The 62,846-nt window shown below is 42.2% G+C and overlaps 1 protein-coding gene across 1 annotated transcript; it reads right to left on the bottom strand.

Moving 5' to 3' along the window:
• Positions 1–5,843: 5,843 nt before the first annotated feature.
• Positions 5,844–56,360, bottom strand: ARHGAP20 (Rho GTPase activating protein 20). The gene is made up of 14 exons (XM_009574931.1): positions 56,278–56,360; positions 36,982–37,152; positions 31,533–31,682; positions 29,579–29,620; positions 28,531–28,615; positions 25,599–25,676; positions 21,560–21,626; positions 19,481–19,663; positions 14,861–15,039; positions 11,729–11,890; positions 10,203–10,312; positions 9,058–9,247; positions 8,465–8,576; positions 5,844–6,904 (listed from the first exon to the last, which is right to left on the bottom strand). Exons 1-14 carry the CDS (start codon positions 56,358–56,360, stop codon positions 5,844–5,846), a joined length of 2,673 nt encoding a protein of 890 aa, XP_009573226.1.
• Between the last annotated feature and the right edge of the window lie 6,486 nt (positions 56,361–62,846).

Below are 62,846 nucleotides of genomic sequence, written 5' to 3'. Positions count from 1 at the left end.
TCTTCCCACGGCCAGGCTTTAACCACCCGCGGGTGCCCTCCACAGGTCGCTCTTGCTTCATCCTCCTTTACCGTGGCGGCTCGTTGTCTCAAGCCTCTGCTGGGATGGCGTAGCCCCAGCTGTGCTTGTCAGCAGCGTGGTCCTGTCCCTTCCCTCCCCGGCTGGCAGACCACCCGCCACCCCTGTCCATCCCGGCCCGCGGGGCAGCAGGAAGCCCTGCAGAAGCTCTCCCTACCCAGGGGGAGGAGGAGGAGGTGGGAGAGGAGGAAGAGAAAGAGGACAGCCTTGCCTTCAATGGTCACATCAGAATCACAGCTGCATCTGAGAGCAGTTTTGTAGCAGGTTGATGGAAATAGTTTGTGACAAGAGAATCAAGTGCAGAGAAATAATTTCTGTATTGAAAACACCTCTCCTACGTAGGGTCACTGAATGGCTGAATTCTGAAATATTTCACTTAATGCAACTGGCAGCAGCTCCCGGAGTACTTGTCCTCGAGGAACTGCTGACATTTGCAGTGAAGCCACCACGAAACCCAGACAAAATAAGACCTGGAGCAAACCTAGTATCAAGGAAAAATCATTACAGAGTGCATTGTACATATTTATAAAACACAAGGGATGCCCCTTTAGGCCCTGTGTGGCAACCATGTCCTAACAGAAATGCTGAACACCTTTAACCAAAGAGTCTTCCCCTTTGGACACTAGCGGGTCAATTAGTTTAGCTTGACGGTGGCCTCAATACAGAGAGGTTGGTAACTAATCTTGAGAGTAAGTGAAATCATGGAAGCGTTTCTGTGAATGAAAGAGCTGGCTCGCTTCCCGTGATGTTTATGTAGGGCTCTGCTTAGCCGGCAGACATCATGCTCCATCGCCTCTTACACTTGGCGAGAGCGAAGGACTCCTTCAAGGGGAAGTGGCCTTGCAAATGCCAAAGACGAGGCTTAACACGGCTGCTCGCTCAGCCTCTGCCCACATCAGCCCCTGGCGAGAGAAAAGCCCCCAGTGTGGCCAGTGCCTTGGGTCCTCCTCTAGATGATTCCTCAAAACACTGTGAGTGCATGAGGTTGTCCAGTGGTGTCACCAAGGCTATCTCTCTTATGCCTATTCAGATATTTTGGATCCAGCATATGGAAAGATATTAAAAACTGATGGAAAAAGTGTATCATAGTCTCTGCTCCCAATATAAAAGGTCATGGGGATAACCTGAAGATTGCGTGTAAGACTACAGCTTTTGCTGTTTTCTTATACATTTTCTGGGTTCTTTAAAAAATCATCATCATCATCTGTTCCAAAAGATTTTATTTAGCTGTCTGAGCCAGCTACCTTTTGCTAAATTTCTCCAGCCATGATGAATAGCAGTGTATTGCTATCCTTCTTCCAGGCATGAGCTACATGGCTGTGCAAACCTGTGTCAGCAGGCTGGACCAAAGACCTCCTGAGATCTCTTCCAGCATTAATTATCCTACGTCCCTGTGTTTTTATGGATGAAAATGAGAGGAGGTTGATAGGTCCAGCTCACTGAGGTTGTCTTGGAAAGGCTGTAGATGCACAGGTCAGCCTGCAAGGCATGTGAAGCAAGTCTGTGTGCCTAGGTCATGGCAGTCTCACCGTGTGCACATACGTGTGAGTGCACATCTGTGTGTGGCTCCCAAAAGCACTGGCCACCTCCTGATCTCCCAATCTCCATCACATCTGGTTATGCATGGATGAAAGTGAAAAAGTCAGAATCTGCAGTTCTCTTTCTTTTCAAGAGAGAACTTACCACCACCACCCTCCTGGACTTTGCATCTGTGAATAAGGTCAGTTGAATGGGTACGGGCATGGCTGTGGATGTGGCAGAAAGTTAAATAACAGCTCTGTGTTACCAAGCACCTTGGTTATTAGCAAGTTCCCCATCTAACACAGAGGTCACTACAGCCGCAATAAACTCAGGGCTGTCAGCGGGTTTCACCCTGCTCCTTGTGCAACAGCACCCAGACATGCGGCACCCCACCCTGTGCTGGGCGCTGTGCAAACACCAGCCACCACCAGCCTGTTCCAGCAAACTAGGATATTTAGAGAAAAGACTAGTGGTGCAAAACAGGGAGCAGAGGAGGTGAGTAAGTTTGCCAAATGTCATACAGCAGATCAGGAGCAGAGCTGGAAATGAAATGTTGACCACCATGTCCTGGAGCCACATATGTCCCCAGAACAAGAAAGGAGCTGGACCAGCCAGTATCAACAGAAGTCTGGTGATTTGGAGGCGTGGACAGAGGGACACCTTCAGTTTAAAGGTCATGCTTCAGCCCCAGGACCTATAATCTATTTTGCTTGAACTCTACAAACTAGCTTAAGCAGAAAATAGATGGGACGTGTCTTCCCGCTTCCTGAATTGGGCTGTGCTGGAGAGATAAAGCTTGCAGGGATGACGCAATAGCATTTATGAGACTGACAGAGGGAATTGTAAAAGCCCACAAAAAAACCCCCAAAAACCCAAACCATGACATTTCAGCATGAGACCCTTTACCAGGGCTAAAAAAACAAGGCAAAAACTTTCAATGCAGGTTGAAAACAAATTGCTCTAAATTTACATTATATTAATCTCTGAAATCACCTGAAAGGAATGATGGTTAGTGCTTGTGAAAGAGGCAGGATGCTCATTAACGATGAGATCATGAACCACTGTGGGACAGAAAGTCCAAGTGAGAGAGGTAATTTGTCAGTTTGCTTCATTTTGTGTGCTTGACAGCAGTGAACGAGGAGCCATTGCCACTGTTGTTTCTTCCCTAAGGCAGTCTTTTTCTTTTTTTTTTTTTTTTCTTTTCTGTGAAGCTTTACTGCTCCAGGAAAGAAGAAAACATTTTGGAAACATCTCACCTACCATTTGTCCATAAAACTCAGGCACTTTCTCCAAAGCAGCCACCCTCCACTGCCAGTCGAGGGAGGCAGGCAGCTGGGGAAGACGTGGTGACCTGCGGTGCCCAGGGCCCGGGCAGCACCTCGCCGGGGACCCCAGCATTTGGGGCACCCAGCTGGAGCCAGGGTAGAAGCAGGGGCTCAGCCCTCGGGGTCACCCTTACCGCAACACCTTCTCACAGGCCACCAGCAGAGCCATAAAAGAAGTTACAAAACTTTCTTTTTAATATTCCCTGGACCAGAGATCCTGTCCCAGCCCGTGGGGGTGCCAGGGGAAGAGAGCAGCAGGGACCCTCGGTACATTAAATGTTGGCCTCCCAAGAACAGCATGCCTAAAGCTGCTGCTTACTGCAGTCTTCAGAGTCACAATCGACACTCTGAAAAGGTTTGGTATAATTCACTTTGGATCTTAACAGCATTTAATTCCTTCAGTAAGGAGTTGCAGACAGCGATCTCCTCCATTAGCGCTCTTTTTTGTGATTGTCACAGAACGTGCCTTGTGCAGCAGTGGGGTGTGTGTCTTGTAAGACAGGAGTGCATTTTAAATTGTACGGGGTCTATATCCAGCTTGTTCACCATATGTTTAAAGCTGAAAGCACTCTAGCATGGCTACAGCTCAAAAGCAGCCACATAATTTGTCTCATATCGAAGCACTCTTGGATACACTTTTCCTTCAGACTAGCAGAGATAAATGACTTGCTGGAAGATATCATTTGTAGGACAGAACATTTATATTGCAGAGACTAGAGGTTTTTCTAAAGCTTTATTATTGTTGCAATGAATCAGCATTTGCTACTTGATGTAATCTTGGCAACACGGCAATATACTTTTTACCGTTTCAAGAAGAAATGCAGAGTAGCTGTTTTATTTCAAAATAGCATCTTCTTTTTTTTCTTTTTTGTTTTAAAGGAAGTGCATAGGTAGGGCTATCAGATGACAGGTCTCAAAATACATACAAAGGATTTTACCTTTGGAAGGTGACTATTACAGATCAGATTCTGCATATTACCGTTTTTATTAAAATAGCTGAATTTGAAAAAGATGAAAAAGAACAAATTGCAATGACGTCTTTGAGCCTGCACACAATTATACATGCTGGTATAGTTCTAAGTGCATGATGGTTTACTGCATTACATGGGTCTCCACAAATGCAGCTCTGCTCACAGATATAACATTTGCAGGATTAGAGCCCGAAATAACAACCCTCTAATTCTGTATTTTCAAGTAAGGATATTTCTAACTTTGTTAACGTACATCCCCCCCTCCAAATCCGCTGGAGAGTATCCATTCTGTCTGATACAGAGCTAAAAACCCTTTATGCTGGTAATACTTGGAAATGGCTTAGAGCATTAGACAGTGTTTACATTTTGCAGAAATGCATAGTGACTTAGGAGCATAAGCACCTTTATGAGAGCACAGTTAAGCAGAATAGGATCTGAAACTCCGTTACTGGCCAGTATTAACTGGAGTGGGGGAGGGCTTTTGAAAATGGAAAGCTAATGAATGAATAAATGCAATTTCAGAAGCACTGTATGCATGCACACATGCCCGGATGTGCTTAGTTTAGCCCTGCCGTTCCTTTTTGCTTTCTTTATAACCCTGCTAATATTAAAGAATAAATCTTGCTCTCACCCAGTGTCTTGGTCCCCTCCTTTCCTTGCTCCCAACCCTAATATCTAGTACCCAAAAAGATCTCTCTGCACCTCCATATTGTTAACTGCATCCCATTAGCTGAGAACACCCTCATCTTTCTAGATGAAGAGCAAAAGGATAGGAATTCTTGTTTGAGTATTACTAAAATCTACAAAAGTTGACAGGATGATGACATACAGTATGAATGATGTCACCCAAAGAGGAGGAAAAATGCTGCAGTCCTTCCTCATGCAAGATTTGCAGTGCTTTTTTTTTGCTTCAGCAATAGCTTGTAGAACTGACACCTGAAAAAAAATTACACAGAATATAAATTGAATTTATGACATAACAAATAATATTTAATATATAGCATTGATTGCATACACATCAATATCAGTGCTGTAACAACAAAACAGAACTTGTAAAATTAGCAGCAGTTTTTTGCAAGTACAAAAATACACATTTTTTTCAGAACATATATAATAGCAAAATTTATCAGGATATATTATACAAACTCAAAGCATTTAGATAATGCGTTACTTTTAATATATTATATGATGTTTTAGATGCTGCATAATAAAATTACGTGTTCTGCTTGCAATAATACATAATGCCATTTACAGCAATGTTAAGAAACTATTCACAACTTAAACATGAACAGAACAGCCAACGAAGCACAATAAATGAAACACACAGAGTTGCGAGGTGTTAGTTACAAGCTTCAGCACTTCTCTTTACATATTTTTGAGCTTATTTTTTTCTTTCTTTTGCAGTGTGAAAGAAATAACTACACCTATCGAACATACCTTATAAACATACAGAAAACAATACACTTATTCCTTGGAGGACAATGAAGGTAATAGCTATCAGTTTCAGAACAGTAGTATAATACCACAGTTATGGAATCTATGCTGACTTTGCACGCTACATCAAAACCACAAAGGACTGGGACTCACATCCGCAAGGCTCAACACACGGGTGGTGAAGGGGAGAGGCCCAGCAGGCACCCTGCTGCCCTGGCAGGCTCAGAGAACAGGGCGCTTCTCTTAGTTACCTCCGGGGACCCTTCCAGATTTTCAGGAGATTTCTGTTTGCTTGCTTTTTAGCAATTATTCTTACAATGTTCTTGCAAAGCTTGATGTGGGAACATTACTCAGAGAGTTTCCTAAAAAAAGAAAACCTGTGAATGCTCAATTAAATTTGAACAACCTGGATATTAAACTTAAAATGAACACACACTAACACCAAAGGCATTTTCTTTATGGTGTTTATTTTAAGCGTTAAGATTCCTCTGCAAAAAAGCTTTGGTCAGTCTCTTCAAACTTTGGATTGCTGTAATGCTCTTCTAGACCTTCTCTTTGATCTTGGATCATGAAGTCTGTCTCTTCCTGTGGCTTTCAGAGGTAATGGCAGAATGTCAGGCTTAATCAAATAGCCGTCGACTCCATCAGTAGGTTTCAGGGGCGCTGGCCTGCTGTTGGGCTCCACCAAGCCCCCCTCAGCCAAAGCATCGGTAGGTTGTGGAGATGGTGGCACCCTGGTGGGTGTAACCAAATAGTCATCAGCCGCTTCAGCGGCAGTGTCTTCATGTTTCTTTAGAGACTGAAAAGTGCTATCGAAAGGGGAGGAGGTTTCAGTTGGGGTAAACACAGATTGGTCTGAAAATTGAGAGAAAGCACTGTCCAGAGAGCTCATCGATGACACAGACGGAGACGTCCCAGGAGAAGACACGCTAGAAGAGCTAAATCCTGAGCAAATATTTAATCCCTCTGGCGTTGAAGGCAGGAGGCAATGGGACAAGTCTTTCTTTTCAATGTTTTGGTTTGTGTTGTCACTTTTACCAACATTAATCCCTATAATCAAGCTCTGATTGATAAGCTTTTGCCCCTCCATCTGCAATGACCGAAGCTGACGGAGATAGTCTTCGTCTTCATGAGACAGGACAACGTCACAGCTGGCTTTGCGTGTTGCCTTCTCATGACCATCGCCAACGCAGGCAAAGCTGGGGGTGAGGAGGCCAATGGCCGGCTCTGAGGAGCGCCTGTGTCTCCTCAAGGTTTTGAGAGTGCCTGAGGTAGCTGCTGAAGAGAAGCCCAGTGCATTGGAGCAGAGAGACTTGTTCTCCGAGTTTTCTTGTGATGAAAATTTACGGTGTACGTCAACAGAAATTGTCAATTGTTTTGATTTGGTTTTACTTTGGATTTCATCCACCTCCGTCTGCTCTGAATCACCATCACTCAGAGTGAAGACAGACTCCCTGCTCCTGTTATCCTGATCTCGGTTCTTAATCCAGTCGCTGGAAGAGGAGTCAGCTTCATCGTTCGCCTCGTTTTCCAGGCTGTCGTAGGAAGAGTCATTCAGATGGAGAGAAGCAGCATCTGCAAGGACAAACCAAGTGTTAACACATCAGTGACTGAACCACCCTGCTGACAAGCAGCTGCTTTTTTTTTTTGGCAAGTATCCTTTACTTTCAGGAGCATTCACACTTTAAAGATTCTTCAAGCAGAAATGGCAATAATTTCAGAAAAAATTACTCTCTAATTTTGAAATGAAAAAACTGAAATGAGTGCTAAGTTGCAGTTCAGTCAAGAAATACAGGATAATGGCACAAATAAGGGTTAGGGTTTTTTGTGTTGTTTTTTTTTTTAAGTGGGGAACTTTAGTAGTAGGTAATCCAGCTGTAAACAATAATTTACATACAGTATATTGAATCAGTAATTTATTGAAATTTTCTTTTTGTTATTTAATATTGAAAGCGTCATTTAACCTCTTTCCTTCTTTTAGACAAATTAAGAAAACAGGGCATATTTTGTACTTTTATGGTCTTCCAGAAATTACAGTATTTTTAAAAGCAGCACTATGAATAAAGTTCTAGTCTCAGTTTAAACAGTCACCTGATTTCCACTGAGCAATGCACACCTGGGCCCTATTCTGTATATGCGATAATTGGAATTAACGTTAAACCTCTTTTGCTCTGGGCTACGCTAAGCTGACTTATCTCACATTTGCAGCAGGCAGAGTTCACACGTGGGCAGTCACCATGCCTCAGTGTGTGCCTGAAAACTTGTTCAGCTGCCGTAACCTATAGTGGATCTGAGCTCTCAGCCCCGGCACATCCCAAAAGAACAGATCTCACGTGCTTCCACTCTGGGGGAGGGGGCAGGCCAAATTTCACTGGATTTCACCAAATTTCAGTGGAGGCAGTGCATAAGGAGTTTGGGACGGCCACACTGAGTCAGTCTGGCATGCTGGAGCAAGAGCCATTACCACTTTTAGTATAGGCCAGCTATGCCAAGATTATTTTACAGAAATGCTGCTTTAGAAATATTTTAAGGAGAGACCCAAAACTCCAGTCAAAATCAATATTATCACAGAGTTGGAGAGAAAAAGAGCATTTATCATATTCTGGAATGCTCTGCCAACTAGTCTGTCAGACATTTTCAGTCACCAGTTCCATGATTTTTCTGTGCTAGGAGCAAAATCTGCATGTCCCATTGAAACTCTGGAGATTTCTCTCTTCTGATAATGAAGAATAGATGCTTTCAACCCTAATATAATGGTGTGACAGCTGTATTATAGCCTTTGTTGATCACTGACTTCCTGATATTCTGGGAGAACATAGGCTAGAGCAAAAATTCTAGACTTGAGATGAAACCTTCTCCAGATTTTTTTCTTTCTTTTTCTTTGTTTCCCCTCCGCCCTTTTTTAACATAGTGGCTCAGATGACTGGAATAGGAGCAAGGGATTCTTTGGGATATAGTCCAGATCTATGGTAAGTTGAATCAGTGATTATCACCAATACTTTCGGCAAAGGAAAGAGAACAGCAGTGTCTGGGAACACCACATGAAGAGGGAACAGCATTCTTCCATGGAATATACTGATCTTTTGCCTGGCTGAGTTTAGCTGTCTAGCAGGATCAAAACACCATCTGTATTACCTGAGCCGTTCTCTCTCTTGCATGTCACCAGTATTTCTCCAAAGAGGGAGGTAATTTCCTCTCCAAAAATCCTGCAGCAATTCTCAGTGAGGAACTGTACCAGACTAGAAATCTGCAAAAAAGCAATGGGAGAGAAATGTCTTGTCAGATCTTCCATTATTCCATTCAGGGCAAGCTTACCATACAGATGAGGAACAGGAGCAAATTGCCCATCCGTGAGGTGCCCCCCTACAGCCAAGAACTCCTCTCCCAATCTCCTGGGCCTGAGGAAAACAGTCAGGCCCAGCTAAAATGTCCCAGTATACATCCTTGTATACATCTTTTCCATTTCTACTCTGTCTTGTTCCAAGGTCACCACAACTAGTGATCTTTTTGATGAGGGATGCACTTTGCTAATACACAGGCTATTGCTTTATGATCTCCCTCCCCTACTTCCAGGCAGATTATGAGAATGAATTCATGAACGTTTCTAGAGCCCTGATAAGAGGACAAGTCCTGATCTGAAGAGGTACTGTTTTCACATTTGTAACCAACAGCCTGGTTGAACAGGATGAAGACTGGTTCGGTTTTTTACTACATTCAGTGAATCTTACCTTTTTTGTAAATTCACTTTCTATATCAGGAGTGGAGGAAACAGGAGGCCAGAGCAGGCTAGGTGCAATGCAGATAGCCAGATTAAACGCATTCATCTGGTTCTCTTCAGATCGCATTTCTATACCATGCAGTACTCCAAAGATGTAACGTAAGAGAACAACATTAGCTCTGGGGAGCTGCTCTATTAACCTGAAAACATATACAAATGTAATTCTTCAAATTAGTGACTGGACAAAATAAAACCATTTTCCATGGATACACACAAGTCAAGATAACGAAAATACAGAAACAGGGTAACATGGTCCACTAGTTAAACCAGGCAGTGTGTCAAAGAGGTGTTTCTTGCTCAGCTGCTTTTCCTCATTGTGACACATCTCTGAACAGTTTTCTGTGAGCACAGAAAACACCCTAACACATAATTAAAATTACACTCTGTCAAATTAATGAACCACGTACAATGCATGACATGAAACTGTATTTCACCTAAGTTGCCTGATAATTCACTATTCACTTAACCAAACAGTTCAGTTGTCTTTCCATGCCATCTAGTTGCCATAAGTATATATGTATGTAAGTACACGTGAGGTCAGCTAGTGTACAAAGCTCTGTTTCCCATGACATAAACTTTGCCCACTTTCTGTTTCATATCACCTGCAAGGGTGGAGGCTTCCCTTGTCACTATGCTCCAGTATTTCATTCACAATTCCATCTTGGCTTCAAAATGGTCACTAAAATTTAGATGAATGAGGGGGAATATATGAGGAACTGATTTCAGCTACCCTTTCACCCAGGACCCCAAAGTTCCCTGCCGATGATTTTGGGTTTAGTATCAGGCAGAAATCCAGGTCTTGGACAGCGTATTGATAAACACTATAAATATTTTTTTTTCATTAAAGGTATTTTATTTATTTACTGGTATCCACAAAAGGCAGAAAAGCAGGACAAAAGAGAGTCAGAAAATTGTCCCATACAGGCAATCACTTAAATATATATGTAAGTTTGAATGCTCTGTCACACACAAAGATATTTTTAGCATCTATTTTAAAAAAATTTTAATTGTGAGTTGTAAGTTGAATATTTGGGATTCTGCATTCTGAGATATAAATTTATAGGAAAAGAACACAGAGAATATAAGTAACTCTACCTTTGGATGCTTTTTATCTTCTCTTCATTATTTCCTTGATCCATCACAGAGACCCACTTATCACAGAGCTGGGATGACAAAATGCTACCTGGGATGTTGCGAAGAAAATCCTTATCAAGAGAAAAGAAGAACAAAACATGTGAACAGCTGTTCTGGAGCGCAGGAGGGAGTAGGAATAAGATATGCAGATACAAGAGGATGTATCAGTGGGATGGCATTAGCTGACAAGCATCTTGTTCCACAGAGCAACCAAAACCAGCAGAAAATCATCTGAGATAAAGAAGTACTTTGAATTATGCTTAAAGTGAATATTTTGCTGCCCTTTCCTCACCTTTTCCTGTCAAAATAGAGGTATTTGGATGCTTCATCTGCTATTGCTGAACTAAAAAATCTGCATCGGGACCAGTTATTTTGATGCTGTCTGTCTTTACTTACCACTTAACTTCGTCTGTAGTCCCTGTTTCTTCTCCTTAGCTGACAAGCTCCAATATCACCAGACCATAAGCACTCCAAGGCACCCCCACCTTCCTTCCCCTAATCAATCCCTTTTGGAAATGGAGTACTTACACTAGTCATGGATAGTCTTGCTGCTCCTGTTTCCTAATACCTCAACCACTGGCGAGCAAACTATTGCAATTTGGGAAGAAGCCCAAATCCCAGCTTCCCAGACAAGCTAGAGTAAAGGAAGCTATGATGCACCTGAGTAACACATTTGCTCTTATGTGGTAACTCTTCACTTTGATAAATGCTAAGCAATTGCCCCTCAGTGAAACTGTTACCATGGGATGAGAATTGCACACCAGCACTTTGCATGGTGCAGCAGTCCTGCCCTAAATGCACGTCCTAAATCCACCAGTAGGAAAGTAATTGTGTAAATAAGTCTCACCCATGAAAACCTCTCACATGGTAGCAAGAGGAATGGCTTTCTGCAATAAAAATATTCCACCGAAGCAGTGCTTGCTTGAGAATGGAGATCACTATTTCTTTTAAGCAAAAACTACACATAAACAGATGCACTGTACTAAAATATGAAAAGAAATATGCTGATCCTCCTTGTAGCTGAAATTTTACTGAAGGCATGGGATGCTTTTTGCACAGGGAATATTGTTTTTAATGTACAAGTCTAAGAAAAGATGATGCATGGGAAAATTAATCCAAATACTTTGGGCAACACTATACACTTGCTAGGGTCTGTCGGGTAGGGTATTCCTGACGAGTAAGGAAACAGGTCCACAAATCTGCCTTTCTAGTATTTAATTGACTTTAAGCAGAGTTAAAGAGAGTAACAGGACTAGGTTGTAGCTGAGACCTCAGGAAAGCTGGCAGCAAAACAAGCTGGCTAGTCCTCTTCCCCATGGTAATTCAGTAGTAGCCTCCTTTGGAGATCCTCTCAATGTTAAGGTGGCAGCCCATTCTTCTTAATTCAGCCCACTAAGGGCTGTCCTTGGGGAAAAGTCCTACTTGTTTGTGCCTGAGATCTGCGCTGCTCTCACCCAAAAAGGGGCAAAGAAACATTCTTCACATACCTTAAACAAAGATGCTGTCACAAATATGGATTCGCAGGCTAGGTCCACTTCAGCGCCCGAATCAAGCTTCTCCTTGAGCTCTTTGCAGGTTTTTGCACTTCCAGAGCGTCTGAAAATACCCTCGGTGGAAGGGCCCTCTTGGTAAAGGAGGGAAAGCATGTCCTAAACAAAATTAAAAGACAGAGAGGCTTTCTCAGAAATATATTTTATTGTCTAGTGCCATTAAAACGTAGTTTTGCCACTTTTGCCACAGGTGAAAACCTCTGAGTCCTAAAAAAGCTCACAAATGAAACACAAGTCAAGGCTCACCCTCCAAGCCATGCCAAACTGCACAGCAAAGCTGTGGTCTGGGGCACTGGTTTTGGAAAACACCCCCTCAGAAATACTGTGCTGCACTAACCTCCTGCATGATCTTCCAGGATCTGTGCAAGTTTTAGCCAAGTCATTTAAATATATAAACACTGTGGTATGGGAAAAAGGGAGTAGTCTACCTAATCCAAAGCTCTGCATCTGACAGTGGCCCCAGCCAGACACCACTTTGCAGGAAGATATGAGACCCTCACTGCTCATCAGTATGTTCAATATTATCACCTGTCAGAGACAAAGACTTCTCTTCCATGCCTGATGTCTGAAAAAAAAAGAGATTTTATCTAAGCTGGAAAGTGCTTTGTTTGGTAATATCTGTCTGCACTTCTACAGCAGATCAGAGACAGATTTTTACCCCCTTTGCTTCTTGTGAACGGTACCGTGTACTCTGCAAGCAGCTCAGGGCTGTTAGCAGGACCACCTCTGGGGCAAGGTGCTCCTGCCTGGGAGGTCACCCAGAGAGGATAAAGCTCAGCTTATGGCTCCTCTGAAGCCAATGAGGCTGCGAAGGAGTGAACAGCTAGGCAGCTCACTACATGAGATATTTAAAAGGAAAGGGAAAACAAGCAGATTCCTGCCTAGCTTTTAAAATAACGGGAGGGCCTGACTTGTGCTAAATAAGAGAGGAAAAAGAGCAGAAAAGGAAAATGCTGAAATCGGAGACCTCTCCTGAGGTAATATGTACATGATACTTTCCAGCTGCTTAATTCTCCGCAGTCTCCTGTGGGTCATCTCTCAGATATGCTGGTCACCTCTCCCCAGGCCTGCTCCAAGCAATGTGGAAGCGATGTGGAATTTGTCATGTTTGTCTCTTCCGAGGGGGGAACGCGTGCAGACTGTGTCTGGGATTACGTGCATGCACACAGTGGTCCGAGGACCAAGTTATCATAAGAAATGGCAAGAAAATGGACACTGGGGGAGAGTCTGTCATCATTAAACCAAGTTACTGAAACAGTAATGGCTAAGCAGTGGGTTTTGGTGACTTTCTTAGTCTGGCCTGTAAGGTAGGTGTTCCTGACACACAGCAATGCAAATAAGTCTAATGGAAACTATTATTTTTACTTTTCTTCTTTAACGTTTCTTTCTTGCTCTTGCAGAAGTTGAAAGCCAAGCATTCATGTAAGTGCAGACACTTTGGAGGAGCACCTTTCATAGCAGCAGGACTCATGTCAGCATTTCCATTTTCTTTGCAGGGATTTAGAGCTCTGCTGTCAAAACAGGCTGAGTCCCACAGCACAGGTTCTTAGCGCATGAACAGACACTTTGAAAATATATTTTGAATAAAAAACCCACAAGGGAAAACTGGGAAGCCCCTCTTAAAGTAGTAAACCCAGGCAAAATTACATGAATGAAGCTAATGGTGTAAGACAATTCAGTGTGGCAATAGCTAGAAGAGAGCCCTTCAGCTGTGAAAGTTTGAAGTTCTGAAGCAGAGATATCAAACATGCCTGCAGCATTCATCCCTGATATTTTCCTTTTCTTGTAGGTAAATCCCACACAGTCCCTCAGATGCAGTATTACATCCTCCAGAGATGCTGCATAAAATCTAAAGTTAGTTATATTTTGTAGCATAAACACAGTGTTTAAGATTCAAAGCACAAAGTCTACCGAGCTGTGATTCTATGCTTAGTAACTTTGGTTTTTTTCAGATAAAAATTTACTAATATTTCTGTTTTGGAAAAATTTCTGAAAGGCAGCATTGGCTCATATCTCAGACAGAGAGAATGGGAGACTAGGTTCTTACAGAGTCCATCTCTGGAGGGCTTATTTAAATAACCTAAATGACAAAAATGCACACTTCCTCCTTAAAAGAAGATAACTAACCCACGCTATTAAAAGACCTGAAAAGTCCTGGTGTGATTCAATATTCAGGCAGTGATAAAGCAGCACATCAAGTACAAGCTTAGGAGACAAACCATCTCTTCCTGTAAACTGGTGTAACCAGTTAACTGGTGATTTCAGTGGGGTTCTGGCAAGTTGTTCCAGCTGAAAGTCGGGCTGTTAGGATGAGGGGCCCGATCCTGCGGGGCTCACTCCCACTCTGTAAACGTTTCAATTGCTGCATCGACAACAGGGCAGCCCTCAGTCCTGACCAAAAATGCCACATATCTGCCTTAATTATGCCTAGGAATGGGCTATAGGACAACCTTTTTCATGTTCCTGGACTGATTTTGAGAGCACCCACAGCACTAGCGCTCCCTCGAGACAGGATGAAAAGATGCTCCTGCAGCCTCCACCTTCCCACCTATTTTTGCAGTGGTGCTGTCAGATCAAAAATGAGGACCCAGAGTGCTTGCCTGCCCTGGGATGCCTTCAAGAAAGGCTCTGAAACTGCCTACTTAAGGGCAGGTAGCATTTGTATGCACGCGTGGGCTGTCTGTATGGGACAGTAGATACCACATTTATAGAGTTGGGAATTTTACAGAGATCTTCGGAGTGGTTTAAAAAGTATGTGTGAACGCGGCATTTATTTACACTGCGTAAGTGAGGATTAGGGAACCAGCCTTATAGCGTGGGCTATAAAAAAGAAATAGCCCGGAGCAGCAGACCGCTCACATACATTTCTCAAGCTGTTTGTTATTAACCAGGCCTGACCACAGCATATGTTAAAAACCAAAGTTCTTGCTGAGAACCACAAATGAGGTTTCCTTCTGGTTTCTCTGCTTGGGTAATTTCAGTGTCCATTTACAAAGTGTCTCCATGTTCTCATTCACTACACAAAGAAATTCCATCACTGTAAGAGCCAGCCCTGAGCCTAGGACTCACCAAGAGGGGTTTGGGCAGGTTGTCATCCTCACAGATGGCTGTTAGCAAGAGGCCAAAGAGCTTCCCAGGAGCAGCAGATGTTGAGGAGAGGGGTGCATTGTCCAAGTGAGCGCCCGGGCCACGCCAAAAGGCCCAATTTATGATAGATCTTTTCCTTTTAAATGACTTTTGGCTTAAGTCTGGGAAAAGAGAAAGGTGTTTATTAGAAGAAATGCATTTCAATTCTAATTCCAGTATTTGTTTTGCGGTGGTTGTTATGGTTTCAAAGGAAAAAATGTCATGAACTCAACCAACTCCTTGGCATCCGGCTCAGCCTAATCCACCATGCACATACGTGTGCGTGTGTGTGTGGAGAATGTGCTGCCTTACCCACGCTCTTAAGAGGATCACAGGATCTGCACTGCACTGCTGGACCACAGGATCAGCACTTACCACTAAGTGTGGGATGGCAAACCTCAGCCCGCTGACTTCACACGGAGCTGGACTGTGCTGAATAACTCATTTCCCATCCACAGGTGCAAAACCACAGACCTTCTTTGGAAAAAAATAATACATAAACACCACTGTCCTCACCTTAGCTTGCTGTCCAGAGGCATCCTAGTTCCCCTGGCAATGCGGGAGAGCACCTGTTCTCCCCACAAGTAACACCAGAGAATCAACTAATGGGGTGAGATGTTTTCAGACCAGGAAAAGTCACTGCCTTTGCTCTCTTCTCCACAAAGCTAGCGTATCATTAGTGTCCTCACTCCAAGCATTTGCTGACCATGGCCCAGGGACGATGCCTGCCCTTTAATCAATGCCTTCCAGATGGCATTTCAGCATGCTGCTAACACACTGATGGGCTCCGTTTGTCTTCATTTATTTTAATGTATTTCATGAGATATCTAAAGAGTATCACTAATTGAAGCTCTTATTTGCAGTGCAAAGAGAAGGAAATACCGGTATTAGGACACAAAAAGGGTTTTTTTCATATGGCAGTGTAAATGCTTCTTAACAGCACAGGCTACTGTTAAGGGTGGGTTGAGACTGTTTATGATGAAAGTGCTAACCAGAAAAAATTTATTCTGATACAGTTTTCCTTTTCTAGATGTTTTCAAAGCCAGTCAGCTTTGATTTAGTAGCTTACCTACCCTGTGCACCTTTCTGTTAGCTGGTTCTTCCACCTCGTGGAAAAAAGCAAAAACATTTTGCTTTCTGTTGTTGTGGAGGGCAGAGGGTAGAAGCAAGGCTTGCAGAAGGAAGGATTGTGGTATAATACCAGACTTTTCTCTCCTACAATTTACTACACTTGTTTTTTAGCCCAAATAGTGATTTTCATTAGATGTCATTCCATTCTAGATCATGGTCCCTTTGGGAATAGGTGGAAGTCTTTTCATTAGAGGCTTACAGGACGAAAAGTTACAGTTTAACTCAAAATGTGAACATATGAATCTGAAAGCCTGATGAAAAATTCTTCTAATAAAAAATAATAAGGAGGATATACATTTTAAGCAGTACAAAGCTTCATGAAATATAAGCTTGGCAGTATCTAAGGCTTTACTTGACACATCATGTTTTGGGAGAATATAACTAACCTATAACTCTCAAAATGGCAATTTTTCTTTCAGATGGGTTGGATATTAGCATGTGAATATGGTTTGCTTCACTGGAGTTCTATTCACATAATGGCAAATACATATTATCGGTGTTCTTTTCTGGCAACCCTGTAAATCTTAGTGGAAGTAAAAATTAGGAAGAAATGCTATTCTGGAGAACAAGGAATAGCAGAAGTGGAAAAAATGGGTCTTCAAATTAGGAACTTTTCTTAGCCTTTCACTGTTTGCTCCACTCTTAAAAGCCATGGCCCAAACTGACAATGTGAGCAAGGGGTTATTGTGATTAACTGCAGCTTCTCCTGGGACAGGAAGGAAATCTTAATCAGTGTTCTTCAACATACCAGGGCAGAAACCAACAACTGATGTACGGCAACGAAATGCCATGTCACTTACAAAACTAACATTCACTGACAACAGGAAAACTCATCCTTTTCATATCCCCTTTTCTAAGGGTCTTGAGAAGGTAAAGAGCAGATGAGAAGGGGAGGATGTACACTTTCCTTTCTTGAACCTGTGCAAAGTTACAACACTAGGAGAAGCCCAGCCTCCACTCAGCCAAGACCCATGCCAATTATTGCTCAGCAGAAGTACTTCCATACAAAAACATCAGGGCCTTGCTCTGGTGGATTATTCTAGGTCAAAATCAGAAAAAAAGCAATACTTCTTTGGTTGCAGGTCTTGCTCAGAGCTCACAACAGTTGTCTATTCTGCTCATATTTTACATGCAGGGAATTTCTATTCATAGGTAGTGTCCCAGCCATGCAAGTGGCATTTCCTCTTCTTGCAAACTAATCAGAAACTTATAAATAAAACCTCAGGTCTACTTAACAACGTAGCATCCTTTCTGATCAGACCCCTAAACGTCAAACAGTTTTCAAAGACCTCCTTTCTGTATTGAGACCAACTTGTTGAAATTTTGCTTTCTATTTTAACAGACGATTAAATAATAATCTGGATTAGACTAGCCACTGACAGCAGTCAGTTCTTTCAAATTAAACTTTAAGCAAATCAGTATTTACAATACTTTTCAGACGTGTGCTCATGAGCATTACTCAATGGCTATATTTAACTGGTAGGTGACCATTCCTGTTATGTGCTGAAAGGCTGCAGGAGAGGCAAAGAAACACTCCAGTTCCTCCACACAGTAAATTCTTCTGTACTTTTTTTAACCATCCTGCCAGGACAGCTGATGCAACTACACCACCACAGTTGGTGTCCACACAGCTACTTGTTTGACATGACGGCCAGTTGTCAGTCATGTCTGCCTGTCAACACCTGCAATGCTGCCTAACCATGGTGCATGCTGGTACAACTGGGCAGCTACCCCTTGCTGCCTCCAGAAGGGACAGCGTGTCCAGCACAGCGGTATCGGTGCAGGGAAGTGATAGGAGGGAGGATAGCACAGCATGCGTGGCAGTGAAATGTGGGGTTACAGGCTCTGCTCCCTGTAAATTTGCCCTGTATGTGGTGGTGTGCCTAGTGGTTACCTAACAACACCACAGATTTTGGCTTGCTGATCTGACGATGAACCCAAAGCCAAATCATAGCCTTGGCTTGCACACAGATACCCTTCACCATTTTCCAAAATCGAAATAGGTGAGAAGGAGTTGGGAAGAACACAACGAATAGCACTATATGCAAGATAATCTGGTTTGCAAGCAGCCAGACCTATACATCACTTTAAAAGGTTTTGTCTGATGAAAGTAGGAAAGGTGAATGGACTAAAAGCGTCTTCTAGTGCAGTCCCTATGCATGACTTGCAGGCTGCCCCAGGCTTCTGCTGCCCCAAAGCCAGCCTCGCCTCCCCTCCTGTGGCTTGCACAGCACCGCTGACAACACATCTGCATTAGAACTTTACAGGCCTGATTTGCATTTCTATTTTCTCTTGCCAGTCAACGTCAGCTGCCAAGCGGGGCCTGTAAACCTAATTACACCCCTTTGCTAGATTGCCTCATTCTTAAAATATGCCATGAAGTAATATATGATACAAATTACTGGGGAAGGGGGGATGAAGGAGTGTGGAAAGGAAATTAATTTATATAAAATGCAATCAATTTCCGGAATAATTTGTAATAGACACTGGTATAGCCTCACTATATTTAATTTCTAAAAACATTACAAATGGATTCTATTCATATATTGTGGGAGGTTTTAGTTATTGAGGAGCGCACAGGATAACAGAGTGCTGATGTTATTCTCATTATTATATGGTCATTAATGGTGAAGTAGGGCAGAGTTTCTAATTGAGGTGAGTATGCCAGTGTGTTAAGCACAATAAAAACACACTACGGGATGCATCCTTGCCCTACAGAGTTTTTAGTCTAATGCCCCAATCCTGTAAAGATCTCCTCGTTTGTTTTACTCATGATCAGTGAGCAGTCATTGCGTCATTGACAGCAGAGTACAAAACAGAGAGCAGGTGCTCATATTTTTGCAGCATCAAGGCCACAGGCAGAAGAAAATATTACTGTCTTCATTTTATTCAAAGAGAACTGAAATAAAGAAGTTGTATTTGCTCACTTCATCTAGGTACTCAAGTACATGCCTAGGTGTTGCCAATGGGTCCCATTGAGGGTCCCAATGAAGCAGGTGTGTAGTCAGAAGGACCTTGTTGAGATAAAGGATGCTGACAAACACTGCATGGAAATTCTGTGCTAAAGTCAAGCCTTGACTCCTGAACCATAAAACCACCCTGCCTTGCTACAGAGCACAGCAAGGGCTGCAGAGAGAAGCTTAGCTAATAGACTTACAAAAAATTGCAGGGGAGAGATCTTGTCTTTCTTTAGGTGGTTTTAGAATAACCATTTAACAGGCAGTTTGTCAAAATGTAACTTACAAAGATGACACACATACAACAGCACACTCAAATCAGGGAGAGGTACATTGCAAAATCCCCCGTGCAGCTGGAAGGTACATCTGTGTGCTCCTCTTCGCTTTCCACCCCCCCTCATCCCGGCATGTTTGCTTTCTATAGCAGAGCCAGGGAGGTAGCCAGGCTGTGGGTGAACGATGCGGGGCGACATACCGTTCAGCTGCTGGCACACAGCCAGGCGGCTTGGCTTCAGCACAAACTGGCACTGCAGCTCCTGGGGCAGCTGCTCCGTCAAGAAGGACCCCTGAAGCTGCCTGGGGCAGGCACAGTGCTTTGATCCATGGGGCATAGCATCGCGAATGTGGCTCATTTTAATTCCAAAGGGATATTCATGTCCTGTTCAAAGAGAAATCATAATAATCTGTGTTGGATTGACTGGAAACTTGCAAAACTCCATCTGCCTTGGAGGAAAAGCAGATTTTGCATGCTGGCCTGCAGCACTTTCTCTCTCAGTAATCTCAGAATTGATGCTTTTCTGCATATTTACATTGGCATAAATCATACACTGGCAGAGATGGAGTTACTGTTCAGTGTAGTTAAACACACATAAAAGTAAAATCAGACCTATTACAGCTGTATCACATACAAGCCCATCAGAAAAAATGTAAGTGACTATTTCTGAATTCAGTGTTTATTCTTTCTACTGCTTTACTTGTGACACTGAAAGTTTAGGTATTGGTTGCTCAAATGGTTCTGGCAAGAAATGAGATTTTGGGAGCAGTCATCTATCAAAGTTTTGCTGAGCATGCAAAACCAAAAAATTCAGTGTGAAAGTGATCTTCCCTCCCTCTCCATGCAACAGCCATCAACTCAGTCAAATGAGACACAATTACAGTTCCTGTCTGAGGCTGAAACAGGAAGGAAATGTTAATCACAGGACTAATGCAAATGAGCTATGCTCAGCATTAACGAGCATCTTTAGGGACTACACAGAGGCAATTCATTTCTGGAGAAGCTTTCAAAAATGCCACCAGAAAGACATTGTTCGGACTTGTCTAAAGACCTGGCAGTTGAAATATATTAAATATGGGCGCAATGTTAAGACGTTTTAGTTAACTTGCACTTAGACTTGAACACTGACAGTGTAAGAGACGTTATTTGAGATTATAGGTAGTATGAAGCTGAAGCACAAATTCTGATGTCTACCTATGATAAAAGCTGGCCTTATCTGATAAACCTTTGCATAAATATCAAGAACAGCACCAATTTTATATCAGATTCTTCTTTTCCAAGGATTGTAACTTGAATTTGCAGTGAGAGTCAGTCAATTAGAAAGGCCTTTCCCATTTCTGAATTCTCTGGTTCTATATTCAAAACCATGGCTGTGATTTTATATGAAGAAGCTACACATAGTAGTCAGAAAGACGAAGTCTGCTACGTTTCAAAGACAAAACAGTTTGCACTGTCTATAAGGTGCACAAGTTAGACATTTTATAAATATTAACATTGTCTGACTCCAGCAAAGCATTTGTAGCTAAGGCTGCTTAAAGTAGGAATGCTAAGATTTATTGAGGTTAGATTTGCAGGAGGAAAACAGAAAATCCACAAATTTTTCTTGTTCTAATCATCTGTGAACTCCTATAGCACAAGTAATGCCGGGCTTCTACAGGGAAAGGTTCTTAATAACAGGAAGGGATTTGTTCTCAGTGAATCATGGGCCAAAATCATATCACTCCATCCAATCACTTCTGAACTTTGGGTTGATTCCTGGGGAGGAAATATTTCAAAAACCATTTTAGAAAGTGCATAAGCAATAATTTGCTCCTAATCAGAGGGGAGCTGTCAGCCAGTAAGTTAACTTGAGCTGTGGAAGAATAGAACATTTCTCAAAACTCTGCTGAGTTTTGCTGAGGAGGGGAGTAAACAATGCTATTGGAAGTGTAGGAAGAAATATGGTAAAGCTGGACTGGCTTCAGGAGAGGAGGTGAGTGAGTGGAGAGGCTGAATCTGTAGAAAGACTTATGCTCATGCAGCAAAATTGGGGCAGAAATAAATGAACTTTTTCAACCTCTTAGTGACACAAGCAGACAATTGCTCTTCAAAACAAAGGATCAGCATCTGACTAGCTCCCCAAATAGGCAAACTTGCGTGACAGCGACATAAGAGAAAAAATGGGAAAACCAGAACAAAACAAAAGAGGAAACTGCATTTCAGCCTTCTCTGTATTTCTTGCTTCCTTCAGCACTAAAAACTGAGTGACTGTTGAAAAACAAAACCATGTCAAGAACTTACCAATAAGAGGGTAAGGAGCATCTTCTCTTCCTGAAATTACCCACAGCTTGTAGTCTTTTTCAGAGCCCTTTAAAACCAAAATTAAGAATAAGTTTGCCAGCCATTAAGAACAGGTTCGCGTTATGTTTCTCACAATATAAGGATAATCTGCACCTTGCCAGCGGGGTCAAAGGAACCCCCTTTGCTTTTGCAGTGCCCAAATTTGCCACTAGCAAAGCTTCTGAGTTGCGTCTGTCACGCGCAATATGTGACCAGGGTCCAGCTCTGAGCAGTGAGAGGGGCTGGAGCCCATCATTTCTGAAGGAAAAGGGGGAGATTTGCCCCAGTTCTTTCACTGCTCCTAGAACCAGAGGGCTGGAGGTCACAGCCTCCCGGGATTGTTTTTGAGGCCAGATCAAGACCTTAGCCACGCCAGACCTCCCAGCCACGTGGCTGAGTCAGTCCCCGGCCCGTGTGCCTCCCCACTCCCAGGAGTCTGGAAATGAGGCAGCCCCCAGCATGGAGGGGATCTCCGGTCCCGGGTGCTGCTCCTGGCCTCCAGCGCCTCTGTGCCCCACTTCTCCCCACTGGCACTGAGCAGCACCCAGACCTGAGGAGAGACAGGGCTGATCCCTCGGAGGGATTACAGATAAGCAGCATGAAGCGGGGGCCTGCTGTGGAGCATGTGGCAGACAGTGAGCAGTTTGTGTGAGCTAAGGTGACCCTTCAGCTCTGTCCTGAGTACCAGGGTAATCGCATTCGCTGGGACGTGCTCTGGCACATAGGCACCCCCAACCTCACACCTGAGACCTCTGCTCCACCATCTCTCCAGCTCCTCTACAGAGCTCAGGCTCGCCAGCCGACAGCATCCTGTACCCTGTGCTGGAGAGCAGGGCAGGAGCACCCTTGCCTGAGACCTGAGCCCGCAGTGATGATGCCAAGGTGAGGATGGCACCCAAGGGGCTCCTGGCACTCAATGCTGCCCCAAAATCTCCTCGTAGGGCTGCCGTCAGCCTTTTGTCCAGCCCTTTTCTGTGGAAGGGCTTGGGAGCGCTGGATGGTGCTTTAAGACTGCTGAGCATTCTTTTAAAATTTACAGTGGAGACAACAAATTTACATCAAAGGAGACAATTTGCAGAGGATTGGAGAATGTGAACATCTTTCGGAAAAGCTGTGTAAAACCGCTGATTTGAAAGCAAATTCTAAATATTGCCTTTAGCATAAATATACAAGTCAATGTTGCAGTTTAACTGAAGAACAGTACATTATTTCAGATATGACAGTGAGACAATAGAGATAAAAAGAATAACATTTAATATAAACCACTCTCAGGACAAAAGGTAATAGCAAGTGGATAAATACACTGTGTGAAAAGTGATCTATTATACCTTAAATCCCTTTTCAGTGACACTGCTAAATCAGGATAATTAAAGTCTGAAAGTTTTCTGGCTACAAAAGGTGATAAATACCTCATGACAGTATTTAATAAGCTCTAAAATTAAATCCTACCTCCTTTTAAACAGATTTGCCTACTATCCTGCGTTGTCTGGACCTTTATCCAGTGCCCAGAGCTTTTAAGACTCTTTCTGCTTGCTGCATGCACCCGGTGTAATGCTGATACACCCAATAAAGCCTTCACAGTTTGCTCTCTGACTGACAGAGCTTTCTGGCCCATATTAGCACTGCTGTTAAGTTAGCTAGCAGGGGGCAGAAGGAAAATAAATAGGCTTTGGAGACATCTCTGATGCCTTAGGGCAAGCAGCCAGGAGCAAATAAATACAGCTGAGGAGCACAAGAAAGGGTATTTACTTTTCCTTTTAAATATATATATGAAAGAGTTTGTTGCTGTGAAGGGGAAGCAAGGGAAGGGGAAGAGCTAGTAAGCGCAGTTTCAGGAGGCAGACTGCCCATCTCTCGATTGCAAATGTTGTCCTTTATGGGCTTTATAAGGCCATTTGTCAGTACAAATATGACTGTCCCAGAAAAATCAGCAAGTGTACTTACGGAGCTGGGAAACCCAAGGTCCTTCTTTCTGCCCCACTTGGTAATTTGGAACAGATGATCAATGCCATTTTGCACGAACTAGTTGTCATTTTACCAGACAAACCACAGAGGGAAAAACCCTGATGCGTTAAACCAGAGTGAACTCAGCCAAAGTAATAGCCCCATTAATCACACATGTGAAATGTAGTTTTTATAATTGCCATTGAAAAGTCGTAGAGCTCCTTTGAAGTGGTTCCCTCTGGACATAAATAAAAAACCTTGAGACGGCGTATAAGGAAAAGCTTCCACTCAGAACGATTCTACGAGGGGGTTGGGTGTTTGATTGATATATAGGCTACAGCTTAATTTATTTAGCTTGTTTGATTTTATTGCTAATCTTATGATATGCCTCTAATGAAAAAGGCTTTATGCTATGAAGATGCAGTGAAAAAATGTGGTATATTACTTGGGAAAATAATTCTGCAGGCAAGATTTTACATCTTTCAGATGGTTTTCATTCTTTTTCCACTTGAAATAAAAATGCAAAGAGGAGGAAAGGGTTGATTGTGATACATACAAAAGAACACAAAGCTGAAACCTAACCATCTCCTCCTCCTGCTCATCTCAAATAAAATATTCTCTTCCAATACTATCATTTTCCTGTTTTTTCTGTACACAAAATGATGAAGTGCAAATGACACCCATAAAATGGAAAAAAGCGAAACACATCACAGTGAAGACTTGCAGTTGTAATACAGCGCAGTCTCTTGATTTTTGGTGCAGACTGGGGTAGACAATGGGATGGATTTTAACTCACATATTATCCTCTTCATCTTGCAGTCCCTCTATCAACTCCAGAGCTACCTGAATTGGATAGACTGCTGGATCCCAAGTTCGGCCCAGAGCCACAGCCCTGGTGTAAAGGGGATGTCTGAGCCATAACAAGACAGATAGATAGCCAGAAATTGCTGTACCTAGGAAATACCAAGCTAGCAGAATAGGCCCCTGGATGCATTAAAAGCCTGCATAAATTATGGATAATGAATGCTAGGGAAGGCAAATTCTGAGGTTAGTCTCACTTTTGCTGGGTGTCTCCGGAAGCCTTGGGGACACACAAGAATGTCATTTGGCCCTATTTGACTCTTCAAACTCAGGGCTATGGTACGGAAAGTCTTGTCAGATTCCATGCAATGAGATCAATGTATACCTCAAGACTAAGACATTTTAAAAAATCTTGTTACCCATGCAGCAGACTGACAGGCCAGTTAAAAATCTGTCATCCAGGAGCTTCTATGACCATCAGTGTTGGTTGGAGCCACGTTGTGAAACAATGAGAGAAACAGAATAAGGGAGCCAGAATTATTATCCCTGGCACTGATTCATTATTACAGCTAAGGCACTACCTTGTCCTGTTTAGAGCAAAGGGAGCCAGTTGAGGCAGTACTTGATCTACTAGGAATCGCTGCATCTACTTGGTGCACTATCCTGCGCTATCTTAAGTGCTGTAAAAGTCTTTTTCCAAAACAGTTTCAGGCCATTGCTTCAATTGGATACATTCAGATTCTGTGCAATCACTCAGTTACATTTGTATCTCACATGACACTAAAGGTCCATGGATATTTAGAGTGTCTGATTTGGACACTTGAGAGCAGTGCTTGTACTTGTAATCTGGGGACACAGCTGATCATGCACATTTGCACACTTTGAAACCAACTAACAAGCAGGTCAATAGGTTTCCTGTTCACACTGAAGTATGCAAAAGGAGCTGTATCAAACTCTCACTTCTTCTGTCAAGATATCTCCTCTTGGGCATCAGCAAAACAGATTTAAAAGAAGCTTCAAACATGACGGATCCCTTACAGGGACGAGAAACTTATTCAAAACTTTCAAGGCACTTGATGATCTCTGGAGGTCTATGTATTAGCTAGGCACTTTTGCTTCATTTCAACAACACTGAATTGCTATGATAAAAGATTTAATTAATGTTCATATCCTAAAACTTGGGAAAAGTGCAGAAGAAGATTTGATTATTAAAATGACTACAAAAAGACTCATTAAAACTGGTGTAAGGACTTACATTAACTCCCAGCTGCTGCAGGGCCATGAGAATTACATCATTTGCTGTATCAACATTGGTTACACTTAAGGTTTTTGACTGTGAACAGAAAAAAGGAGAAGGGGAAAGTGGCATTAAAAATTTGGATTTGCAAAGAGTACCTGAAGTGCAATAGCTCTGCATAATTCATTGTTGAAAAATGGAGAATATCCTGTTAAAATTTCATTGATAAATAAGTTATACTACATAGATAAAGACCCAGCTGTCTGAGACCAAGGTTTGATTCCTCTGTTTTGTCACATACCTTCTGTATTTGCTCCCTGCTTCCCCAACAACTCCATCAGATGAGAGAGTGCCATGATTACTGGGGACAAGACCTCCACATTAAAACATGCAAAAAGATACAGCCACCAACTGCGCTTTAGACACTGCATGAGGGACACTTAATGGTTTGATTAATTTAAAAGCATACAAGTTTCCTTTGAAAAAAATTAGGTTTTTGGTGGAATAAGACGTTCTCATATCAATTGTTAATAATTTCCATCCTTTTCTATTGAAGATCTCCCTGGTAAGAAAATACTGTACATGGGCTGTTCATCTCTATATCCTTTGCCACTTTCTATATAGACTTCTCAAAGCTAGATTTGGCTTAATACCAGAAATGCTTCCTGCTGGTAATCTTTCATCCAGTTAAAATGCTACCTCTCTGGCATCCACCAGAATCTGCTGATCGGCAGTATGGAAAAGCACAGATCTGCAGAAACACTGCTTTCTAAATAGCTACAGTGACCAGCACGAAGTGCTGAGCTTCGTGTCAGAGAAAGTGCTACTTTCCACAAGGCAGTCTTTCCAGAGTGAGATTTCAGCACCTGCTGCCTGGCACCAGTATTACTCCCGTACAGCTGGGCAATGCTCTGTACCTCCGCACCATGGGTTGCTCTTATGCAGGGCAGCGCATTTCAAACACACCAGGATTAATGACTCCATCCTCAGCCCTGCCAGGATGTGGCAGCACTGCTGCCATCACCTTGCAGAGGCAAAAACAAGTGGGGAGAGCATGTCCAGAGTGGTTTTTGCTTGCACCATCACACCCACACTGGCCTCACTTCCAAGTCGACGGGCAGCTCCCACACAACAAGCAGAAGTTACTAAGCCCTCTTTACAGGCATGCTAGTTTGGCTCTGCTGACAAGATGACACAGCTTTTGGATTGCAGCTGGTCCACGGCCATCCTAAAGCCCTGGCAGAACAAACGTATGCCCACTGCAACAAACCACCCAGGTATATCCAATGGCCCAAAGAAGGGAAAGTGGCAGAGCCGGGATGTAAATGTTCACTGCAAGTCCCAAGACAGTTTGCTATACCCTGCTCCCCTGTGTAGCATATCAACTTTATACTGGCCATAGGATGTTCACGTGAAACAAACCCATGACATTTTGCATTTAGAAATCTGAGCTGTACATTTGTGTAAGTCTCTGATGGCTGCCATGGCAATCAAAGGCAAGTAGTGATAATACTGTATATCTTGCTTCAGGACATATCTGAATGCTCATACCATAAAAAAATTAACATTTGCCTGAAGCAATGACATCTGGCTCTCAGGAGGAGGTCAGCACATTTGCATAAGTTTTGTTCTTGGCTTGAATATAATAAAATGGTTTGTGTCTTGTGTTCAGCCTTCCCTACCCTCCAAAAATGAAATAATTCTTGGGCATCTCCAGCTGCTGTAGCACAGGGACCACAGTGCCATAAGAACTATTTGCATCACAAAGTTCCCATCTGCTCCTCCACTGTTTTGTTACTGATAATAGCTAGACTACAGTGTGTCGTTTCTAGGACTGTCAGGATCAGGAAACCATACTTGGCACATAAGCTAATTATAGCTAAGGAGACAAGATATTTAAAAAAAGCCCAAACAAACCCTGGTACAAGAGTGCAACACCGGCGTGCATGTATGATTTATAGACATTTACACCTGAGCACACCTTGATCCACAGTCCTGCATTTGAACTATCATCACAATTATTGTTATTTTTTATTAACAGTTGTCTTAGCAACCTGGCAATTCTAACTATTATCGTTTCCTTAATAATGATTTTCTGAAAAAAGGCAGACAGCTTTATGCTTATGTCTATGCAAATACAGAATTCTAAGTGGAGATTCACTGTTGGGCAAAGACCTCCAATGAAGTCTAACTTCTGTAAAAATTTCTCATGTCCTTGCAAATGCTCTTTAGGTTTCTGAGCATGAAATACAGATCTTAAAAGCACAGTTAGAAAGAAAGGACAAATGTGTAAGAAGCAGAGGAAGAATGGATGGATTATCACTGAATGCTAGGCTATCCCTAGGGAACTGGCCTCATACAAGAATTTAGTTTAAATTGGTTAAAAATGACTTAGTAAAAAAGGTGCAAATCACCCTGTGGATGACCTTTCTTTACCAATTTACCTTGTGCCTATAAATTCACCAACATCAGTTAGTTGATGGAAAACATGTTTAAGGCAATTTCAGGGTGTTCATATAGACAGCTTTACTGACTTACGATCATTATAAACAATAAAACACATTGCAACGTTGCAGAATTGAATTAAGGCAGCTGTGGGTTTAGATCAGTTTTACAAGCAAAAAAAGGGTACATTGTACTGGCATTTGTGAAGATGCTTATGTATAAGTTCCACTAGAGGTGTTTCTTGGGACTTCACACCATACAGTCTTTAGTTTGTGTGCCAGAACCAGTATTTCTTATCAAGCACACTGTCTTTAAAAAGGAACTCATGTATTAAACACAGGAAACAAACATTTCAGGGCTGCATATGCTGAGTCTTTTAAAGGGGTTAGATCCTTAAAGGAGGTTGCAACCCAAAGGAACCCTCCCAATATCCAAAGGATTTATAGGTGACTAGCACTCATAGGTGATGTGGATTTAGACCCCTGGTTAGCTCAAGAGCACTTACATATGCACAAGTTCCCACGTCCTTTGCAATTATCTTCAGAGGAATGCTTTTAGGATAGTCCTTTTCCTTCTCTTCTCTTATTCGACTGACAAAACAAGTACAAAACAAGTAAATTTTTAATATCGTAAATACAAATAGCAAAATGGAGATTTAAATAGCAATCAAGCAATAACTGGATGAGAAGCAGATTATTTGCAGATGTACTGCAGTAGAAAGATCTCTGAGGACAAGAAAGCATCCAGCAATATCTCGAAGGGATGCTGACCGTGGCCCCCAGCAATGCCCTGTTGTATTAAAGTTCATTGTAGAAATCAGTGTAAGCAGCAGAGAAACTGGATTTAAAAAATCAAGCTAAAACTACCCATCATTGTGATGCCTCAGTCTGCAGTATAGGCTCCTACTGGAATCAGTTACATCCCATTGTACAGACCAGTCCAAAAGACTGAACAGGAGAAGAGTGAATTAGAAATCATCTCCAGCAAGGATGATTTAAACAACCCCAGGAACTCTGAAGACTCAGATAAAGACACAAACCTCAACCAGCAGAACTAGGTGACCAGAAAACAAAACCACCACTAGTAGTTTTCTGCTGAAACACTGACTGAAATAAGACAGCTCTATTTACGCAAACCCTCCCACCATACCCTCCAGCCTGGGGTCCATTTTGTAAGACCAAAATACAGCCAGCCATGAGCAGCAGGTAGGTTAGAGCAGAGGTTCCTGAGCTGGGCTTGCTTAGATGCCATCACCACGGAAAGAGCCCCAGGCTCAACTAAAGTGATGGTTTAGGGAAGGGACCATGTGTCACAGGAATCACTCCAGTTTTGTGCTGAGCCACGTTCAGGCACAGGGAAGCGTTTCCCTCCTTGTATAGTGATCATTGCATGAATAGCACATACCATCTTCTGCAGGGAGAAAGCATGAGATGTTTTTTTTTCTTAATATCACTTTGAAAGAGCTTATCTATCATGATGGCATAGGTACCACAGCTTGGGAATTACTGGTCTAGTGATTTCAAAGTGTCTTCAAAGATTGTATAATAAAGTACCTTTGCAAAAAAGACAGCCATGTTTCCTTTTGTTCTGCAGACCTGCAAGAATTATAGAAAAACAGGGACAGATCAGTCATCATTCTAATACAAAAATAGCCCTTGTACAAACCACGGTGGAATAGACTGCTTCTTGGTTGCAATTTCCATAAATACCTACAAAAACTAAAAGGTTTTTCCAGATTTGAATGAAAAATCTGTTTCCCTGCAAAATCAACTGAAAAGCCTGCCACAGAGATCAAAAGCCCCAGTTACCAGCTTTTATATGGAAGTTAAAGCTTTACCAGTGAATTCAGTAGGAAATGGGTTGAGTTCTTAAACTAGTGTCCAAATAGAAGAGGAGTGCACTTTAAAATAAGAGTTTAATTCAAAAGTTTAAAGGTATTTCCTCAAGTATACAGACTTCTTTCCGCTTTCACTATTCTAATTCTCTTCTTACTTATTACTTGGTTTATGACCACATTACAAAGTACACATAAGCCACAATGAAAAAAGGTCCCATTGTACTTAGTAGGGTTTAACTTTGGACATTTTAAGGCTTATCTCATTTATCTTTATCTCGTTTATACACTTTCAAGGATACAAACTGTCCAGTTAAATGTAGCTAATAATAGGATAGTGCAAGGAATCTAACCTAATTTTGCTTCAACTTTCTTGAATTAAATCCTGCCCCAGATGGAGTAACTGCTATTCCCACCGCTGCTTCTGCAAATCAAGTTCTTCAAATTTTCAGAGCAGGCATTTAGGGAACTACAAACATACTGAACGATGCTGTGAGGGGAATGCACACTTTATAAACATTAAAAATGTGATTCTGTTTTGGGTGCTTCAATTCTGTCAGATATGCATCTACGGACTCATGCATGGCGGTTTAGATTTTTCTGTGTACCACCAGACATAAAATAATTTCACTTCTATAAAATCTCTGACTCTGTTTTGATTGAACCTATTGCTTTCCTATCCAACTACTTTCTGATAGCTATAAAGAATCATGTACTGTCTCTAGATCAAAGCTCATGCTTATTGGCAAGAGTTCAATGGAAAGTCAATAGAAAATTTCAGCTTTGTTTCAGGACTATTAAGTGAAAAAAACAGAAACAGCACAACCAGCTCAATAGAGAGCAGTTTGTGCACAGCATTCTCTTCGGATATGGACAACGTGACATACAAATTAAGCTGCATGCGTCAGCTTTTGCTTTCTGTTGGTAAAGAGGAAAATGCATTTCCCAAGACCCAGCCAAATTACTGTGGCTAAGCAGCTGGGATTTCAGGGGGACGGTGCCCTCCCTTATCTAAAGTGACGACAGAGCCCTCCCACTGAGACTAAAATTAGCCTAATCACTGAAATTAGCTCTACAGCCCTTATGTGTCCTACAGTCAATACTGCAAAGACTGCCCAAAAATCTTTCTCTCTATTAAAATTCAGAGATTCTGCTTTAAGAGGAATTTTGACATTTTCTCTGGCACAATTAAATTAAAAAGAGAAATAGGACAAGGTCAGTATTTCACTGTATGTTTCCTGCTACTTCCAATACAAGCTCTTCTGTTTAAAAGTGTCCTACGAGGGTCTCTTTGATCCTTTCATCAGCTTGGCTGCTTACTATTTGTAGTTCATCTTATTAATTAGCCAAGGTGTTTGTCAAATTATACCCCAAAAAAGAGAATTTCCACTGAGCAAGTTTGCAGCACAGGCAGTGCTTTGCTAAATCACGTATTTTCTCAAATTTTTAAGTGATAAGCGAGTATCACTGCCACATTTGCAGAGAGACAGAAGATGAGGCATGGAGGTTAAGTGACTTGCTCACAGCAGTAGAAGGAATTGGTTTAAGAATCGGTAAGTTCCTGCTTCCCACCTTCACTGGTGCTGAAATGAATCCGAGATACCCGGACGCGTTACCCGTCAGCCTAAAAACATTTAAGTTACTTGGTAAATAAAACATATCTCAATTCTTACCTGAAATTTGCCACACAGTTTGTGGTGGGCCAGCCCAAAACAAAGGACCTCTCTGGGTCTGTGCTGCCTTCACAGACTTCTTCTGTACAAAATGCTGTCCACATCTCACAGAGACGTGCTTGGCACTTTAGTTTGAAATGAGAATGTGACCTGCCAGCAGAAATTCACAGGTATGTCACACACATGAAAACATAGCAAGGCAGGTTAAACAACTCAGAGTTTCTTCTTCCTTCAGGCATATGTGAATCTTGCATTGGAGCTGATGGAAGAAGCACTTCTGCTTTAGTTAAAGCAAGCAATGTTTTATTTGGGTTGCATATAAAAATATATCAATTTCTCATCTAAATGGGATCAACAGATACCTTATATGTGGGAAAAATTGGTTGCTTGCGGCATCCCTGGACATCCCCCTTCTTGGGAGAAAAATTCTCCCCACCTGTAGAGCTCCCCTCCAAATCTCGCCATGAGGCAGATATTGCCACTCGTGTTGGACCCTCCTTTCAGCGACTTTAATGCCATTGAGGAGTTTACAGTACAGTTGGATTGCTTAGCCCGAGGGTCAACAACTATGGTGACTTTAAGTAGCGACAACTAGGCAATCCTAAAAAAAGAACAAGCAGAAAACTTCCATTTGTGTTAACTACAGCACAGGTCACATACAGCCTCCACAAACTCACTGAATGGTAGCTTTAAGCCCACACCACTTGGAGAACGAGCCAGGACTTTGTGCATTCTCAAAATACCTAGTCATTTACAAGGAAGATACATAATTTCCCCAATTTTTAAAAATTTGGCCCTTCCTGTATTTTGTCCTACTAAACATTAGAGTACAGTAAAGGTCAAATTTACAGACTTTCACTTTTTTATTTCAATTTTTTTCTTCCACTTAATTTCTCATGATAAGTCTCCTTCCTTTGTAGGATTGGTGGGCACCAGTGCTATGTGAGAAACAAGTAAAATCTCACAAAGTCAGTCCAGCTCTGTAGCAATGCAACAGCCACTCACTTCAAGGCAGGTTTGCACTAGAGGCCTTGCAGATTGAATTACCTGGGCTATGGATCTCCTGGGTCAGCAGGGAAAGGCTGGAGGAGAAGTGTTCCCTCCCTGAAAATATTTTGCCCTTCTAATCCAAGGACTGCAAGCCAGAGCATGTCAGCTCAACACTGTCTTGCAAATGTAGATGGGGGACAGTGCCAGGCACCGTGGTGATTAGTGCTCTATAAATAAATATGCCAGGTAAGCAGTTTCTTAGAGCTTTGATACACACGGACTACCTTCTCTGAGATTAATCTCATTTACAAGGTATTTGATTTAGGACAGACTGAACTAATACAGTCTGAAACATGAAAATACTTCAACCTTGCGGCTTTAAAGAGGACATAGATAAACTTGCAGTGCCCTGACTGGTCGGAGGTTTCCAGCTGACATTATGCTAACAAGTGTAGTGGGCAGAGCAACACTAAAAACCCAGCAGCGTTTACAGTGGTGGGCAAGAAAGGACCATCAGTTCATATCACATCTGGCAAAAAGGTGCACTTCAATTAGATCACCATAAAATACTGTAAAATACCATCTCAAGTTCATGTATTTTTTAAACTATACCATGGTGTTTCCTGGTCAGCTGTACATTTCACCTCTCTTTACTCCATTACATTTTGTTACCCCATCAAAGAAAAACTTAAAGTACAGGAGAACATTTCAACCACTCGTCAGCAAATCAGTTTGTGATGCAATGAGTAAGATCTGTCAAGAATACAGAAATAACTGTAACTGATTGACCACAGAATGAACTGTAATGTAGATTTACAAAAAATTACAGCTGTGAATTCTAATGTAGATGTTAATAAATGGATGCCTGGTCTGACTCCAGCGAATCAATCTCTTGACCCTCCCTTTCTCCTCAATTTCTTTTTCCCATTACGCAGTACAGTGAACTCTCTACATGCTGTTTCACTTTTTTAACATTTACAGTTCATAAAGCCAGACCCCTACAGTGCCAGTAGCGGGTGTCGGCAGGGTGTTGGCAGAAGGACAAAGATGTTCTCCAATCATGCTTAATGTATATTCTTACCCCGTTTGCCATGTCTAGTTGCAGCTCTCAGCTATTATCAGTATTCAAGTGGCCTGGTTTGCAGAGGCACTGAAACAGTAGCCTCCTTTAACATCTAAAGAGCCTGAAGTATAATTTTATCTCTGTGATCTGCCATGTCCTTTATGCAATCCATGGGTTCTCAGTGTTTGTGAAATGTGGGTCTTTTATTTAAGTGCCAAAGCATTACCTCTAGAAATGAATATATCATCGCTGACTAAGGAAGCAGCATGACTGAACATGTGAAAAATGGAAAGAGTAACAATCTAACGAAGATTTTATTTATTTATTAAGGAAGTAAGTCCCCTTGCAAGTGTTCCACCGTAAACATCAGGCAGATCCAGAGTCCACTGAAATCAACAGAAAAATCATGAACATCAATGGTGTAGGTATTGATGCACCCCAAATTGTGCCACCTCAGCAGAGTAAACTCAGTTCCTTTTGCTTTCTGTAAGTGGCAATTGGATACCTTACGGCCAGTTAACAGATGGAAGATTAACTTCTCACTAGATTTGCTAATCTCCTTAATAGGAGGACCCTCTTACAAAAGCATTAATGAGATTGCTACCGTAATTCCATGTATGTACTCAACCATCAATTTCTATGTCCAGCCACGCTGGGAAAATAACCTTAAAATATATAGTGTATATATGCATGTATGTATTACAAAGGAGAAAGAGGAAGCCATTTCTCTGTGCCTCCCACACAAAAACTTATGTAAGAAACCTTGATCATTGAAATGACAAATCCTTGAAATATTTACTCTGCCAAATTAAAACACACAGTCTCTGTAAGAAATCTAATCAATATATAGAAAACAGTATAACATTTTACGTACTTAACATTGGCTTAGTGTTTTCAATCAATTTATGCTTTATTCTTCACATGAAGGCAGTAAAAACAGAGACAGAAGCACAGCATGTGAGTATTATTCTTATTTTTTATAAGCTGGGCTAATGCATGATCTGAAAAGATAACAGTCTACATTTCAAAAATTATTAGAAAGTAGCAGAAAACGAACCTACAGGCACCTTGTCCAAAGTCATACACAGACCAGTTGTAGAGAGGACTTACCCCCCACAAATTTCTGTGGGAGCAATGCCAATTCACTGCCTTTAAGCAGGAGCTCAGTGCTGTACAGGAGTTTACTCAGCAAGCTCAGAGGACACAAGATACTTGTTGCTCTCTTTAGGAAAAACTTGTACCCATTTGCTGATCATACTAAGTCTAATTATACATGAGCTCCCTTTGTACAGTGACTGGCTACCTGCAGCTGAGCTGACACCAGTACAGCGCCGAGCTGTACCTAAGATATCTTAGGTGTTCATAAGCCCCAAGCTGAAAAACTACTTAACACAAAAGAGTATTACAAATTTTTAGCACCTTCACAAGGAATAATTCTGAAGTTAAGTCAGATTCAACTGTATCATTAATTCTGTCCTGGTGACTTGCTGTCTTGACTCTGCATCAGCTATTAAAATGTCAATAACAATCAATAGTCACGGCTGCATAGCAATACACACCACTCAGGTTTTTCCTCTAGGAATCAGCAGTGGTATTTTAGTGTGAGATATCTTTAAAAATGCTGACTTTTAAGTAGCATTCATTAGTGACAGCTCTGATGCTTTAATTGCTGACAGGGCAGCTGTAGAGAGAACATCCCAATTAGTTCTTTAAAATACATGAAGTGATATCACTCAAAATACTATTTTTACCATTTCTAGCAGAGACTTGATCCCCCTCCCCCTTTTTCACATGCAGAAGCACAATTTGTTCTGTTCCACCTTCTTCAAACACTGCAGACTCTTCACCACACTAAATCAAATGCTGTAAGAGCCGTTACTACTCCCTGGGGACCAGATTTTGGAGTGGTTACACAGAGTAGTACTTTACTATGCAAATAGTCCCTCTGGGACCCAGCCAAACCTGCAGTAATGTGCAGCTCAGCCTGGGTTGTAACATTGCTTCTGCTCAGCATGCTGACCAGGGAGGGAGGGATTCATCTCACCTGACTTTAATCTTCTACAATTTAGGAGCTTAGATCTAAGCTAGTGAGACTATGCCCGCTGAATAGCTAGTGGACAGAACGAGAGACCCCCAAGAGCGTGACTCCCCTCACCCACTGTCAGCACTCTTTCAGGGTCAGGTGATTTTCCTGCAGGAAGGTGCTGGCTTTCCCTCAGTAACTATAAAAGGGGCCTAGAAGCCTAGGTAAGTTGCAAATATTTAACATTTGAAAGCTTAAATTACATAAATTACATAAATACAGTGACAATGCTATTACTGCTACTGCTGGTAGAATAGCAAGATTTCCCCTAAATATCCTTATGTTCACCACCCACCCCTAGTGGAACATTTTTTGGGTAAAATATCCTCTGTGTTGTCACACTACATCAAGTGAAGAAGTTCAGCTGGGGGGGTTACATTTACTATGTGGGATTCAAACGGACACAGGTCAGATTTCCACAGAAAACACAGATTTATTCTGGCTTTTCCCAGCAGCCTCTGAAACAATTGCTTAAGCAAAAGCCCAGGATCCACATCGAGATTACCCACCCTGTGAAACCACAAACACAGTGCCTAACAGAGAATGAAGCTGCATCACGATTTTTTATGATTATTTCCCCATAACCCATAACAACAAGTGAAAGCACCCTCTAAAATTGCCTTAAACCAAAAATGCTGCACAAAGCTGGCATGCTAGACACAGCTTGTAAATCTGATTTAATTGTGAATGGTAGAGTGAATAATCAGAGCTCAGCAGCAAGCCTGATTACACATGAACACTACCCAGACTGCTCAGCATCGCTTCCTTTCTCCTTCCCCTTCCCCACATTCCTCCTGGCACAGCACAACTTACACTCCGATGCCACCTGCAATCTCTATTTTTATATAACTGCTCATCACTGCTGTGTATCAAAGCAGCTTCCAGGTAAGCGTTAAGACCTGTAGCCCTTCTGCGACACAGCCACCGGTGTTATGCACACCCTATAGGACTGAAGATGACCTGTCTAAAACACAACAGTCAGTTGAAGGCAGCGCAATGGACACAGTCGAGCACCGATGAGTCTTTTCTATGACACTGCGCTCCCAAAGCAGGGAAGATGATACAATGCAAACAATATATTCAGGAACATCTGATACTTCTTTAAAATGTTGCATCCTGGAATTCCTCTATGGCCATGGGGTTTTCAAAGGTGCCTGAAGAGGTCAGGCACCCAACTTCCATTGACCAAATAAAAAGCTTCCTTATGATTTAGGGAAGATTTGCTACTAAAAAAGCATTATGGAAATCCATGTTATGCTCTGCTGAGAAAAAGGGCTGCTCTGTAGGAGCAGTGCCGGAGGTGCCATACTTACTTGGACTTGGCAACAACCAGAAGGTCTGTGAAGAGGAAAAGGTGTCGCTCCTGGGTTTGCAGACCCGTCTTCAGCTGCACGTGGCCGTCCAGGATGAACGTTCGGTTGTGGCACATGAAAGACTGCACAAGGGGACATGCCTCTGGGCTGATGGGGGAGAAGCAGCCTTCCCTGAAAAAGGAAGTAAAGGGAGTAAAGGAAAGTGAATCAGCCTATTGCCTGTGAGTGAGAACCAGGCAGCAACTTTCTACACCCACTGCCAAAAAGAATTTATTTGACCACGTTTCAGTGAAAGGTGAGAGGGGCAATGAAGATAATCCAGCAGTCTAATTCGGAGACAAAATCTGTTAGGGACTGTCCTCACTGAATCTTTTACAGCCAAAGCACATGGATAGCATTTAGCAAAATTCAAATACAGCCCTCTCCATTTTGTCTGTTTGTATTTGTGTCCGGTTGTACTGAAGTCTTAGAGAAAATACCGCACCTTCTATAGCTCCCCAGAGGCTGAAGACATATGCATGACAAAGGGATAACTGCACACCCACCTTGGTCAGAAGGAGACTTGTACTTGGGGTCAAGAGCAATTTACAGAAATTATTCAGAACCAAGGACTAACATAAGGTGCAACTGAACTTTGCTAGATACAGACCATGTACTAGATGCAACATGAAAAGAGGCAGCTCTGCCTCTCTCCCAGTGCACAACCAACACTGAAGTAAGCTCCCATTGCAGGGTTTACTTACGTGACTGGAGCATGGCTATGCTGGTCTGTGGCTGTGGTGTTTAGAGGCTGCTGGATAATCCAGCAGGTCTATGGGGGACAGATCAGGCTCCTGGAAGACACTGATCTTTTCTAAGGAGGTATCGAGTAGGTTGCAGTCGAAGGTTACTGATGGTGGAGACATGATTCCTGCAACCCCTCCTGATCTAACTGTTCTGCGTGACATAAAGCATGACATTGAAGCAGAAATTAGAGTTTCTCTGGCACGACGGTCAGTTCGCTCACCCAGACAGGATATCCCTAGTTTCTGAGCCTCACCCTAACAAATGTCTATTTATACGTTGCCGAACTGAATGAATGTGAGGGTCTGAGGGGAGGACACTCCTCCTCCAGGGTTCTCTAGAAGCTGGTTGCAGGTCAGGCTCTCCCTTGGAAAGCCAGAGACATGGCTTCAAATTCTCCCAAGCAGGTGAGAGAACTGAACCTGCGTCTCCTATACTCTGGTGTACCTTAAATAATAAATTTCTGGTTTAAAACCATGACCCATCAGGATCTTTACTCATGATTTTTAAATGCAACTTTTCAATTATTTGCTTTCCTTATAGGTGCCTCCAAATTAACCACTTCCACTTCCCTTTGGTTGAATGAATCAGTTCAATTTTTATTCAAATGTATTTACTTTTTTTTTCTTGTTAAAAAAAAGAAAAATTAAGCTAAAACTTGGCAGAATCAGCTTGGCAAGGAAAGGCTGAAGTGACCAGCTTTATGATTATAGTTTATTCCTGATCCCGCTAGAATGGATGACAAACACCTAATGACTTTGCTGGGAGAAGAAATGGACCTTATACAGTGAAAGTCACAAAACATATGGGAGAGATATGAAAGAAAACAAGAATGAGCAAAGAAAACCTTCAAAAAAAGGTCATAAACCTTCTTGCACCTCTCCTAGAGACTGGATGATTCCCAGCCCTCCTCTCCTTGAAGCCTGTGGTTGGATTACTCGGGAAATTATTTAGGAAATCCTGACAGCTGGGAGAGAAAGGATAAGCTCTGAGATTGGCCTACATTAGCAGGACACACTTTCACTGATCTGTAAGGAGCTGGTGAGGATCTCTACCTTGGCTTTGGTTTCCCCTTTCTGGCTGGGAGCCTGAGTTTTTGAAAGAATTCCTCAACTTAATCTGTCTTAAACTGTGTTTTAATCTTGTCTTTCATTACCTACCTCTTCAGGGAAGAGGGAAAGAAGACGAATGACTTTCAGAATGAATAATGCAAACCTGAAATTATTTGATCATTCCTCAGCAGAAGGGGTGTCCAGGAGTGTGGAGGTTAAAGCAGAGAGAGGAGTTTTGGTCCAATACAACAGTGCTGTGTGGCCAGCAACAGGAGTCAGGGGAAGAGCAAGCATCTCTCCTACCCTGCCACTTCCGTGGGACGGGGAATTCATCAATTCACCAGTTCATCAGTGCCTGACAGGTTACTGGGACTCAATTTCATAAACTCCCTAGCAGCACTTGGCACAGAAACTTAGAAATCAGGAATGATGAGCAGTCCATCTGTGTGAAAGCCTTCACCTCAAAGGTTAAGTCAGGGAAATACTCACTTATATTTGAACCCAGTAACAACAATAGTTAGAAAAAACTCTTCATGTTACACTGCTGTAACCAAATCAGCAGAAACATTCATAAAATCATACTGAAGTGCCTGCCCCGACTGACTTTCCTGTAGGTTCAGGCTCATATGTCTCCATATAGGTAACTCTATTTGATTATTCCCATTTGTACATTTTCTACATCCTGATTTGTAAGCCCGGGAATCTCTCAAGTTAAACTAAGCAAAATCTTTGTCATGCAGCTAAGCAAAGGAAGGTGCAGTAGGTTTATTAATGCCAGCAGGGGTCGAGCAAATTGAACTTGGTTTTAGAACAGGAAAATGCAATAACATAAATCAGTTATTTTAATGAAATCTGCCTTTTGACCCAATGCCTCTCAAGCTTCTCTGTCATCTGAACTCTAACAAGCACTCTCATATACTTTAATAGAGTTTACCTGATAAGTCTTATCAAAAAAAAGTGAAAATATTTTCTTCCTTTCCAACAAAGGGGAAAAAATCAAAGCCATTAATTCAACCAGAACCTTCTAAAGCCCCAGGACGAAGGAACATGGAGGAAATTCACCAGCAGTGACAAAAAATGTGTTTTGGAAATCATGCTTTTGATCCTCTCAATTAACGTTCCATTGTTACAAGACATGAATGAAACCCACGGTTTGCTACATTGAAGAAAATGCAGATCAGCTATACCTTCAGGCATAGGGATTTATATAAGAGAGGTATTTTTAGAGTTCAGTTTTTAATGGCTCACTGATTTTTCTGGCCATTAAATGGGTCTAATTTTGAAAAAGTGCTAAGCACTCGAATACTGACTCTTTGAAAATTCCTTTTCATAGAATTATGCAAAAATCAGTACCTAAGTCAATATGATTTCTGATATAATTTAAAAAGTAAAAGTAAGTGATATAGGGCCTTCTCTGTGTTCTCTTAAAAGTCATTCTGTGATTAACACATGTAAAAATCCCACAAAGTAACACCTTTCCAGTTTAGCAGAAAAAAAGGCCATCTGCCAAGCTTGCTAAGAAGGAGTTGTGAACTGATTTCCAAAAGATGGGGATGTCCTGCAGAGTCAGCCATCAGCCATGTTCCACTGTGTGTAGAAGGCAGGCTGATACTGATGTTTAGATGGCATCGCCATTGTAAATCTCTAGTCTCAAGTGGACATTTCTTCCTAAAAGTACTATTTTGGGAGTCTAAAATTTCCATGTGTGGTTTTAACCAAGGAGTAAATTCTGTAATTTGAGGATATCTACAGAGATATTCTTGAGTTATTCAGGAAAAGACTAAAATCACTGTACTGGCTGAAATTATTAGAAAGATAACTGAAGATTTTTCTCCTGGCATTTCCAGAGCCTAAATTTTTACACCTATTATTTTTTCAAATTAATCAAAATAGGCATTTTGTGCCTATTTAAAAGACACAATGATTTAAAAGAACTCTTCAATTTTGTAGGTGTAATATGTGAAATTGAAGTCCAAAGAAGTCAGCCAAACATTGAAAAAATACATCCCCGTTGCATTCAGTGTGAAAGCAACACATCACTGCTCACTTCATCAATCCTGTATTTACCAGAAACCACAAAAGCACAAAATCCCCTTCTTCTTCCCCCTGCAGAGCTTCCTTGGGCTTTCTCAGTAAAACTGATACCTGAATGGCATGACCCCCAAAATGTTTATTCTTGGTGTAATGGAGATGTCAGCTTTATTCTCTATTTGTAGTGAAAATGATGAAAGAAATTACACTTTCCAAAGGAGAGTTTAACAGCCCATGTTAAGTGGTTACTAACTCCATGATCCAAATGTCATTTATGCCATTGGGAAGTTTTCCCTTGATTTCAGTCGATGATGACTTCAGCCTATCTATGATTTAGATTAAGCTATAAGAAGCCTCAGGGGAACAATCTGTTCCAAGGTGCCTAAGCTGGAATGAGCTATTGCAGGTATCTCAGCTATATGACATCCCTCTCACAGACTGCTCATGCTCCATCCTAAATCTTACTTTGTTGTTTTGGTTATCATTCCCTGCCAGAACTTCTCTCCACTGATGATATCTCTGCAGCCACAGAAATTGATTTCCTTTAGTGATGTAGCACCAATGCTCTCCGCATGACTGATACTTATTAAAATAAAATACAACTTTGCTCTTTAACCTTTGAAGTCCTTCACAGGTGAGAAATGCATCTTTTCATTAGCAGAGCAGTAAAATGGCAGCTATTCAAAAGGCTGAAATCTGATTCAGCCTAGCCACATGAGAAGCTGCACATGGTCTGTCCAATACTTACACATACATAATTCCTTTCCAAATTCCTCTCACAGTGAACAACTTAGCCTACACTCATTTCACACATAGGTAACATAAGCAAAAATACTGCAAGCTTGTGCCAGTGCTGAAGCCCAGGTAAGGACCAGAAGCTCTTTCCAGTTTTGTGCCTACACGCATAGAATTTGCAGCTTACACCATAAACCTAACCTTGTTTTGGCTACAGGCTAGAGAGGCCACCAAGCAGAGCACCTGCCAACTCTCCTCATGGTGTTCAGAGACGACAGACTTATTTTGTCTATCTCAAAGGCCAGTTTTGGATGGCTCTAAGGAACCAGCAATTTATCTTTTAGGAAAAATAAAGCCAATGAATTTTCAACTTCAATGTCTCTCAGTAAAGCATGTACTTTATCATCAGGGACTCACAGCATTGGGCTGGAGCAACCCACTGAGAGAAGCAGGAGCTATTCACACCCTTTCAAGGCTAGTGAAAACAGCAGCTACCTGCACAGTGAGAAACGTCTACAGCCCAGCCCACATTACAGATTTTTGCCAAAATGGATATATCAGTCAGGGATGACATGTGATTTGTGACCAGCAGAGATACCCCCAAAAAGCAAGCCTGATCTAGAAGTCAAGTTCCTTCATTTTCTTAATAGAGCTTATATTGGAAATCAGGTAAAAATATTTGCACTTTTTTTCTGTGCCTCCTACTCAGACCCTTAAGCTCCTAAAACTTCCTGTGAGAAGGAACTTTGATAGCAGCTTAATAGATGCTTGCTTCCTATTTTTGCTAATGAGGCAGGCCCTGCTAATTGGAGCTTGGAAGCCAAGATGGTTTACTGCTGCAAAACCTTTAGCACATAAGACACATTACCCATGTTTTGTGGCTAGAGGGTATTTTGCATTCAAGATAATTAACTTATTAAGGTATTGAGAACAATTCTTTAACCAACCAAAAGAAAAGAGCTCCAATTTGGTGTGCAAGCCCTGAGATAAGGTGGAAAAAAACCCCAAACCTGTAAACACAGCAGTGAGTGCTGATCTGCATCACAGGGTTGCTTACAGTGCACTCAAGTGCAATATTAACATTTCAGGACTTCAACACATATCTAATTTCATCATAAATGATAATTTGGATGTGACTTGTACCATATCCTGGCCAACCTGACAATATCATGATAATGGATCATCACATTTGGTATGAGAAAAGAGAAGAGTGAAAAACGAAGTGAAAGAAGAACTGGTTTTGTACACTGAAACCGAATGGCCACGCTTGGGACTGAACGCAAGACAACAGAGATGGTCCTGCTTATGCTCCTGATGAATTTAGCCTCTATCATACTGACAGCTCATTAAAGCACATGGTTTGAAAAGAGCTGCTCGGCCCAGCCTGCTCCATCCCCACTACCTGTTTGCATGGCCACACAAAAACCTGCTGGCTTCAGGGCCGAGCACTTGCAGCTCCTCTTGCCATGAACGAGGCTCCACGCAGACAAGGCTCACCCACATGGAGCAATCTGCAGCTCAGAGCCCTGTTTAGGCAGGCAGATTATATAAAAAAAATCCTCTGCATTTTTAAAGGTGGCAACCACTCACTACTGTCACTGCCTTCCAGCCATGACCAGTGCCCTCGGGGAGTCACGCACGTGCTCAGGATCTTTGGTGCTTCTTCCCACGTTGACTCCTCATGATTCGGAATATGCTTTTCATCTAAATTTATGCAGCACTTTATTCTAATAAATAATAATTATACCTGGAGGGTGAACGTAAGCACAAAAAGTATCAGCCTGGAGGGTAGGAGTGTTTTCCAGGAAGGTGGTAGGTAAGATATGGGCCGACACAAAGTTAGTATGCTGTTGTAATCTTACACTGACTATTTATAGAAGGGACTTGGGGAGACAAGCATAAAACTCTCTTAATCACATGGGCTGCCAACCCATTTCTGAAAATCTGCTGCCAACTTGATCTCTGCTATGCTAAGGGAGCTTCTTTCTGAGGATGCTGAGCATGTTTGCTTGCTGTTATCTATGGTAAATCTTATACAGTTGAAGGAGCACTTTGTGAAAACAGTGCAGCATTCCAGAAATAGCAAGGCTATTTTCTGCAGCACTCCGTTAAAGTCTCCTAGGCCATCACCATCACGTACAGTGGCTTTTGTACAATGAAACAAGTAAGATTGTGCTCAGTTTTTCAAAGAGCATTAGTTATTTTCTAAGTATTAAAATGCCTGCTCCTACTTGGTAAGTGTGCTTTACTGGCTGCAACTTCTTTTTTACGAATAATGAACAAATCTGAGGCAGTCACCTCTCACCCCTGTGTTTTCCCTCATGGACTGTGCCTGTGGATCCCACAGAAAGCCCTCTGCCACAGGCATGCGTCGGCTCCACTTCACAGCCTCTAGCACAGGGCTATCCTCACTCTACCCGTGCAAGCAGCTGGACCTCAGCAATCTGCAGCAGAAGATACCGCACCCAAGATAAAGCAGTGAGTCCCAATAGGGTCACAGAGCTTTTGGATCAAAATGCACTGCAACCCCCTCTCCAGCCCAGGCAGGGCAAGCACAAGCCTAGACAATAGAAGGAAGATGAATATTAATAGAGATTGGGAGCAAGTTTTCCTCAGATAAATAGATACATTTACATTTTAGGGCAGAAATCAGGGCTACCACTCATATTTAGGAAATCGGGTACCACTCCTCTGCTTCTAAAACTCAGTGTACACATTTTAATTCAAAATATATCAAGAAAATATTCCAACTTACATTATTCTAGGATTCTAAAGGTTGTTTTGTAAGTACCTGAAATCATCTTTGCATGATGTCAAAATCTTATTAAAAGTAATGAAAATTACTATGATGAATAATGTGGTTTACACTAAATGTTCAAGGTGTAACTGTATTATTTTTCTGTAGTCTTCCAAAAATCAGTAAACGATTAAGACTTGCAGTAAAATATCACATAGCTGTAGGGTAAAATGCATCATTAAAAAAAATCCTCACACATTTCAGGATGGAAGCTTGGCAGCTTAAGTGAAAACAAGCTGCACTTAAGTAATTTCTACATAGCCAAAAGGACAATATTCTCTGCAGAGCAAATATGTACTACAGTGTGGTGGCTGGAGACAGGAAACACACTTGTGGTTTGGTTTACTTCCAAGGTTTTTTGTTTTATTTTAACAAACAGCTGCAAGGTGTTTATTCTGAAAATTCAGCACCAGGGCAAAATTCTCTGTTGGTATAAATTAGCACCACACGTTTCGGTCATATTTTGCCTATTTCCACCAGAAAAGAATTTAGTGCAAGTTATTTAAAGCCTATCAAAAAGTTCTTGCAGTGTGGGTGTCCTCCAGTCCTGCTATACAGCTCTGCTAGCAATCAACAAGTCCAAGGGGTTTTGGTCCAAGTCTCCCTGAGCAGGGGAGATGTTTGGGGGAGGACATATTCACATGTAGAAGTCAATAAAGCCTTTTTTGGCCTTTGAAATAATTGATCCTCTATTCCCCACTGCAGTTCCCACTCATTTTTGCTGAGTGACACAGCACCACCACCTTGAGTTACTCTCCCATTCCAGTTGCACCAGGGAAATGGCATTCCAGGCATTGTCTACCCAGACAAAGATTTCGTTGTTCAGATGAAAAAAAGTCAGGAAAAAAGTGACCTTGGGGGGGAAAGAAAAAGGAAAAGAAAAAAAAAGGAAAAGAAAAAAAGGAAAAAAAATAGGATGAACAGAGGGCAAAGAAAAGGCCAGAACTTAACACCCCAGCACTGCAGTTCTGTACCATGGTTGTCTGGGCTTTTTGGAGCTTCTTGTGGCCTACAAGAAGTCAGGAGGCACAGGCCACCTTTGCCACTTCCACCATGGCTCCTTCCCACCCATTCCAAGGAGGCATACAGGGGAGCACTCTGGGATCTCAGTTTCACCCATGTCCCCCTAGGAGGATCCAATATTATTTTAGTAGCCTGAAGGGATAAGGTTTCTGTCCTACTTAATTTTTTGGGGAAGCAGCAATCACAATTGGGACATTTAATCCCACTTAATCACAATTGGGACATTCAAAAGCCTAGCTCATGAGTTACCTCATGGACAAAACTACCCTTTCCTTCAAAAGGGGGTTTCAAATATCTTCTTGCAAACTGTATTACAAGAGTTCGGCACAGCTCATGTAATAGCCAGGGCTACCAAAAATAGCCAGGACATGCTGCAGACCTCTGCAGAAACAGGTCATTTCAAGCTGAGGTGCACATGAGGTGAAAAGATTGGTGTGGGCATCTTTAAAAATCCCTTCTGGACCATCATGTATGGCTGTTAATGAGCCTGCGGCTATCTGCCTACCCTATCGTCTGCAGCTACATGTTACACAGGCTGTAGATGGGCAAGAATAAGGCACTTGTGTTACCATGTTCTTTTAACAGGGAAACAGCATTTTCTAGGTGACTGCCTAGGTTTATTACTTGTCAGTCACCTCATTCAATTATCAGGTAGTACCATGGGGGCTGCTCACAGTCTCTCAAAGTCTCATTACTCAACAGTCATTCCCCTTTAGCCTCTGATTTTCCCTTTCTTTAAGAAGTAATTCAGCTAGGCTCTTCCCCTCCCTGGCTCGTGCCACCTGGGTAGAGTCTGCAGTTAGGCAACAACGAGTTTTATGAAAAACAAATGCATTCAAAACAGTGCAAGACTTTAAATATGTGGCCAGGTAAAGCAAACCTGGAATCCACTAGCTGCTGTTCCCTGATTGCCCTTTTTCAGGAGAAAACTTGCTGATTATAAACAAAGTAATCACATACAAAGTGACCTATAAATAGCCGCAAGTACTGCCTTTAAAAGATAAGCCCCTTCACCATGCTTTATCCTCCCACAAGCTGCAGCTCTCGTTGAAGCTGCTGCTGCGTACCCTTGCTTGTATCCCCACAACTGTGGGACACTCTGGGGTGAACTCCACAAACCTCCACTGCAGATGTTAAGGGAGGATCTGCCCAGGCCTTGTATTGGCTTAAATTTTTAAGGACCGCTTCCCTACAAGGGATGACCAATATGGGTGCCGCATGGAGAACGGGATTGTCACTTCACTGCACCTGTCCCAGCTGTAACAAGAACAAATCTGGCTTTGGTTTGCCCCAAGGGCTTTAAACCATATTTTGATACTAGTACTACAGCACAGGAATTATCCTATTATAGTGAAGAGATTACTTGATATGCCTGTCGCTGCCAGCTATTGCAAGTATAATGACCCAGATTCCTTATGAACAGCCAGCAGACAAATTAGTTGCAGCCACATGCACCGGTTTGCTCTCCTATAACGGACTGCCTACATATTCAATGAGTTTTTTGCATAGCTACTCAGGCAGGTTAGTCAGAGGTTTCTGTTCCACCAGTGATCTGAGCTGGAGAAAAAAGCTGTTAAAGGATTCCCCATATCCCTGCACCTGATGGTAATTACTTTACGTAAGGGAGAAGCAGGCACAGGCCAGTTACCTGCAAAGAAGGCAACCTGGAGAACACAAGAACCTTTTCCATGATGACTTTTTTTCCCCGTGGCTTTTTTTATCAAAGGCTTTTGAACCTTTGATAGAGCAGCAGAGCTTGCCTGTGTCTGATTAGTGACCTCCTTGTAGAAATACATGTCACACCTGACACACCACCCACCAGGAAGCCTGTCCTGCTCTTGGACAGCGAAACAGAGGGGAATGAGTGTGAGGTTGCTTAGTCAGAGGAACTCAGCAACCAAATGTGTTTCCAGAGAAGCCCTGATAAAATGAGATGCCTTGCAAAATATTAGATATGGTTTTACTACCAGAATAAAATGCAGAGGGAAGAGAGGGAAGGAAGGTGGATGAAAACATGTCAGCTCTGCTTATTCATTCAGGTGAAAGTCTTTACTATTCTTTTCTGCATTTTCTGAATAATCCTGCCATGAAGACCTAGGATGCACCTAGATGTACTGAGATACCTACTCCCACTGAATGCAGTCTGTGTTCAGTGCACAGGCTCCCTATAGATCGCATGAGGATCCAAACCAGCACACTCATCTCAGTACTTACAATCACTTTCAGCTAGAGGACAGGACAGGCTGAACATGGATGTGTCAGTGGGTGATATGCAAAAATAATCCTGGCAACAGATGCAGGCCTTTCCCCTCCCAGGTAAGTGCTTTTACCATTCTTCTACAGAGCCAAGCTTGCTCCTGTGAACATAAGATTTTTGGTCCCAGGAACATTGCATGTCCTTCTGCAGAGTGGCCCAACTTCAACTGCGGGAGGGAGAAGGAAAGTCCTCACTCACACCAACTACCCTCTGCTTTAGTAGTTACATTACTCTTCTGGGAAGCAAAAGATGAATTGCCTAAGGAGGCAGAGAGCTGAACCTGGGTGATCCATCGAAAGCTCACGGACTTCGAGGCCAGCAGTTTCACAAAGAGCAGTGGTGGTCTGTGGGGACCTGCCAAAGGAGCAGGCTAGAAACGCCTAGTGTAGCTTACGCCAAGCTTGCTAGATGGCACAAACCTTGGTTGCAACATAGACCATGGTCTCTCCCTGCCAAAATACCTGATGAGCCTTCCCATTTCAGCCCTGATATTGCATGTTTGGAAACCACTGCCCTAAACAATTATTAAAAAAACACTCAAAAAAAATGGACTCGGCCAGAGGTTTAGAAGACAGCAATATTTGCAACAATTTTGTGAGGGCCTTGCTCTTGCCCGGGCAGTTAAATAGTGGACTCATGGATGGAGCTTCTCAGGAGCCTCACACGAAGCAGTGTTTAGTTCTTTGACACAGACCTGTTCATGCCATACTGGGATGTGCAAAAGCACAACTCCAGGTGTTTGGGGAGCTCTTTGGTCAGTAGGAGAGTCCCTAAAAAACAAAGGCACTTGGGAGGTCAGGCAACCACTGAGATGATGTTTTTTAAGTCACTATTTTAGATTCAGGTACCTAAATTATTCCCATGTCTTGCCCTTGAGGCTTATTATCCTTTATTGGATCTAGCCCCTGGTACTCAAACACTTAAGACACGGGCACAGAAGAAATCTAAAGACAGACTGTTACTCCTGTGGTGTGATTAAAAACTCCTCACCAGCAGTTTTGTGCACCATGAGGAAGGAACTGGCACAGCAGAAGTGATGCCGTATCAGCCAGGAAGAGAGTTCAACGCATATTTAATGCTGGCCCTTGTCAGAGGTGAGAGCAACCAGAGGCTGCACATCAGCCTGCACATCATTAGAGGTTTTCTGCTTGTTTACACAAGATAAACGATCACAAAGCAGTCTGAGCGAGTCGGTCTGTGATTTCCTCAGGTAGGCCGCTGCCCAAACTGCTTGGCCAGACTGTCATTTGGCAGAGATTTTATTGTTTAAAATCAGGGATACACAATGGCTGGACAACAGCTGCATTTTGCCAGGCCTCAAGGCCTAATCCAAAAAGCCCCCAAAATGGGCCACAGCCAAAAGCACATGTGGACAGTGGGACATCTGGACAAGCAGAGCCCTGCGCTCATCCCGATGAGCAGTGCCCCTTGTCTTAAAACTGTCACAACTCTACCCAAAGGGGAATCAGCTTAAAGCGCTAGTGTTAAACTATTAGTCATTTATTGCAAAATTAATCCCTCATTTAAACTCCAAGCCCTCCAAAACCCTGCTTCCAAGCCTTCCTTCTTTTTTCCTCTAGTCCTTTTCTTTTAATAAAAAAGGCAGCATATCTCTGAGAGCCACAGCTCATTTCAATCTCCAGATGTACAAACATCGCTATAAGCCAGTTTGTACGTCATAAATGAAGAACTGATGGGTTTTATCAAAAACAAACATATGCACACATACACACACATGCTCACACACAAAACAAAACAGAAAAAACTTTTTTTTGCCAATCTCTGAGTTAAAAGGCCATTTGAGGCCTCAGAAAGTTCACTTTGTTCCTTGTTAACAGTTAATAAAATTTTATCCCCAGCTATTACTACATAAAAATAACTTTTGCGTTCAAGCACATGGTTTAAGGAAACAATACTCCAGTGTCATAATTAGCGTAAATCAAGCATGAATTAGAAATACTATAAAAATGACAACTTGAACAATATCATCACAAGTTATTTTAATTATGTGCAATTCCATTAAAAAGGAAGAGCAATTTGATACAAAATAGTGTTTTGGTTTTTTTAAAAATCACTGTTTTTCTACAAATTCATGTATCCTTACCTTACATAGGGAAACATGACATACTGAGGGAAGAAATTTGGGGAAGTTCTCATACAGAGATTTCTGCCCAATCAGATTAAGCATAAAATGTTAAAACATCAAAACTTTTCATTAAATGGAAAATCTCAGAAAAAATCCTGATCAGAAGTTTTGAGACTGAATTAAATCTAAAAATTAAACCCAAAAGCAAAGAACTTTTCATTTGTTTTGTTAACTGAGTCTTTAGGAACAGGATTTTCCCTCCATCTTGATGACTAGAAACTTGATTTCTAATGAAACTGTGATTTTTATAAGCACATGACTCCTGAAGCTCGAGCTTTATGGAAAAAGCTATGAAATATCACAAGTCAAGATAAAATAAGCAGTGCCTGTACTTAGTCCCTCACATTGGGAAACTCTATTTCGTGGGATTTTGCCCTTTTTCTTCCTTTCTTTCATAAAATGGCTCTTCTGTATCCTTGAGTGTATTGGAGTCTCTCAGACAAAGGACTGTAAGATGAGAAGTGCAGAACACAGGGCTGCCCCCGGTGTGCTGCCACTTTCATTTTCACCTGGGGGAACCACTCTGACAACAGCGTGTGCTTCCCAAAAAACCATGAGCCCTGCGGCTTCAGAAAGACTGCCTGGCAAGGGCTCCCCTCCACTGCATGCCTCTTCCTAAGGGTGAATGAAGGCGTTTAAGTGCCCTCGTTTCTTGCAACCATACCATTTGGGTGGCCGAGGGCACGGGGGGAGGCTTTAGAGACGTTGTTTCAGTTGTGCACGTGCATGCCTAGCGTTAGCTACCCGGCCCTCCGCCACCTGAGTTGGCCTTTCACAAGCCATGGGGCAGCAGGTGAGGGCCACACCAGGGAGCAACTGTCAGGCAGGCCTTGGCTTGCCTGACAGCCACTTCGGCCTCAAACACGGTAAATCTTCCTCTACTGCCCACGGCACCAGCTTCAAAGTGACTTGTTACCCCGTTATCCCCTCCCCTCACCTCCATTTTGCAGCCTCCAAGGGACACCCTGCCCCTCGAACTGACCTACCTGCATTTGAAATGGACAGAGGCTGGGACAGTATCTGGCCATGCTACCTCCTGTCCTGGTTTTGAGCTCGTCTCTCCCATCACCGCTGGTAGCGTGTAACAGCTTCGGAGGCAAAACCCAACATTGATCATACGTATGACACACACAGGCACACACGGAAGTGTGCACACATGCAATATGGCAGCCTTTGTCTTGCAAAGCCCCTGAGGTTTAGCTGCCAAGCGCCATTTGTCTCACACCATCCCAGGGCTGGTGCCCTGCAGCAGGGTGGCCCTAAGGCCATGCCCCGCGTGCTGCCAGCAATGGCACTATCGATCGGCCAGGCCACGGTGGCCACAGCCAAAGGTCCGGCTCCTCCACCTGACAGGTTTGCTGTGGTGACTGACGGGAAGAGGCGCCTCGGCGGCAGGGCGGCCTCGGGAGCCAGGTGGGTGCCGTCCCCGCTCCGCACCCCAACAAGTGCTGTCATGGTGCCCAGGGGGCTGCCTCTGCCACAACAGCTGAGGGGACAGTGGCTGCTCGGGGCGTACCAGGCCTCATCCTGCGACAGCCAGTAAACAAAATGGCTGTGGGGCACAGTGGGGCAGCAGGTGCTCCCGCTCGATGCCCCTGTACCGTACCAAGGAGCTGAGGCTCACCAACTAAAAGCGCCTCGCAGAGATTATTTTGCTAGGCAAAATTATTCGCTACCATGGAAACGAGTGAAGAATGAGCAAAATTATTACAACCGAAATACCTACTTAACAAGTTGGTTACTTGCAATGAACTTTTATTCCCTTCCTCCCCGCTTGGATTTGATTGAAACACCAAATACTCATCTTCCCTGTGAAAAAAGACAGTTAAGGCCTTCTGGCAATTTACATTTATTAAAAGTCTCTATTTTTGTCTTCATCTAGTCACATAGCTTGGATCATCCACATATCTTCTGACTAAAACCCTGAAAACACAATGTCCAAGACTTTGGGAACACTCTGTATTTGACTAGCGCCAAGTGGAATGTATTACTAGATTACACATATGATCTTCGTTATCTGGGATAGTTAGCATTTGGCACAGGACCCCTGGAAGATAACATGCCAGAATCACTTACTGTGCGTTGGAAGAAGGAAGAGCAGCCTCTCTGTGAATGGCACAATACTGCTTCCACATACAGAAGGGAAAAAAACACCTTGAAAACTTGTGAAACCCTCAGTTTTTACCTTTAACTTTTTCTACTGTAAAATACAAATAATGAAATCAGGTGGGGGTGCCTTTTTAGGTACTTCCTTCTCAGGTTCTTTAAAGATTTGTTCATAAAACCTTTTAAAAATTATGCTTAATTTTTTTAAAAACAACCCCGGCTTCTAGCTTACACCAAAATAACATCATAAACATGCTTCGCACTGTAATAAAGAGTAGTTTCATTACTGATATTTTAACACCTTTAGTGTGTAGAGACACATATATAAAAATGGTAATGCAGACTCAGAAATTGTGAAATTATATTAATAAGTTTCAGCATGTAAAAATATCACTTTCAAAGATCTGGTGAGGTGTGCATTAGGAAAGGGGAAGCTGCCAGCAACTGCAACACAGAATTTGGCTGTCCCTGTGGAGTATCCAAGATGCGAGCAGAAGTCCGCCAACGCAGAGCAGAAACTTGGTAGCTTGGGCTTTGTTACATACGAAAATTGTTTTGAGGGACAGCAGAACAAAGGCTGAAAATTTGGCTTGAAACAAGTCTTTATTATTCTATATCAATTATTTTGAGATTACAAGACCTGATGCTTAAATCCAGGCCTCAGACATTTGTGTTGCACTGAAGTATATCATTAAGTTGTGCAGTTTTCATTAAAGGACACCAAAAAAAAGTAAGAGGAAAATTACAACCACGGAACAGGTTGTCCAGGGCCAAATATAACTAACCCGAATCCTTTGCTGATTTCATACACACTAACGGAGTTAACAATCAAACTTATTTTTCCTGCATCTGAGTATCAGCCAAGAAAAATATCAAAAGCTTACTTTTCCATTGTATTTCTAGAATAACTTTGCTCAAAGTGCTTCCAAAGAGGACATCTGATGATGTGAAACAGTCCTTACATGCCTATTCATCACTATTTTGTGAGGAAAGAGGAACTGTATAGGAAAAAGGAAGAGAAGCAAAAACAGGAGGCAATGAATAGTCTGCATATTTTCACCCCTTGGAAGTAAGGGCCCAAATTCCACTATACTATTTACTATGTTCCTCTGCTGCCTGCAGTTACAGTCGAGTGAGGCAGGGATTACAGTGTGGTTGCACATCTGTGCACCACCGTGCCATACAGCCATCCCAGAATTTCTCTGTAGGCCAAATATCTTGAAACTCCTTTTATATGACTGACATGGCAAGGCAAGATTTGTAAGGAAGGCTTAACTTTCATTAAACCAAATGATACAGCGCAGAAAAAGAAGACAAGCTTTTAAGCACACAAGACTTTCAGATTTGCTTCTTTTTCAGGACTGAAGAAGAGGACAATGGCACAAACAAGCATCTGCTTTTTCCAGCCAGATATCTCGCCTCACATCCTCGTGCCATCACAGCCACAACACCACTACCATTAAAAAAACGTAATCCTCTGAATGCTAAATAGCCATCTCCAGATGTCACAATGGTTTCTTTGAATACATATCATTAATAAACTTTAAAATGCCCCAAAGCAAGTCTGTCCAAAGTGGGTGCCACCACATTTTATGGAAGTGCCCTGTATATAAACCAAAGACACCTGACATATAAAGTGGTATAAAAATACAAACTGACTTGTGCTTCTAAGTATTTCCTGCCCTTTTAAACTTTGCACTTGTTCATTAATTTCAACAAATATTGAGGTGAGCCAGCTGCTGAGGTGAGAGGATTCATATAAATCCCTTACAGATGTTTGCTAACTTCAGATAGGAGCTTTATTATCTACAAGTCATTAATCAACCATTAACAAGTAAGTGTTATGGAGTCCCACTGCCAGAGGAGAATAATGGATTTTGCAGGCTGGCTGTGTCTACAAGAAGGGGAACTAAGAGCTGAGACAGGTCTGAGATAAAACATTTGGAGGAGATTAGAAAACATGAGAAGTCATTTTGTTGCTCTTCAGCTCGCCTTAAGAGAAAGTACTTCACAAGAGTTAAGCATTTACACAAACCAAGTGGAAAGTTCAAACTCATCCATCAGTTTGGTGATGAAGAGGAATGTATTTTGCACTGCCAAACAAGGAAGTCAGGCACAGGTGAGAATTACTGCTCCTGTGAACAACAATAAACACCATCCAAAGTGTTACACACTGATAGAATTTGAAGCTACAAAATCACCTGCTCTGGCTCCAGGGTCCTCAGACTTCACCCAATACCTCTCACTATGGCCACAAGCTTCAGTTCAAAACAACAGGAGCAGCTAAATTGTTGCATGCCACAGGCAGAGGACAGACAAGACTGAGGCAGCATCCACCAGTTGTGAAAGCGGCAGGGTCTACTGGCTAGGCAAAGCATTGCCCTTACTGTAGAGCAAGGCAACATTTTCCCCTCTTCAGTCCTCTTCACCACAAAGTTTCTGCCACCTGGCCTTACAAAAAAATCCTTCCACACACCAGATCTGGAAATAATTCTGATCCGGGCTATACAAGCAAGACATATTTACATTTATGAAAGCGTAAAATTCTTAGGTGAAAGTGTACATGCTGAGTATTATCCCACTCAGTGTCTCTCCACCTATGTCCAATTTCTGATACTTACGGAGCAGGCAATAAAACAAACAAAAAAATAAAAATGGAATTGAAGAAAAATGTCTGAACCCCAGCAGGCAAATCACAGAAGACTGAAATATAAACATTGAATATAGTTCATTCTCTTAATATCGAGGAGCAAGTGTTAAGACAGCTTGAGGGGAAGACATTATGGAGACATAAAGTGTATAAACTGCAGGAAACCTTACAGTCCAAGCGCTGAGAGATCCCATCTCTTGTCCCTGTACTCTCCAGTTATTCCTACTCCCCATAGTAATAGTCCGTCTCTAATTTCAGCACCTCAATTATGAATGTGTTATCTATGCCCAAAAGGTGGTATCACAATTATGAACATAGCTACAAATACAATTAATAAATAATAGTAAATTAAGAATAAATATGGTAGTACAAACAATGTAAACAATTTCAGTATTCTCATGAAGGGGTAACAAAATACCCATTCATCTTATTTTAAAGACCTGGAGACAAAGTCAGAGAGAGGCCACAGAAGAAATTTTACAGACAGAACCAGATCACATGTTGCTGGCTCTCAGTCCTAGGCTCAGGTCACTGGACTACACAAAAAGGTGCAAACACCTTTAGGAATTAATTTCTAAGTTTCCTCTTTTATGTCACAGCCAGCAAAAAGACCTGCAAGTAGTTTCAACTCATTTTCCTTTCCTATTTTGCAACTCTCATGTTTTCACAGAATACTTTCACAGGTTTCTGAAATACTGTGGAATTCTCCATGATGATGAATATGAAACCAGGTATTAGTTAGATCAAACACAAAAAACTTTCCAAAGCTCACATACTGATTACTTAACACATCACATAGTAGGAAAAAATATTCCTTACAAAGCCATACTTTAATTTCCCTCAATAATGTTTCTTCGTAAAGAGCTCTACGCAGCTGGAAGCATTAACAGCCTACCAGATGGTTCCCTTCTTGATAAACACTTATGTTTTGTAAGTTTAAAGTCTAATGAACTGTAGTGCAAGAAGACAAAAGTTATGTATTCAGAGTACTTCAAATGGCAGGTCAGGGCTGGGGCTGGACAGTGGACTAGCTCCACAGAAACTCCCATTTCTATGGTAGCTTTACATTGGGGTAGGGAAGGAGGAGAAACGGCTGATCCTGGCAGTAGATGAAGACAAAAAATGCTGAATGCTTCACACCCGCACACACCCACATACGCAGCCTCGCAAGCTGCTCATGCTGGAAGGGAGAAGGCTGTGACCACCAGATCCTGGCCCACAGCATTGTCCTAAACCGGCAGGTGCTTCCGGAGCCCTGGAGAGCCTGTACCATGCAGCAGTCCATGACAGAAACTTAGCTCAAATTAAATTGTACAATCCCACAATAACCACTCCTGAGTTATGCCTGGCATTGCATAAGTGTACAAGGCAGAAAGTAGGAAACATTAATCTTATTCTGCCCATGCCACCTCCCCAGCAGGCAATCGTAGCCAGCCCCAAATGAATTAGAACTGAGCAGCCCAAATGTTGCATGCCCAGTTGCAAACTGGGGAGCAGCTCTGCTTGCCCAGTTGGGTATAAACAGCACTGGGGAAACCCCCTCTAGGAGATTAGCCGGCGTCTGGGCTGGGTCTTTCAGCAGGCTTTATAGTTGTGCAGCTAGTGAGCAGCCTGAATTGTGGTTGACAACCTGGTGTGGACAATAGCTCAAAAACATTTCAAGTTTTGGGCTGAGAAACGGCAAAACAGTAGAGCCAGCAAAACTCACTGACTCACCTTGAGACTGATCGAGATCTGTTAAGTGCTTTGACAAAGATCAAAGATGGTGCAGACTGACGTCTTTGGGCCAAACTCTTCATTTTCTGATTGGAAAGAGAAACAAAATGAAATCACAGGTGAGATTCAGAACAATAACTGCATGCAAACAGAGTTGTCGCAGCCAGACTCCAATTTCAGACCATGGGAAAAAGGCTGAGTTATTGCCATCAGCAACCCTGGAGGGGGAAAATGCTTGTAAAATGTCACATATTGAGAAAAATGGGAGCACAACCAGAAAGCCAGTGACAAAGAAAAGCTGATAATTAGTGTTTATACACAGACACCTGAGGTACACTGTACACATGAAGTAAACACCTAGAGCTTGTCCTGAACCACTTTTTGTCCCTTAATAATCTACTGTACTTTAAATTTATCAAATATCCAGATGGTGGTTCAAATTTCAAATGTTTGATACATTTCTGTGTCAGGTCTGACATTTACCATAAATTAAGGTTTGGATTCTACCCACCCAACCTTATGTGCTACATTGGGCTACCTTTCTTTTCCAAATCTTTAGAGATGAGGGCATTTTCCTTCCCTACTAATCTAGCTGGGGCATTACATCTTGTCTCTCAGTGGTCAATAATGACATTTTTTTCATTCCTGATTATGCATGGGACAAAATAGGAAAGTGAGAGGCAGGGCAGTTCTTAGCACAGAACTAGGAAGGGAATGGGAAAAAGGAGACACTCAAAGACAGAGAATGCAGCAGGAAAAAAAAAAGACAAAGCATAGGGAAGAGATGAAAATGTCACTAGCTATCAAGGGAGCAGTGATTCCCATTGAGTGAAGTTGAATACTACCATAAAAATACTGAGCAAATAAACAACACTGGTTTCCCCAGAGGTAGAAATTTTCAAAAGCACCCACAGAAGACAAAACCACACATTTCCCTGAACACAAACGTATTCACCACTGTATCCTCTCTCTCCTGCAGCCAGAAGAAGGACTAAGGAATCCTGGCCCTAACTTGGGAGCTGCTCTCTAGAACCGGTTGTGCAGCCTGCTGCCAAGGTGCATGAACTCTCCTCTCACTGACCCTCCACCAGAAGGGTGGTAATTACCTTATTTAGCTCAAATATTTTTCAGAATAAACTGGTGAACAAAAGGACTGGTGTTGAACTCCTCCTGAGACCCCGACAGGGCAGTTTCCAATGCTGGAGCGGTCCCTTACACCAGCCTGGTAACCATTGAGAGCCCACAAACAGGTGAACCTTTGACAGTCATGACGTCTCTGTTCTCAATAATGGCAAAGCAAGTCTTTCTTCCTTTATACTAAAAATAACCCCTGACTACCAGGAACAGATATGTTAGGGAACAACTGATTCTTCTGCCAATGTATGCGCTGGATGTGGCACACATTTTGTTTGGGCAGGTGCACAGCGTGCTCCCGTCGGAGAAATGAAACTCTACAGTACTATCTGCTTTACTTACTTTTGACAAGTGTATTTCTTTTACTTATTGCACTGCATTTGTTATTGTGTCATTTTTTGGTTCCCCCTTTATTTATGTAGAGCATGCTTGTTTGTTTTGTCAGATACTCAGTTACAGCTATTGTGCAGCAATTGTTATAAATTCAACTGTGTAATTTCAATTCACCTTTAAAAATTATCCCCTCCTCCCTCTTTCTTTCATCGAAAAGTAACCTTCTCAAGACTGATAAATTAAGCCTGGGAACATTTAGATGTCTTCTCTCTGATCAGAAAATAACTGGATAATAACTCAATAGATTACTAACAACATAGATGCCCATTTTTGCTAGTTTTGAGCAAAAAAGAAACAAAATACTTTCCTAAATTTTTCTAGTGAATGAAATCAGTTTCTTACTGCTAGCAAATCTGAGAAGATGTTAGCGTTTTAAAAAGTAGCATATCTACAAATATGAAGGCAAAAAGAGACCTGTATAACAATGCAGTCTAACATCCTACAGAAGTCAAGCCACAGATTTCCCCCAACCAGCACTTTTTCTAGGAGTTTATATAAAGCATCAACTCGCATTTGGAAATTTACTGCAAGTCTGATTATTGGGCAGGTGGCTTTCAGGGGATGGTTAAAACTAGAGCACCTCAGCTCCTGTGAATGCAGTAGAGGTTTGGTTATCTTAAATCCTTTGGCTTCTCAGGTCGGAAAAGGAAGCCACTGAAAAAATGCAGCATTTTAAAATCTCTCTCAATTATGGCAATTTTTTTCATGCTTGGGTTAGCAGCACTGAATAGCGCCTGTGGCAGTGAGATTCCAGTCTTGACTTAAATATCTGAGCACCAAGGTAAAGATTAGGACTACAGCAAGTTTAATAAGAGCTCAAATGACTGGCAGAGAGTCACAGAATAATTCAAGTTGGAGGGGATCCCGGGAGGTCTCTGGTCCAGCCTCTCTGGACTGGCTGAGAGCAGGACCCGTTTGAGCAGGCTGCTCCGGGCCGCCTCCAGTCCAGGTCTGCGTTATCTCCAAGGATGAGATTCCACAGCCTCTCCAGGAAACCTCCTAATACAGCTATTAAGCAAAGCTTAACAAAAAAGAGCCTTAAAACATAAAAAGATCACTGATGAGATTTGGAAAAGGAAAATTTTCACAGCAAAAGTGAAGTGAGTCAGGTCAGCTGTATGCAAATAAAAACATCATACAGAGACATTGACTACAGGCAGAAAGAGGGGGGTGTTTTTATTTTGCTAGGTACAGAGTTTGAGAAAATAAAATAAGTGACCATCACGATAACTTGAACTGATTTACTCTGAGAAGAAAGAGGACAAATTCACTTTTGGCTAAGTTGGACCCAGATGCCTGCTCTCCTCAGTTTCACTGTGTTTACATGTACAAAGATGTCACCCTGGCAATGCAGAGAAGAGGAGATACATCCTGGACAGCTGTAGAGAGAGCAGATGTTTGGGAGCAAAAGGAGATGCAACGACCAATTATCTAAGCGTGGGACACAGAGAAGCATTTCTCAACATGTGTCCCACATCATAACCTCCCATTTTTTCATGTAAATATTAGAAAGGTCAACACAGAGAAACCCTCATACTTGCTGGCTGAGTCACACCCATGTGAAATGTATCATAAAATCAGTATCCATAATGAATGTTTACAGTGTGCCAGATGCAAAGATGATAATCTTGTATCAGTCAGGACAAACTAGAGTTATTTTTGCCTTCCTCACGTTCAAAAGCTTGAGTTCCCGCCCCCCTCCCCTCTGATTCAGGTTTAACTTCATACTTTCTGCATTTCTGATGGTGGTTGTCTCGACTGCTTTTTTAACAGAAACAAAAAGTTTTGCTTTTTCAGTTGTTGGACTGGTGGTACACGTTAGTATTTGGCTAGTTTTTCATCTGGTATAAACAGACATAGGCCTACAGATTTCAAAAGAATTAATTTACACCAGATAACGATCAGACCTACACTCTGAAACACTATTTTGTAAACTGTGATGGTAGGTGGTTTATGAGCAGATCAGCCCACCATGCCGAGGACAGTAACCTTGCAAACCATCACTGAAAATATGCTGTCTTTCCTCAGGAATCAGAACCCCTATGGATTACAGGATTACAGTAAAACTTTCACAAGTATCTCACAAGTCATTGGCTGAAGGAAAAATCTATTCCTGACTGCCAGTATCCAACTAATTTTTCCTTGCAGTTGAAGTGGATAATGGTATTATATGGAATTTATGTAAATTAATATATTGCCGAGTTATGATATTAATTCCTGTTCTGTGAAATAGGTAACATACAGCAGCATCTGCATGATGTCCTCAAAAAAACTGGAACTGAAGATAAAGCACTCTCTTGTACCTTGTGTTTATTACTTAACTATATCAAACTTAGAAAGACAACGGCAGAGCATGAATTAAATAAAGAATGCGTGAAAGAATTCATGGTACTTACTATTTCTTTTGTGATGACAAATAACTTAAGTAACAGATATACAGTGTTTATAATATTTTACAAGTATCTAGAGAAGTGAAAATCTGTGCAATAAGCGGATACCCTGCTGCAGCTACTGCAAAGGTGTAGGAGGTCGGAGCAGGCGGGCTAAGGCAGGGGCTGTGTGGTGTGATTCCCCGGGAGCACACTGCCCACGCTGCCAGGTTACGGGCCCTGACCGATACGACGGTCAGACACGTGCAGGAGGATTCTTCTCACCCAACCTCAGACTCACACACCTGAGCTATTCGCTCTGTGCTGCTTTAGCAGTCAACAGAGAGAAAAGGACATACGTAGCGCACAGTTCATCTTGTCCTAGAAGTGGTGTTTTCCTCCACTGACTGTAAAAGAAAACTAAGGTGACCAAGAAAATTGAGTTAATTAGCTCAATCCTCTCCTTGCTATCTGAGTAAAGGACAGGGAACAGACAAATTTGTGAGCTCAGTAATATAGGGAACAATTGATGTCTCAGAGAGTGGTTTGAGCTTAGGATGAGAAAATGATATTACCTGATGTCTATTTAAGAGATTCATATACGAAACAGTTGACAAATGTATTCGGTTCCCGACTGACAGGTGAATGCAGCAATGTGCAGATACCCTTGTAAAAGCCTCCCCAGACATGAAAGGATTTCAGGCTCCTGATTTACAGGCTGGCTCCAGAAGTGGGTCAAGGCTGGGACATGTGCCTGGGTCATTTAACAGGGTGACAGGGACAACACTCAGATGTGCCAATACCTTGAGCTGAGGATTGCAGTCAAGTGGCTAAGCTCTCCTTCTCACTGCTTTATTTTTCTAATAAAAGGAAGTCTGATTCTAACAAAGCCTACTCTTTAAAAGTATCTAAGTTAATAACCATGAGGGATTTCACCCATGCAAATTCTGTTCTTGTTGTCTGAGCAACAAAACCTATCTATCTCTGGCATACATTTCTGCTTCGAACCAAAGACATGAACCAAAGCACACAATACAAACCTTTACCAAAAACTGTAAGGCAAAGTTGGACTAACTGCCTGACGATCAAAAAATCAAAACAATCCTCAGCACCTATCAGTTAATTTTCCAAGACAATTGGGCATCACTCTTTGCCCTGTATCACTGGGCTACTTACAAAAGGCAGTAAATCATTTTTTCCTACATGCCATAATCCAGTATTTGTTAGAATTACAGCATATGGTTGTCTAAAAATACCAGAAATAACAAGAATCTCTTATACTTTGGTAAAGCAAGAAATGACCCTATACAATCCCGAGCCCTCATAAACGGGGTGAGAAGATGACTGCATTTGAACTGCCGGCTCAGGCAGCAGAGATGTCTAGGTCCCACGGAGAACCCATTTATCATAAAGGCAGAGCAGGTGACAGAACTATGTGCTTTTGTTTATGCTGGCAGAATACTTTTACTTACAAGGACCTTCCTAAAAAGGAAGCCATTTTTGGATGGATAACTGAGGAGAAAACAATTGCAGGCGCATAAGAGGAAAGAGCTATCAACATAGTGGAAGCAAAAGCACATCATCATGGAACAGCAGCTGCTAGAGAGCACAGCAAAGATGGAGACTAAAGGCCATCTCAGAGTAGAAAGAAAAACTGATGAAAGCAACTATAAGCAAAAGGTGTTGTACCAACCACCTCCCAAAGGATACTAATCTTTGGACGCACTGATACGGATGTGTTCAACAGATCTCACCCATCTACATCAAAAGATGGAGATGTGGAAGACGACTAAAAATGTGGAGGAGGAGAGCATAGAATGTTTAGCCTATGGATCCTACTGTCAGCTGCACTGCACCCACAGCGCTCAGACCAGTGACTCTGGTTGTGGTGGTTTTGATGAAGCCCAAAGTTTCCTTTCAAGCCTGACACAAAGCAGGAAGGTTAACACATGGACACGATTCTGCCCCAGTGTCTGTACAGCAGGGCTTTCTCAGGAGCAGTTTACATGACAGAGGGAGGAGATTCCCCCCCACTCCACATGGATACTTCAAGCAGCATTAAGTAAATAGGCAATAATTTGATATATGCAGTTTGTGGGTATTAGATCCCACATGACATGCCAAGTCCCTCTTTCCTACTGCCACCATGAGGGACAAAAAAAAACAAAACCCAAGACTAGGAAACTCAAGAACTAGAACACATTGTTTTATGCATAATTTTCAATTTCTCTCATGGACAGACAGAGGAAGGATTGCTAATGCTAATTTGTAATTAAAGCAGCATCAAAAGGCACATCACAACATTAAGGTATCATACACCTGCACAGCCTGCCAAGGTGATTCCAACCTAAGGACCAACTATGTGGATGACTTCATGAAAATAGGGGCTTCTTCAGTCCTCATCAGAGATAAAATTGCTACAGGATATGTCCGCGGGATGGCAGGAATTGTCATCACTTCACTAAACAGTGCCAGAAGTGTTCCTGGACAGCCAAGATTCCCAGCACTACCAGGTGCAATTTTGACAGCAGATCCTCAGCCAGGATCACAGTAAACAGGACAGAGACTCGCAGGAAGAAGAAATCTCTGCTTAAGTAGCTTTATGTTAAAAAACACATATATACAGGCATGAGATCAATGTATCATCAGGTATAATGGCAAATACATACTTGA

This window comes from Fulmarus glacialis, unplaced genomic scaffold (genome assembly GCF_000690835.1).
Source record: "Fulmarus glacialis isolate BGI_N327 unplaced genomic scaffold, ASM69083v1 scaffold36193, whole genome shotgun sequence".
Classification (NCBI taxonomy): domain Eukaryota; kingdom Metazoa; phylum Chordata; class Aves; order Procellariiformes; family Procellariidae; genus Fulmarus; species Fulmarus glacialis.
This window is presented reverse-complemented; position numbering and strand designations above follow the sequence as displayed.

Excerpts from the sequence above, each read along its gene's own strand:
- ARHGAP20 (XM_009574931.1), bottom strand. The coding sequence starts at position 56,360 with ATGAAGAGTTTGGCCCAAAGACGTCAGTCTGCACCATCTTTGATCTTT. Across the intron at positions 37,153-56,277 it reads AGATCTCGATCAGTCTCAAG|GGAAGGCTGCTTCTCCCCCA; the intron begins GTGAGTCAGTGA and ends TTCCTTTTTCAG. Across the intron at positions 25,677-28,530 it reads ACGTGGGAACTTGTGCATAT|TCAAAAACCTTAAGTGTAAC; the intron begins GTAAGTGCTCTT and ends TTCTGTTCACAG.